The sequence below is a fragment of the Bombina bombina genome, chromosome 1 (assembly GCF_027579735.1).
Source record: "Bombina bombina isolate aBomBom1 chromosome 1, aBomBom1.pri, whole genome shotgun sequence".
NCBI classification, from domain to species: Eukaryota; Metazoa; Chordata; class Amphibia; order Anura; family Bombinatoridae; genus Bombina; species Bombina bombina.
This window is the reverse complement of record NC_069499.1, coordinates 91,775,368-91,847,456: the sequence shown is the minus strand read 5'-3', so window position 1 is coordinate 91,847,456 and position 72,089 is coordinate 91,775,368. Positions and strand designations below refer to the sequence as shown.

Genomic DNA, 72,089 nt, shown 5'->3' with positions numbered 1-72,089 from the left:
CCACCCACCAAACCCCCCAAATAAAAAAAAAAACTTAACACTAATAAACCTAAACTAGCTATTGCCCCTTAAGGGGCATTTGTATGGGCATTGCCCTTTAAAGGGCTTTCAGCTTTTTTTCACTGCCCTTAAAAGGGCATTCAGCTCTTTTGAAATTTGCCCAAAAAAACCCTAATCTAAAAAACAACCCCCCCCCCCCCCAAATTTAAAAAAACCTAACACTAAAGCCCCAAATAGGTACTCACGGTTTTAGAAGTCTGGCGGAGAATGTCTTCTTCCAGGCAGGTCCTTGAATTCAATCTTCAGTGTGCGGTGGATGATCGCATGAAGAGGAACCTCCACACCTTTGCCAAAGACTGTCGATGACTGCCGTCTAGGATCGCCACTTCTGGGAAGACCGCTCCGGACCTCTTCTCCGCATCGTCTTCACTGTGGATGAAGATGATGGACCCGCCTGGAAGAAGACCTTCTCTGCCGGACTTCTGAAACCTTGAGTACCTATTTGGGGCTTTAGTGTTAGGTTTTTTTAAATTTGGGGGGGGTTTGTTTTTTAGATTAGGGTTTTTTTGGGCATCTTCTCAGGCCTGCAATTTCTTTGGCTGATGTTGCGGCTGCATCAACTTTTTGGTTGGAGAATTTAGCGCAACAAGAATTGGATTCTGACATATCTAGCGTTGTTCGCTTACTGCAACATGCTAATCATTTTATTTGTGATGCCATTTTTTATATTATCAAAATTGATGTTAGACCCATGTCTTTAGCTATTTTAGCTAGAAGAGGTTTATGGCTTATATCTTGGAATGCTGATATGACATCTAAATCTAGATTATTATCTCTTTCTTTCCAAGGTAATAATTTATTTGTTTCTCAGTTGGATTCTATTATTTCAACTGTTACTGGAGGAAAGGGGGTTTTTCTGCCTCAGGATAAAAAACCTAAGGGTAAATCTAAGGCTTCTAACCATTTTCGTTCCTTTTGTCAAAATAAGGAACAAAAATCTAATCCTTCCCCCAAGGAATCTGTTTCCAATTGGAAGCCTTCCTCAAATTGGAATCAATCCAAGCCAGCCCCTAAGTCCGCATGAAGGTGCGGCCCTCATTCCAGCTCAGCTGGTAGGGGACAGATTAAGGTTTTTCAAGGATTTTTTGATAAATTCTGTCCAAAATCAATGGATTCAGAGCATTGTCTCTCAAGGGTATCGAATAGGATTCAGAGTAAGACCTCCTGTGAGAAGATTTTTTCTCTCACGTATCCCAGCAAATCCAGTTAAAGCTCAGGCTTTCCTGAAGTGTGTTTCAGACCTGGAGTCTTCAGGGGTAATCATGCCGGTTCCTTTTCAGGAACAAGGTCTGGGGTTTTATTCAAATCTATTCATTGCCCCAAAGAAGGAAAATTCATTCAAACCAGTTCTGGATCTGAAAATTTTGAATCGTTATGTAAGAGTACCAACTTTCAAGATGGTGACTATAAGGACTATTCTGCCTTTTGTTCAGCAAGGACAATATATGTCTACAATAGACTTGCAGGATGTATACCTTCATATTCCGATTAATCCAGAACATTATCAGTTCCTGAGATTCTCTTTTCTAGACAAGCATTACCAATTTGTTGCTCTTCCATTTGACCTAGCAACAGCTCCAAGAATCTTTTCAAAGGTTCTAGGTGCCCTACTCTCTGTTAGTCGAACTTCAGTCGTTTTTTTTAAAACATTTTTTGTAATCTAATTGCATTTGCCTGCCTGCCTGTCAGCCTGTGTGTGAGGCTCACAGCATATACTGTGCCTACTTGCTCACTGCCACCACTCATATCTGGTGTAACATTAGTGTAAATTTAAAAAAAAAAAAACTTTTACATCAGTTTGCTAGTGTAATCTAATTTCAGTTGCCAGGCCAGCCTGCCACTGCCAACCTCAGTGCCACCACTCATATCTGGTGTAACATTAGTGTAATTGTTTTAAAAAAAACTTTTACATCAGTCTGCTAGTGATATTTAATTTTAGTTGCCAGGCCAGCCTGCCACTAGTGCCAGCCTGTGTGTCATGCTCCTAGCATATACTGTGCCTACTTCCATCCTCAGTGCCACCACTTATATATGTTGTATCATTAGTGTAACTTTTTAAAAAAAAAAACTTTTACATCAGTCTGCTAGTGTTATTTAATTTTAGTTGCCAGGCCAGCCTGCCACTAGTGCCAGCCTGTGTGTCAGGCTCCCAGCATATACTGTGCCTACTTCCATCCTCAGTGCCACCACTCATATCTGTTGTAACATTAGTGTAAAAAAAATTTTTAAAAAACTTTTACATCAGTCTGCTAGTGTTATTTAATTTTAGTTGTCAGGCCAGCCTGCCACTAGTGCCAGCCTGTGTGTCAGGCTCCCAGCATATACTGTGCCTACTTCCATCCTCAGTGCCACCACTCATATCTGTTGTAACATTATTGTAACTTTTTTTTAAAAAAAACATTTACATCAGTCTGCTAGTGTTATTTAAGTTTAGTTGCCAGGCCAGCCTGCCACTAGTGCCAGCCTGTGTGTCAGGCTCCCAGCATATACTGGGCCTACTTCCACCCTCAGTGCCACCACTCATATCTGTTGTAACATTAGTGTAACTTTAAAAAAAAAAAAACTTTTACATCAGTCTTCTAGTGTTATTTAATTTTAGTTGCCAGGCCAGCCTGCCACTAGTGCCAGCCTGTGTGTCAGGCTCCCAGCATATACTGTGCCTACTTCCATCCTCAGTGCCACCACTCATATTTGTTGTAACATTAGTGTAACTTTTTTTAAAAAAAAACTTTTACATCAGTCTGCTAGTGTTATTTAATAGGCCAGCCTGCCACTAGTGCCAGCCTGTGTGTCAGGCTCCCAGCATATACTGTGCCTACTTCCATCCTCAATGCCACCACTCATATCTGTTGTAACATTAGTGTTTTGTTTTTTTTTAAAAAAAACTTTTACATCAGTCTGCTAGTGTTATTTAATTGCAGTTGCCTGCCTGCCAGCGTGTGTGCCAGGCCCACTTGCCAACTAGTGACACCAATCATATTTGTTATAACAGTATTGTAAATATTTAAAAAAAAAACTTTTTGGACTGTGAAACATCAGTCAGCTAGTGTAATCTAATTGCAGTTGCCTGCCAGCGTGTGTGCCAGGCCCACTTGCCAACCAGTGCCACCAATCATATTTGTTATAACAGTATTGTAAATATTTAAAAAAAAAAACTTTTTTAACTGTGAAACATCAGTCTGCTAGTGTTATCTAATTGAAGTTGCCTGCCTGCCAGCGTGTGTGCCAGGCCCACTTGCCAAGTTAGTGGCACCACTCATATTTGTTGTAACAGTAGTGTAAATATTTAAAAAAAAACTTTTTTGACTGTGAAACATCAGTCTGCTAGTGCAATTGAATTGCAGTTGCCTGCCTGCCAGCGTGTGTGCCAGGCCCACTTGCCAACTAGTGCCACCACTCATATTTGTTATAACAGTAGTGTAAATATTTTAAAAAAAAACTTGTTTGACTGTGAAACATCAGTCTGCTATTGTAATCTAATTGAAGTTGCCTGCCTGCCAGCGTGTGTGCCAGGCCCAGTTGCCAAGTTAGTGGCACCACTCATATTTGTTGTAACAGTAGTGTAAATATTTAAAAAAAAACTTTTTTGACTGTGAAACATCAGTCTGCTAGTGCAATTGAATTGCAGTTGCCTGCCTGCCAGCGTGTGTGCCAGGCCCACTTGCCAACTAGTGCCACCACTCATATTTGTTATAACAGTAGTGTAAATATTTAAAAAAAAAACTTTTTTGACTGTGAAACATCAGTCTGCTAGTGCAATCGAATTGCAGTTGCCTGCCTGCCTGCCAGTGTGTGTGCCAGGCCCACTTGCCAACTAGTGCCACCAATCATATTTGTTATAACAGTATTGTAAATTTAAAAAAAAAAAAAAATTTGACTGTGAAACATCAGTCAGTTAGTGTAATCTAATTGCAGTTGCCTGCCTGCCAGCGTGTGTGCCAGGCCCACTTGCCAACTAGTGCCACCACTCTTATTTGTTATAACAGTAGTGTAAATATTAAAAAAAAAAACTTTTTTGACTGTGAAACATCAGTCTGCTATTGTAATCTAATTAAAGTTGCCTGCCTGCCAGCGTGTGTGCCTGGCCCACTTGCCAAGTTAGTGGCACCACTCATATTTGTTGTAAAATTATGTAAATATTTAAAAAAAAAAAAATTTTGACTGTGAAACAACAGTCTGCTAGTGCAATCGAATTGCAGTTGCCTGCCTGCCAGCGTGTGTGCCAGGCCCACTTGCCAACTAGTGCCACCAATCATATTTGTTATAACAGTATTGTAAATATTTAAAAAAAAAACTTTTTTGACTGTGAAACATCATTCAGCTAGTGTAATCTAATTGCAGTTGCCTGCCTGCCAGCGTGTGTGCCAGGCCCACTTGCCAACTAGTGCCACCAATCATATTTGTTATAACAGTATTGTAAATATTTAAAAAAAAAAAACTTTTTTGACTGTGAAACATCAGTCTGCTAGTGTAATCGAATTGAAGTTGCCTGCCTGCCAGCGTGTGTGCCAGGCCCACTTGCCAACTAGTACAACCAATCATATTTGTTATAACAGTAGTGTAAATATTTAAAAAAAAACTTTTTTGACTGTGAAACATCAGTCTGCTAGTGTAATCTAATTGCAGTTGCCTGCCTGCCAGCGTGTGTGCCAGGCCCACTTGCCAACTAGTGCAACCACTCATATTTGTTGTAACAGTAGTTTAAATATTTAAAAAATAAAAAATTTTGACTGTGAAACATCAGTCTGCTTTTTTGTGTCAGGCTCACAGCGTATACTGTGCCCACTTGCCCAGTGGCACCACTCATATCTTGTTTAATAGTAGTGTAAGTGTACATTTAAAAAAAATAAACTTTTTGGATTGTGAAACATCAGTCTGCTTTTTTGTGTCAGGCTCACAGCGTATACTGTGCCCACTTGCCCAGTGGCACCACTCATATTTTGTTTAATAGTAGTGTAAGTCTACATTTAAAAAAAAAAAATGACAGGCAGAGGCAGGCCACCCCGCAGGTGCCGTCGTGGTTGTGGTGCTGTGATTCCCTTTGACCCTACAATAATGCACAGTGTTCAGAGGCCACGTGCCATGAACGTGAAAAGTTCTGAGGAGGACCTAGTTGAATGGCTAACACAGGACACCCAATCTTCTACAGCTTCCACTCCTAACCATGACGCACCATCCACCTCCAGCTTAGCTTCGGGCACCTCTCAAGTGACCAGTGCCACTCGCCTGCCTGCCGCCACCACCAACACTAGCACCACAGTCGCTTCACTTGATCTGTCAGAGGAGTTATTGACACATCAGTTGGAATAAATGAGTGATGCGCAACCATCATTGACAGAGGATGTAGATAACAGTGATATGTCTCAGTCAGGCAGCATTACAGACATGCACGTACGGTGTGATGATGATGGTGATGTTGTACCCGCTGCTGTTTCCTTTGTTGATTTGTCAGATGCAAGTGAAGTGGTTGATGATGATGCATCCGTGGATGTCACGTGGGTGCCCACTAGAAGAGAAGAAGAAGAGGGGGAAAGTTCAGATGGGGAGACAGAGAGGAGGAGGAGGAGACGAGTTGGAAGCAGGGGGAGGTCGTCGCAAGGAGTTAGTGGCACAGTCAGACAGCATGCATCGGCACCCGGGGTCAGCCAGACAGCACACCAATCAACGCATGGTGTTGCCACCACCAGAATGCCGTCATCGCAGAGCTCAGCAGTGTGGCATTTTTTTGTGTGTTTGCCTCTGACAACAGCGATGCCATTTGCAACCTGTGTCAAAAGAAACTGAGTTGTGGGAAGTCCAACACCCACCTAGGTACAACTGCTTTGCGAAGGCACATGGTCTCACATCACAAACGCCGATGGGATGAACACATGAGTAGAAGCAGCACACAAACTCAAAGCCGCCATCCTCCTCCTGGTCCAGCATCTTCAGCCACGTCAACCACTGCTGTACTCCTTGCCCCCTCTTAACCATCCGCCACTCAGTCTCTCTTACGTAGCAGTTCCTGGTCATCTGCCCACAGTCAGGTGTCTGTCAAGGACATGTTTGAGTGTAAGAAGCCAATTTCCCAAAGTTACCCCCTTGCCCGGCGTCTGACAGCTGGCTTGTCTGAACTCTTAGCCCGCCAGCTTTTACCATACATGCTGGTGGAGTCTGAGGCGTTCAAAAAATTTGTATCTATTGGGACACCCCAGTGGAAGGTACCCGGCCGAAATTTCTTTTCACAAAAGGCAATCCCCAACCTGTACTCGATTGTGCGAAAGGAAGTAATGACATGTCTGGCAAACAGCGTTGGGGCAAGGGTCCATCTGACCACTGATAGCTGGTCTGCAAAGCATGGTCAGTGCAGGTATATCACCTACACTGCGCATTGGGTAAACCTGCTGACGGCTGACAAGCATGGAATGTGTGGCTCTGCAGAGGAGTTGGTGACACCGCCACGACTTGTAGGCAGGCCTGCTGCTACCTCCTCTACTCCTCCTACTCCATCCTCTTCCATAACCTCTTCCTCGGCTGAGTCCTCTTCTGCTGCTGCATCTTGCTCCACATCAACGGCGCCCCCCCAGCTCCCCAGGTACTATTCAACATCCCGGATACGGCAGTGTCACGCCGTCTTGGGGTTGACTTGCCTGAAAGCCGAGAGTCACACCGCACCAGCACTCCTATCCGCCCTGAACGCACAGGTGGATCAGTGGCTGACTCCGCACTAACTGGAGATTGGCAAAGTTGTTTCTGACAATGGAAGTAATTTGGTGGCGGCATTGAAATTGGGCAAGTTGACACATGTGCCGTGCATGGCACGTGTGTGTAATCTGATTGTTCAACGCTTTGTGCATAAGTACCCAGGCTTACAGGACGTCCTGAAGCAGGCCAGGAAGGTGTGTGGCCATTTCAGGCATTCCTACACGGCCATGGCGCACTTGTCAGATATCCAGCGGCGAAACAACCTGCCAGTGAGGTGCTTGATTTGCGACAGCCCGACACGTTGGAATTCAACACTCCTAATGTTCGACCGCCTGCTCCAACAAGAAAAAGCTGTTAACGAGTATTTGTATGAACGGGGTGCTAGGACAGCCTCTGGGGAACTGGGGATTTTTTTGCCACGTTACTGGATGCTCATGCGCAATGCCTGTAGGCTCATGCGTCCTTTTGAGGAGGTGACAAACCTAGTCAGTCGCACCAAAGGCACCATCAGCGACATCATACCATTTGTTTTCTTCCTGGAGCGTGCCCTGCGAAGAGTGCTGGATCAGGCTGTAGATGAGCATGAAGAGGAAGAGTTGTGGTCTCCATCACCACCAGAAACAGCCTTATCAGCCCAATCTTCTACAGCTTCCACTCCTAACCATGACGCACCATCCACCTCCAGCTTAGCTTCGGGCACCTCTCAAGTGACCAGTGCCACTCGCCCGCCTGCCGCCACCACCAACACTAGCACCACAGTCGCTTCACTTGATCTGTCAGAGGAGTTATTGACACATCAGTTGGAATAAATGAGTGATGCGCAACCATCATTGACAGAGGATGTAGATAACAGTGATATGTCTCAGTCAGGCAGCATTACAGACATGCACGTACGGTGTGATGATGATGGTGGTGATGTTGTACCCGCTGCTGCTTCCTTTGTTGATTTGTCAGATACAAGTGAAGCGGTTGATGATGATGCATCCGTGGATGTCACGTGGGTGCCCGCTAGAAGAGAAGAAGAAGAGGGGGAAAGTTCAGATGGGGAGACAGAGAGGAGGAGGATGAGACGAGTTGGAAGCAGGGGGAGGTCGTCGCAAGGAGCTAGTGGCACAGTCAGACAGCATGCATCGGCACCCCGGGTCAGCCAGACAGCACACCAATCAACGCATGGTGTTGCCACCACCAGAATGCCGTCATCGCAGAGCTCAGCAGTGTGGCATTTTTTTGTGTGTTTGCCTCTGACAACAGCGATGCCATTTGCAACCTGTGTCAAAAGAAACTGAGTTGTGGGAAGTCCAACACCCACCTAGGTACAACTGCTTTGCGAAGGCACATGGTCTCACATCACAAACGCCGATGGGATGAACACATGAGTAGAAGCAGCACACAAACTCAAAGCCGCCATCCTCCTCCTGGTCCAGCATCTTCAGCCACGTCAACCACTGCTGTACTCCTTGCCCCCTCTTAACCATCCGCCACTCAGTCTCTCTTACGTAGCAGTTCCTGGTCATCTGCCCACAGTCAGGTGTCTGTCAAGGACATGTTTGAGTGTAAGAAGCCAATTTCCCAAAGTTACCCCCTTGCCTGGCGTCTGACAGCTGGCTTGTCTGAACTCTTAGCCCGCCAGCTTTTACCATACAAGCTGGTGGAGTCTGAGGCATTCAAAAAATTTGTATCTATTGGGACACCCCAGTGGAAGGTACCCGGCCGAAATTTCTTTTCACAAAAGGCAATCCCCAACCTGTACTCGATTGTGCGAAAGGAAGTAATGACATGTCTGGCACACAGCGTTGGGGCAAGGGTCCATCTGACCACTGATAGCTGGTCTGCAAAGCATGGTCAGTGCAGGTATATCACCTACACTGCGCATTGGGTAAACCTGCTGACGGCTGACAAGCATGGAATGCGTGGCTCTGCAGAGGAGTTGGTGACACCACCACGACTTGTAGGCAGGCCTGCTGCTACCTCCTCTACTCCTCCTACTCCATCCTCTTCCATAACCTCTTCCTCGGCTGAGTCCTCTTCTGCTGCTGCATCTTGCTCCACATCAACGGCACCCCCCCAGCTCCCCAGGTACTATTCAACATCCTGGATACGGCAGTGTCACGCCGTCTTGGGGTTGACTTGCCTGAAAGCCGAGAGTCACACCGCACCAGCACTCCTATCCGCCCTGAACGCACAGGTGGATCAGTGGCTGACTCCGCACTAACTGGAGATTGGCAAAGTTGTTTCTGACAATGGAAGTAATTTGGTGGCGGCATTGAAATTGGGCAAGTTGACACATGTGCCGTGCATGGCACGTGTGTGTAATCTGATTGTTCAACGCTTTGTGCATAAGTACCCAGGCTTACAGGACGTCCTGAAGCAGGCCAGGAAGGTGTGTGGCCATTTCAGGCATTCCTACACGGCCATGGCGCACTTGTCAGATATCCAGCGGCGAAACAACCTGCCAGTGAGGCGCTTGATTTGCGACAGCCCGACACGTTGGAATTCAACACTCCTAATGTTCGACCGCCTGCTCCAACAAGAAAAAGCTGTTAACGAGTATTTGTATGAACGGGGTGCTAGGACAGCCTCTGGGGAACTGGGGATTTTTTTGCCACGTTACTGGATGCTCATGCGCAATGCCTGTAGGCTCATGCGTCCTTTTGAGGAGGTGACAAACCTAGTCAGTCGCACCAAAGGCACCATCAGCGACATCATACCATTTGTTTTCTTCCTGGAGCATGCCCTGCGAAGAGTGCTGGATCAGGCTGTAGATGAGCATGAAGAGGAAGAGTTGTGGTCTCCATCACCACCAGAAACAGCCTTATCAGCATCGCTTGCTGGACCAACGGCAACGCAGGAAAAGTATTGTGAGGAAGAGGAGTCAGAGGGAGAATGTGGCTTTGAGGAGGAGGAGGAAGACCAAGCACAACAGGAATCCCAGGGTGCTCGTTGTTGTCACCTATCTGGTACCCGTGGTGTTGTACGTGGCTGAGGGGAAGAAGATACCTTCAGTGAGATCAGTGAGGATGAGGAACGGGACATGAGTAGCTCGGCATCCAACCTTGTTCAAATGGGGTCTTTCATGCTTTCCAACCTTGTTCAAATGGGGTCTTTCATGCTGTCGTGCCTGTTGAGGGACACTCATATAAAAAAGCTGAAGGAGAACGAACTGTACTGGGTGTCCACGCTACTAGACCCCCAGAGTAAGCATAAAGTGACTGAAATGTTACTGAATTCCCGCAAGTCGGAAAAGATGGAGCAGTTCAAAAATAAATTAAAAAGTATGCTTTACACAGCGTATAAGGGACATGTCACAGCACAATGGGAATCTAACAGGGGAAGAGATGAAAGTAATCCTCCTACGACCACGCCGGCAAGGACAGGATGCTTTCCAGATGTGTTGTTGATGGAGGACATGTGGACCTTTTTAACTCCTATGCATCGCAACAGCCCTTCGGGATCCAGCCTCAGAGAACGACTCAACCCCCTTGACTACTGGGTGTGCATGCTTGACCTGTGGCCTGAGCTATCCCAATTTGCAATCGAACTTCTGGCCTGCCCCGCTTCAAGTGTCCTGTCAGAAAGGACCTTCAGTGCAGCAGGAGGTATTGTCACTGAGAAGAGAAGTCGCCTAGGTCAAAAAAGTCTTGATATCTCACCTTTATTAAAATGAATGAGGGATGGATCCTGAAGGGACTGACATTGTGCGATACATTCGAGTAAAAAAGGCCTGATGAGATGAGATGCCTTGGGCTACAAATGGTACACACGCTGCTGTATTTTATCTTCAAATGCCGGATGACTTGCGTGACTTATCCGCCAACAACTAGGGTTCAAGCCGCAATGTTTTAGGGCACTTTCTAACTGTCAAACAAACATTAATTTTTATGGCCGCTGCTACAGCAGCGTCTGCAACAATAGCTAATTTTTCAGGCATTTGTACATGCCTAATTTTTCTGGCCTCTGGTGCTGCACTGTGGCTACAAAACCCAAACCAAAAAAAAGGCACATAACAGGGATTAAACTGTCAAGAATAGTACTACTTAACACACCACTCATATCTGGTGGCACAGTAGATTGCACGCGCAGTGCCCCAAATTTGAAGTAGGAGGACTGACCAAGCATCTTTTTCCATCTCCCGGTTCCTAAAAATTATCTCCGGGTTCCTAAAAATGATGCCATACCTGTACTCGATTGTGCAAAAGGAAGTCATGGCATATGGGGTCTTTCATGCTGTCATGCCTGTTGAGGGTCGGGGACCCTCGTATAAAAAGGCTGAAGGAGAACGACCTATTCTGGGTGTCCAAGCATCTTTTTCCATCTCCCGGTTCCTAAAAATAATCTCTGGGTTCCTAAAATCGATGCCATACCTGTACTCGATTGTGCAAAAGGAAGTCATGGCATATGTTGTCTTTCATGCTGTCGTGCCTGTTGAGGGTCGGGGACCCTCGTATAAAAAGGCTGAAGGAGAACGACCTGTACTTGGTGTCCAAGCATCTTTTTCCATCTCCCGGTTCCTAAAAATTATCTCCGGGTTCCTAAAATCGATGCCATACCTGTACTCAATTGTGCAAAAGGAAGTCATGGCATATGGGGTCTTTCATGCTGTTGTGCCTGTTGAGGGTCGGGGACCCTCGTATAAAAACGCTGAAGGAGAACGACCTGTACTGGGTGTCCAAGCATCTTTTTCCATCTCCCGGTTCCTAAAAATAATCTCCGGGTTCCTAAAATCGATGCCATACCTGTACTCGATTGTGCAAAAGGAAATCATGGCATATGGGGTCTTTCATGCTGTCGTGCCTGTTGAGGGTCGGGGACCCTCATATAAAAAGGCAGAAGGATAACGACCTGTACTGGGTCTCCAAGCATCTTTTTCCATCTCCCGGTTCCTAAAAATAATCTCCGGGTTCCTAAAATCGATGCCATACCTGTACTCGATTGTGCAAAAGGAAGTCATGGCATATGGGGTCTTTCATGCTGTCGTGTCTGTTGAGGGTCGGGGACCCTCGTAAAAAAAGGCTGAAGGAGAACAACCTGTACTGGGTGTCCAAGCATCTTTTTCCATCTCCCGGTTCCTAAAAATAATCTCCGGGTTCCTAAAATCGATGCCATACCTGTACTCGATTGTGCAAAAGAAAGTCATGGCATATGGGGTCTTTCATGCTGTCGTGCCTGTTGGGGGTCGGGGACCCTCGTATAAAAAGGCGGAAGGAGAACGACCTGTACTGGGTGTCCAAGCATCTTTTTCCATCTCCCGGTTCCTAAAAATAATCTCTGAGTTCCTAAAATCGATGCCATACCTGTACTCGATTGTGCAAAAGGAAGTCATGGCAGATGGGGTCTTTCATGCTGTCATGCCTGCTTGGGGTCGGGGACCCTCGTATAAAAAGGCTGAAGGAGAACGACCTGTACTGGGTGTCCAAGCATCTTTTTCCATCTCCCGGATGTAGCGGTACTCTGCTAGGGGGTCTCCCTTCCTCTGTCCAAACCCAGGGGTGACCACCGGTTAGTGGGACCAGAGATATAGTTGCTGAGACCGGGGTCAAGCCAGCGGCTGTATCTCCCCCAGCTGGGCTGGTCTCAGTGGACTCCCAGTCAGGTAGCGTCCTCTCTGCCCTGCAGCTCTTTCTTGGCAGGTATCGTCCCCTCTGCCTGTCTGCTTCTAGGCAGGAATAAATCCCCCTGCCAGGCTGCTTCTTGGCAGGAATAGATCCCTCTGCCTCCAAATAGTGGGAGCAGGGCTATCGTGGCTGAGACCGGGGTCAAGCCAGCGGCTGTATTTCCCCCAGCTGGGCTGGTCTCAGTGGGCTCCCAGACAGGTAGCATCCCCTCGGCCTGTCTGCTTCTAGGCAGGAATAGATCCCTCTGCCTCACTGCACACTTCCAGCAGATAGCGTGCCTTCTGGTTTCTTCTAGGCAGGAATAGATCCCTCTGCCTTGCTGCTCCTTTCAGGCAGGTAACGTCCCCTCTGCCACACTCCTTTCTTCAGGTAGGTATTGATTCCTTTCCCTGGGTGCAGCTAGAATGCAGGGTCAGAACCTCTGCAACTGGTATACCTGAAAGAATCAGACAGGACTACCTGTTCCAGAAGGAACTACTACTATTGCTTTATTTCACTCAGGACTAGCTTTTACAAACACACCAGTAAGCTTATGGTGACACACACTCCTTAAAATCGTATCTATCAAATGTATATTGCATCTATGATCTATGTAATTTGTATCTAAAAAATGTATATTGCATCTATTGATCTATGTAATTCATATCTATCAAATGTATATTGCATCTATTGATCTATGTAATTCATATCTATCAAATGTATATTGCATCTTTTGATCTATGTAATTCGTATCTATCAAATGTATATTGCATCTTTTGATCTATGTAATTCGTATCTATCAAATGTATATTGCATCTTTTGATCTATGTAATTCGTATCTATCAACAATTTCTTTGCACAAAAGGCAATCCCGGACCCCAACCTGTACTCGATTGTGCAAAAGGAAGTAACCTTACCATGGGTCACAGACCGCACGTCTTTGTAATTCTCTGTCTGGGAAATTATATATCTATCAAATTATCTATTTATCTATCAAATCTATCTAACTATCAATCGTATCTATCAAATGTATATTCCATCTATTGATCTATGCAATTCGTATCTATCAAATGTATATTGCATCTATTGATCTATGGAATTCGTATCTATCAAATGTATATTGCATCTTTTGATCCATGTAATTCGTATCTATCAAATGTATATTGCATCTTTTGATCTATGGAATTCGTATCTATCAAATGTATATTGCATCTTTTGATCTATAGAATTCGTATCTATCAAAGGTTTATTGCATCTATTGATCTATGTAATTCGTATCTATCAAATGTATATTGCATCTTTTGATCTATGTAATTCATATCTATCAAATGTATATTGCATCTATTGATCTATTTAATTTGTATCTATCAAATGTATATTGCATCTTTTGATCTATGTGATTCGTATCTATCAATTGTATATTGCATCTATTGATCTATGTAATTCGTATCTATCAAATGTATATTGCATCTTTTGATCTATGTAATTCGTATCTATCAAATGTATATTGCATCTTTTGATCTATGTAATTCGTACCCGGCCACAATTTCTTTGCACAAAAGGCAATCCCGGACCCCAACCTGTACTCGATTGTGCAAAAGGAAGTAACCTTACCATGGGTCTCAGACCGCACGTCTTTGTAATTCTCTGTCTGGGAAATTATATATCTATCAAATTATCTATTTATCTATCAAATCTATCTAACTATCAATCGTATCTATCAAATGTATATTGCATCTATTGATCTATGCAATTCGTATCTATCAAATGTATATTGCATCTATTGATCTATGGAATTCGTATCTATCAAATGTATATTGCATCTTGTGATCTATGTAATTCGTATCTATCAAATGTATATTGCATCTTTTGATCTATGTAATGTGTATCTATCAAATGTATATTGCATCTATTGATCTATGTAATTCGTATCTATCAAATGTATATTGCATCTTTTGATCTATGTAATTCGTATCTATCAAATGTATATTGCATCTTTTGATCTATGTAATTCGTATCTATCAAATGTATATTGCATCTTTTGATCTATGTAATTCGTATCTATCAAGTGTATATTGCATCTATTGATCTATGTAATTCGTATCTATCAAAAGTATATTGCATCTTTTGATCCATGTAATTCATATCTATCAAATGTATATTGCATCTTTTGATCCATGTAATTCGTATCTATCAAATGTATATTGCATCTTTTGATCTATGTAATTCGTATCTATCAAATGTATATTGCATCTATTGATCTATGTAATTCGTATCTATCAAATGTATATTGCATCTATTGATCGATGTAATTCGTATCTATAAAATGTATATTGCATCTATTGATCTATGTAATTCGTATCTATCAAATGTATATTGCATCTATTTATCTATGTAATTTGTATCTATCATATGTATATTGCATCTATTGATCTATGTAATCTATATATCTATCTATCTATCTATCAAATCTATCTATCTCGTGGTTGTGCAAATGGACTGTTTGCGATTGTTTGCGGTGCGTTACACGGGGAGTTTGGTCTGTCACTGTCAAGTGGGCATAACCCTTACACTACCTGATCGATACAACATCATACCTGATGTTTTAAAGCACGTTATTCCAAACAATTTAGGAATGTTAGGTGATTTAGGCCCTTTATGGCTGAAAACCAGACTCTGCATCAACTATGTAATTTTCCGTGGGAGTTTTGCCATGGATCCCCCTCCGGCATGCCACAGTCCAGGTGTTAGTCCCCTTGAAACAAATTTCCCATCACTATTGTGGCCAGAAAGAGTCCCTGTGGGTTTTAAAGTTCGCATGCCTATTGAAGTCAATGGGGGTTCGCCAGGTTCGCAAACAGTTGCGGAAGTTCGAGTCTGCCGTTCGCGAACTGAAATTTTTAGGTTCGCGACATCACTACTCTCTGTAATCAGAGAGCAGGGTATTGCTGTGTTTCCTTATTTGGAGGATATCTTGGTACTAGCTCAGTCTTTACGTTCTGCAGAATCTCACACAAATCAACTAGTGTTGTTTCTTCAAAAACATGGTTGGAGGATCAATTTAACAAAAAGTTTCTTGATTCCTCAGACAAGGGTCACCTTTTTAGGTTTCCAGATAGATTCAGTGTCCATGACTCTGTCTCTAACAAGAGACATTTGAACAGGGATAGGCAAGGTGTCCGTACACGGACAGTGGTGTCCGTGACTAGCCCTTGCAGTGTCCGCCACAACCTTAGTATATCTTTTCTTTTTGATTAAATAATAGGAATACAAAAAATATGTAGTGTGAATAAAGTTAGTGGCTTGTCAATAGACTGCTAGCGATATTGGGTGATAAGTTATGTAAAAAATAAAGCCTGAGTGAAATACTGGATGTGTATCTGCATCTGTATAATAACACCCAGCTCTATACAAAGACACAGTAGTGACACTGACACATGCATATAGCAAGATGAGGGCTGGTTATAGGGTCAGTGGTATCTGCATTAGTATAATAACACCCAGCACTATATAATGACACAGTAGTGACACTGGCACATGCATATAGCTAGACAAGGGCTGGTTATAGGGTCAGTGGTATCTGCATATGTATAATAACACTCAGCTCTATACAAAGACACAGTAGTGACACTGGCACATGCGTATAGCCAGACAAGGGCTGGTTATAGGGTCAGTGGTATCTGCATTAGTATAATAACACCCAGCGCTATATAGTTACACAGTAGTGACACTTGCACATGCATATAGCTAGACAAGGGCTGGTTATAGGGTCAGTGGTATCTGCATCAGTATAATAACACCCAGCACTATACAAAGACACAGTAGTGACACTGGCACATGGGTATAGCCAGAGGAGGTCTGGTTATAGGATCAGTGGTATCTGCATCAGTATAATAACACCAAGCACTATAAAATAATGTTTTTAATTTCAAATGTACCTTGGTGTCCTTCACTAAGGTCTGTACTTTGGAAAATGTCCACCACAGCCTTTGTCTGTGCCTATCCCTGCATTTGAAATTGGTTGTAGCCTATCGGTACCTTCAGTCTCAGTCATTCCCTTCAGTGGCTATGTGCAAGGAAGTTTTAGGCCTCATGACTGCAGCATCGGACGCGATTCCTTTTACTCGTTTTCACATGAGACCTCTCCCGCTTTGTATGCTGAATCAGTGGTGCAGGGATTATACAAAGATATCACAGTTAATATCCTTAAATCCCAATGTTCGACACTCTCTGATGGGGTGGTTAAATCACCAGCGTTTAGTTCAAAGGGCTTCCTTTTTTCGGCCAAGCTGAACTGTGTTCACTACAGACGCAAGTCTTACAGGTTGGGGAGCTATTTGGGGATCTCTGACATGACAGCACAAGCGGTTTGGAAATCTCAAGAGGCGAGATTACCAATCAATATTTTAGAACTCCGTGCAATTCTCAGAGCTCTTCAGTTTTGGCCTCTGTTGAAGAGAGAACCGTTCATTTGCTTTCAGACAGACAATATCACAACTGTGGCATATTTTAATCATCAGGGTGGGACTCACAGTCCCCAAGCTATGAAAGAAGTATCTTGGATGCTTGCTTGGGTGGAATCCAGCTCCTGCCTAATCTCTGCGGTGCATATCCCAGGTGTAGACAATTGGGAGGTGGATTATCTCAGCCATCAGATTTTACATCCAGGGGAGTGGTCTCTCCAGCCAGATGTGTTTTCTCCGATTGTTCAGATATGGGGTCTTCCAGAGATAGATCTCATGGCCTCTCATCTAAACAAGAAACTTCCCAGATACCTGTCCAGGTCCATGGATGTTCAGCAGTGGATGCGCTGACACTTCCTTGGTGTTATCATCCTGCTTACATTTTCCCGCCTCTAGTTCTTCTTCCAAGAGTGATATCCAAAATCATCATGGAACAATCATTTGTGTTGCTGGTGGCTCCAGCATGGCCACACAGGTTTTGGTATGCGGATCTTGTTCGGATGTCCAGTTGCCAACCTTGGCCACTTCCTTTAAGGCCGGACCTACTGTCTCAAGGTCCGTTTTTCCATCAGGATCTCAAATCATTAGATTTGAAGGTAATTTGAAGGTATTGAAATTGAACGCTTAGTACTAAGTCATAGAGGTTTCTCTGGCTCAGTGATTAATACTATGTTACAAGCTCGTAAATCTGTCTCTAGAAAGATTTATTATCGAGTTTGGAAGACCTACATTTCATGGTGTTCTTTTCATAAATTCTCTTGGCATTCTTTTAGAATTCCTAGAATTTTACAGTTTCTTCAGGATGGTTTGGATAAGGGTTTGTCTGCAAGTTCCTTGAAGGGACAAATCTCTGCTCTTTCAGTTTTATTTCACAGAAAGATTGCTAAACTTCCTGATATTCTCTTTTTTGTACAGGCTTTAGTTCGTATTAAGCCCATCATTAAATCAATTTCTCCTCCTTGGAGTCTTAATTTGGTTTGGAAGGCGTTACAGGCTCCTCCGTTTGAGCCTATGCATTCTTTGGACATTAAACTACTTTCTTGGAAAGTGTTGTTCCTTTTGGCCATCTCTTCTAGAAGAGTTTCTGAGCTATCTGCTCTTTCTTGTGAATCTCCTTTTCTGATTTTTCATCAGGAGAAGGCGGTTTTGCAGACTTCATTTAAATTTTTACCTAAAGTTGTGAATTCTAACAACATTAGTATAGAAATTGTTGTCCCTTCCTTGTGTCCTAATCCTAAGAATTCTTTGGAGAGATCCTTACATTCTTTGGATGTGGTGAGAGCTTTGAAATATTATGTTGAAGCTACTAAAGATTTCAGGAAGACTTCTAGTCTATTTTTTATATTTTCTGGTCCTATAAAAGGTCAGAAGGCCTCTGCTATTTCCTTGGCTTCTTGGTTAAAGCTTTTGATTCATCAAGCTTATTTGGATTCGGGTCAGGCCCCGCCTCAGAGAATTACAGCTCATTCTACTAGATCAGTCTCCACTTTGTGGGCATTTAACAATGAAGCTTTAGTTGATCAGATTTGCAAAGCAGCAACTTGGTCCTCTTTGCATACATTTACTAAATTCTGCCATTTTTATGTATTTGCTTCTTCAGAAGTAGTCTTTGGTAGAAAAGTTCTTCAGGCAGCTGTTTCAGTTTGATTCTTCTGCTGATGTTTTAAGCTCTTCTTTTCATTATGAGAATTACTTTTATTTTGGGTTGTGGATTATTTTTTCAGCGGAAAATGGCTGTTATTATTTTTATCCCTCCCTCTCTAGTGACTCTTGAGTAGAGTTCCACATCTTGGGTATTGATATCCCATACGTCACTAGCTCATGGACTCTTGCCAATTACATGAAAGAAAACATAATTTATGTAAGAATTTACCTGATAAATTAATTTCTTTCATATTGGCAAGAGTCCATGAGGCCCACCCTTTTCATGGTGGTTAAATTTTTTTTGTATAAAGCACAATTTTTTCCAAATTCCTTTGTTGATGCTTTTTACTCCTTTCTTTATCACCCCACTTCTTGGCTATTCGTTAAACTGAATTGTGGGTGTGGTGAGGGGTATATTTATAGGCATTTTGAGGTTTGGGAAACTTTGTCCCTCCTGGTAGGATTGTATATCCCATACGTCACTAGCTAATGGACTCTTGCAATATGAAAGAAATTAATTTATCAGGTAAATTCTTACATAAATTATGTTTTTTTTTATTTTTGGGGGGCTTTTTTTTTTTTTTTTTTTTTTAATTATTTTTTTATTGAAGTCAAAAACCAATACAGAGTATACAGAGTATAGAGTGTGTCTCAGAACATTCACGAGACAATGTGTACAGATCATAATTAGGAGACAATGTATTCTAGTATCTCAAACATTTCCATATAATGTGGGCTATCGCATACAGAGACTTCAGTTTTGTTTTAGAGTATAACAAATGTAATATAAGCAGCAATGGTCCTCTCCTAGCTATATACAAAGAGAAGCAAGGTGGCTATTCAGATAAGTAAAAGACTAGGGAGGAGGTGACTCTATAGTTATATGGGGAAGAGGGATGCAGCGGGCAAGAGCCGCTCAAATATAATAGGGGAGGGGTGGGGCGGGGGGAGGCGGGGGGCGGAGCCAGTTAGTATATCCACACAAGAAACAAATTTAGGTGGGACTAGAGTATTATTACTTGAAATAAACCAAATCACTCTCATCTAAGCCTTTGTAATACTCTGTATGTAGATCAACTATTTTAAAACATTGCACAACCTTGTGTCCAACCAAAGATCTAGGGAATAGGGCCACACCAGGATGTCCAGGTCAGCATCTCATGACACGTCTATACGGTACCATCTCGGCCGCCAATAGCACCGCACAGCCTTGGAACAGTTAGAATCATTCATTTTGTGGTTAAATAAATATAAAATGTAATAGAGTAAACCGACAGCAATATAAAATAGAAACACTATATAGGAGCTCCTGTACATGTGAAGTATGGACCAAGCTGTAAAGAAATCAGAGATGATAGTCACTCATATAATCTTACATAACATAATGAGAGATTTCCTTATGGAGTAGAAATTACTGTAGTGAGGACATTAATGACCTATAGGAAATGATGTATTACTTAACTCAGCTTCGGAGCAGAAAACAGTGAGGGACATAACCTTCTGTAATTCACAGAGGGGCTACATATGATAACATAATAAAGGCAAATACAAAAGCCTAAGTCTAACTTAAGCAGCATGAGGGTATCTAGAAACTGTATCTAAGGTAGACCTGCTACCTGGCCATAGGATGCTTAAGTGCTACCTATAAATTATAGCGCTCCAAGTAAAATAAAATGTGTTAGTATTCAACAAATACCTGTAAAACAATTTATACAGCTGATCTAACAAGCATGTTACACCTCACACGCTAACAGGCACATTAACAGTAATGTAAACTGGACGCGCGTGATGCGTAATTTTCAAGCTCTGCAGTAACAGTACATGCAGACAAGGAACATAAAATAGCAAGTGACATAACATATTATATGAAACTGAACATAGCTGCTTTAACATAGACTGCGGACTGACATGACAGAGAGAAACAAATACAGTTCAACAGGACTAAAGTTCATTTAACCAAAGATGTACTTGTATATTCTAGGATCAGACTGAAAAGGTATGATCAATGCCTGTTTGCCTAGGAGAGCATGTGCATACATTCCCTAGGGGTAGGCCCATAGTTACAGTAAGTCATAAAGGTATGGAGTAGAGTTTCTCTAAAGCTGGATGCACCAGAACATAGCTTGAGAGTGTTGTAGTGTTAAACTGGCCAAAAAATAAAAACCGCTTATGAAAACTAGTAGGGAGAGCTAATCTAACTCAAACGTGACAGCTAGGCACACTACATACAAGTTTAAAATAGCTTAAGATTAATTCCCAACTAGGGATCAACGTGTGAATATTAGCATATTAAGAAGCACGTTATTTTTGCTGTGGTACAAGGTAACTGTGAGGATATATTGAAAGAGTAAGATAGGTGACATGGAGACTATTAACAAATAAGTATGCTACACAATCAGCTCCACAAAAAAAAAAAAAAATAAACCTCTAGGTATAAACAGTCAAAAAGGAGAGTGTGTGGGTTGGCAAGTCTTTACCCTACTCCAATTCTCAGTTTAAGAAAGTTAAGAGCCGCTGGAGAAATCTGCCCAGGAACTAGTCTGTCACTTGAGAGCCTACACAGCTCAACCCTTATTATTTTGACAGTCCTGTATGGAAAGACTTAACTACATACCATCTTTAAATTTGAAATAGTCGTTTAGACATGTAATGTAATCAAACACTCACAATCCTAATAGTAATAGATCCATGCATTGAGAAAATACAATTAGCTAATAAAATAAATGAGAAGCAAACTGAGAACATAGAACCATCTCCACATATAGACATTAATCACAGTCATAGCAGAGTATTTGAGTCAGTAATTTATTACCCCACTCCAGTTCTAAAGGCTGGAGGTATGTATCCATTAGTCCCTGTAGTGCGGTATACCGGCGAACTATGTTCACAGCCTATAACCTTGCTTCCGACAGCTAGTAAAATTGGGGAGGCCAGACCAGAATCACTGCGAACAAGGGGGTCGGGAGTGTCTCCCAGTCCTGTGAGGTGCTCGCTGCTGCTGGAGTCGGAAACCGGCATCTCTGCTAGGCTGCGTGTTCTCCCTGTAGACCAAACGGTACTCTCTAAGGTGAAAGGTTAGTGACCGCCCGTGCTTGTATGCATGAGGCAGTTTTCAGACTTTAGCCCCTGCGCTTGAAAGGGGGAGGAGGCGGCTGAGAAATCATCTAAATACGGAGGTTGCATTGTGAAAGGTCCGCAATCCTCTCCTGCAGCTTTCCGCTTCAACACAAGTTCCTCGCGCAGCTTGGAAAAATGGGTGTCCATCTTAGCCTCCAGCTGTTGCAATAAAAGTAGGACCGTCGCCATCTTGGTTAGGATTCCGCTCTAGTGCACAATAACAGCCCTTATGAGAAGTTAACCATATAGGTGGTTAAATTAAGCGTTGTTGCCATTTTTAGCAATAAGAGTGTTCACTGAGAGGTTTGCTGCTGGATATAAGCCACATTAATGGCTGACTCTCTAGTTTATGATATGCTATGTCGCGTGGTGGTTCCTTGACAAACGTACTAAAACCTCCTTCAAATCTCCACTCCTCTGATGTTTCCTCAGCTCAGCGTTCGCTACTAATCCATCTGAGATTCAAATTAATAAAGCTTGGGGAGTTTTTGAGGATATTAGCTGATGGAAAGTAGATAATGTCTGGAGCTTCATTAAAACATGTCTTACTTCTTCAACGGCTAGCTCCGCCCGGGCTTTTTTATTTTCATAGGGATTAGGTTTAGTTTTTTATTTTGGATAGTGTTGTTTATTATTTTTTGTAATGTTAGCATTTTTTTATTTTCTGTAATTAGATTAATGTAATGTGTTTTTTTTTTTATTGTAATGTAGTAATTAAGGGGTTAATTCAGGTGGTGGAAGGTTAGGGGGCTTAGTCATTAAGTTAGTTTTTTGCGTTGTGGGGGTTGGCGGTATAGGAGTTAAAATATGTATTAGGTAGTTTGCATGTTGGAGTTTGCGGATTTAGGGGTTAATAATTTTATTAGGTAGTTGGGCGCTTAGTTTTTTTAAACAAATACTTATTGCAGGCGGTAAAAAAATGTTTAATACTTATTGCGGGCGGTTAGGTGTTCTTTTCATACTTATTGTGTGTGGTTCTTTTTTTTGTAATACTTATTGGGGGCGTTTTATTTATTTTTTTGTAATGCTTCGTTTGCCTTCGCTGCATCCCAGTGGATTCCGAAAATGACAGGGTGGTGAAAGAATCCACCTGCCTTGCGCTGCCAACATTCATTTGAGGATGCATGCGCAAATGCCGACGGCGATGTACATTACAAACACAATTATAGTATAGATGTCTAAATGTATGTACATATGTATTTATGTTTTTATATGTGTATATATGTCTGTAAATTCATACATATACACATATAAATACATATGTACACACACATATATATTTATATATATATATATATATATATATATAGTATATATATTTTTAGAGATGCATATGTATGTTTCTCTATATTAAAGCCCTTTGCCAACCTACTTTTTCTAATACCTGAGACCTCATATCTTTGAGCCCTTACAGTGGGTATTGACAAGAATCACTCCCCTTGAAAATAATCAAATTTTGTTGGTTTACAGCCTGAAATAAAGACAAAGTTTTTGTTTATCCAGTTGTAATTACTCCAACATCCAAGTGAAAGATATAACACCAACATGTCAGGCAAAAATAAAGAAGAAAAACCTGTGAGGGTATCTTGTGGGGGCTCACCAGATGAATGTGTTTGAAATTCAATGTTCATATGCTGATAGCTTTATGATTCCAGGTATGAGGACACTATTCAAAAAGATGAAAGTGATGATCTGTGGGTGGATCCAAGGCAGCTACGCTTAAGCCCAGTGTGTTTAGGCAATCTGAAATAGTAGAGAAAAAAGAGGGCGCCTCATAGTGTATTTTGTACCAAATAGGTGTGTAAGCACATCGGTTGTATTAGGCTTACCAGATGTAGTTGCACCGTTCTATGACCGGTGCTGGCCGGCAGACTAGCACTTTACAGTGGCTAGTACACTGTCCTGGAAATCCAAGTGGTGTCCTAAATTGAGGTTCGATATGCTCCTGTTTTCACCGGCAATGCAGATAATGATACAGGCGACAAGGGTGCTCCCAGTCAGCATACAAGACAACTTCCAAAGTATAATGTTAAAAACAAGGCTTTATTAGTTCCAGCAACGCATTTCTCGACCACCAAATGGGTTGTTTCATCAGGCATAAAAATGGATACAATAATCCCTGATTAGCAACATTAAATACACTTGTTAAAATGAAAAACAGAAGTTGTCATGTTCAAACATACCAATCAGATACTCAACTTGATTATTTATACACGGACAATAAAAAAGCCCTTAACATAAAAACCATAACATTCATGGTATCACTGTAATCAAATAAATAAACATGTAATAATGTGAATTGTATGTTTTATGTATCATTGTGCTTTGCATCGGATACTTGGTCTATCTGTTTCCAAATGTAGGGGGAAAAAACGAAAAAACCAGGAAGGACATGAGACCAGGAAAACCAGGAAGCTCTGACATGAGAATACGGCAATGACCATATACAGGGAGTGCAGAATTATTAGGCAAGTTGTATTTTTGAGGATTAATTTTATTATTGAACAACAACCATGTTCTCAATGAACCCAAAAAACTCATTAATATCAAAGCTGAATAGTTTTGGAAGTAGTTTTTAGTTTGTTTTTAGTTATAGCTATTTTAGGGGGATATCTGTGTGTGCAGGTGACTATTACTGTGCATAATTATTAGGCAACTTAACAAAAAACAAATATATACCCATTTCAATTATTTATTTTTACCAGTGAAACCAATATAACATCTCAACATTCACAAATATACATTTCTGACATTCAAAAACAAAACAAAAACAAATCAGTGACCAATATAGCCACCTTTCTTTGCAAGGACACTCAAAAGCCTGCCATCCATGGATTCTGTCAGTGTTTTGATCTGTTCACCATCAACATTGCGTGCAGCAGCAACCACAGCCTCCCAGACACTGTTCAGAGAGGTGTACTGTTTTTCCTCCTTGTAAATCTCACATTTGATGATGGACCACAGGTTCTCAATGGGGTTCAGATCAGGTGAACAAGGAGGCCATGTCATTAGATTTTCTTCTTTTATACCCTTTCTTGCCAGCCACGCTGTGGAGTACTTGGACGCGTGTGATGGAGCATTGTCCTGCATGAAAATCATGTTTTTCTTGAAGGATGCAGACTTCTTCCTGTACCACTGCTTGAAGAAGGTGTCTTCCAGAAACTGGCAGTAGGACTGGGAGTTGAGCTTGACTCCATCCTCAACCCGAAAAGGCCCCACAAGCTCATCTTTGATGATACCAGCCCAAACCAGTACTCCACCTCCACCTTGCTGGCGTCTGAGTCGGACTGGAGCTCTCTGCCCTTTACCAATCCAGCCACGGGCCCATCCATCTGGCTCATCAAGACTCACTCTCATTTCATCAGTCCATAAAACCTTAGAAAAATCAGTCTTGAGATATTTCTTGGCCCAGTCTTGACGTTTCAGCTTGTGTGTCTTGTTCAGTGGTGGTCGTCTTTCAGCCTTTCTTACCTTGGCCATGTCTCTGAGTATTGCACACCTTGTGCTTTTGGGCACTCCAGTGATGTTGCATCTCTGAAATATGGCCAAACTGGTGGCAAGTGGCATCTTGGCAGCTGCACGCTTGACTTTTCTCAGTTCATGGGCAGTTATTTTGCGCCTTGGTTTTTCCACACGCTTCTTGCGACCCTGTTGACTATTTTGAATGAAACGCTTGATTGTTCGATGATCACGCTTCAGAAGCTTTGCAATTTTAAGAGTGCTGCATCCCTCTGCAAGATATCTCACTATTTTTGACTTTTCTGAGCCTGTCAAGTCCTTCTTTTGACCCATTTTGCCAAAGGAAAGGAAGTTGCCTAATAATTATGCACACCTGATATAGGGTGTTGATGTCATTAGACCACACCCCTTCTCATTACAGAGATGCATATCACCTAATATGCTTAATTGGTAGTAGGCTTTCGAGCCTATACAGCTTGGAGTAAGACAACATGCATAAAGAGGATGATGTGGTCAAAATACTCATTTGCCTAATAATTCTGCACTCCCTGTATATGTCCTAAATTAACACACATCACTACAGATGTAGTGCATTTTGAACAGCAATCTCATTTTGTATACGTGTGGTATTCTCATTTCAAATACCGTAGGCGCAATGTCCTATCTTTGTGTAAAATAAAGACAATTAAAAAACAGAATCACTGAGTTGGAAAAAGGATCATTCTCTCCTAAAATTACTTGTAAACTCAATCACCTTCTCAACGGCACACACAAAGCAATTTGACCTTCAACTGTGATCAGCTGTGGGCATATTGATTTAGCTCAGAATGGAAAGATCTTTCCTGGAGCATCTCAATCCCTGGTAGTGCAACTAAAGCAAACAATCAACTATGGTGTGTAAGGCACTGTCAAAATATCCCTGGGATAATGTTGTGAACAGGCACAAGTCAGGAGATGGATACAAGAAAATACCAAAGGCTTTATCAATGCCTAGAAGCACAGTGAACTCTATTTTTAAGAAGTGGAAGGTATTTGGTACAGCACAGACCCTCTCTGGATCAGGACGTCGCTCCAAACTGGATGAAAGAGCCAGGAGGAAACTAGTCACAGAGGCTTCCTAGAGGCCCACAGCAACTCTGAAGCAGTTGCAGGAATTTATGACAAAGAGTGGTCATTGTGTGCATGTGACAACAATATCACAAATTCTCCACAAATGTGGCTTGTATGGGAGGGTTGCAAGAAAAAAGCCACTCCTCAAGACAGACCACATGCAGTCACGACTGAGTTTTGCCATAAAACACCTAGGAGATTTTGAGGCCACATGAAAAAAGGTTTTATGGTCAGATGAGACTAAAATTTAATTATTTGGCCTCAACACTAAAGGATATGTCTGGAGGAAATCCAATAAAGCTCACCATCCAAATAACACCATACCTACAGTAAAGCATGGATGTGGTAATATCTTGTTATGGGGGTGTTTCTCTGCAGCGGGCACTGGAGCACTTGTCAGGATAGAAGGAATAATGGATGGGGCAAAATACCGTCAAATTTTTGAGGAAAATCTGCTGCCCTCTGCCAGGAAGTTTTCAATGGAGGTTTATCTTACAACATGACAATGACCCAAAGCACACAGCAAAAATGACTACACAGTGGTTGAAGGAGAAAAAATGTGAATGTCCTTGCATGGCCTAGTCAGAGCCCAGATTTAAACCCTATTGAATAGCTGTGTCTGGCATGACTTGAAGACTGCAATCCACAAACGGTCACCATCAACTGTAACAGAACTGGAGCAGTTCTGCAAAGAAGAATGGGCAAATATTGCACAGTCTAGATGTGCAAAGTTAGTAGAGACGTATCCCAACAGACTAAAGGCTGAAATTAAAGCAAAAGGTGGTTCAACAAAATACTGACACAAGGGGGTGATCCTTTTTCCAACTCAGTGATTCTGTTTTTGAATTGTCTTTATTTTTGCCTGACATCTTGGTGTTATATCTTTCACTTGGATGTAATAGGTTGCACTGAGTAACCACAACTCAATAAACAAAAACTGTGTCTGTCTTTATTTTATGCTGCAAAGCAACAAAATGTGATTATTTTCAAGGGGAGTGATTCTTTTCAATGCCCACTCTATACCAACATACTTTTTTTTAGTCTGATTCTACTCCATAGTGCTTGTTATGTACTAGTTATTCTCCCATAGTTTTTGCCTCCTCAAAGATAATTTGATCTCACTACCTAGTTTACTTAATTTACTAATCAGTAGATGGCACTCTAGTTCAAACAACTTGTTCCTCACCTTCTTAGCTTAGGCTCAGCTTTTTAAGTAATATATTTGATTTTTTTTTCTCACTTTTTTAACCTTCAAATTTTACAGCTACATTGTGGTGATATTTACTGTACATATTATTTGTATTTGTTTGACCGCTATTATGCAGCTATATCTGTTATTTCATGGGAAGTCCTCTTCCCTTATGATCACTTGTAGGTGCTATAGCTAGACAACAGTGAGTAGTCTCTCTCTCTCTTACATTTAGATTAATAGTATGACTATGTTAAGGTAGTTGGGTATCTAATGGGACCGATTTATCACGTATACACCTGTTTCCGCGCGAGCCTTCAGGCTTGCCGGAAACAGGAGTTAAAGTGAATGTCAAGTTTTTAACTCCTGAAGCCTCCTAACACTACTTTAACACTTTGCTATTCAAACCGCTAACTTTAAAAAAAAAAAAAAAAAAACATTTCTAATCGATTTGAAAAAATATCTTAGCTCTGGTTTGAGATGGAACTCCTCCCATCTAGCACTTCCTTGTTAATCTCTGAAGCGCGCACCCGTGGAGCCCTTACTATGCGCCCTTACTATTTGCATGCGTTAAAACCGATGTACACAATCTGCGCATGCGTTTCAGCCAATCAGCCAATTTCCAGCAAATCAGCGAAAGCCACCGGGTTGGCTACATTACCGCTATATTACGTGAGTGAACGCTGCACTTCTGTATATCCCCCATGACAGAGAGGGAACCTATTGTGTAAGAATCCCAGGCACAGTTACCCAGGCAGGCAGAGCTGACAGTATATGTACACAAGGAGTCTATGTTGTATCTATAGAGCATGCGTGTCTCGTGGACGCGCATTGCTTCAGAAAAAGAGATTCTCATGTAACGCCTGCGCAGAAGAAGTGCATGACGCTGAAAAAAAGGGGTTGAACACCCCGGGGGGGGGGGGGGGGGGGAACTATTGGAAATCATTGATGTCAATCAACCACAAAAAGAGGGACTAAATGGCGGGTGCAGGAAGCGTGCTTGAAAAAACAATATTATAAGGTATTTTTCAACTTTCAATTTTAAGACCTGCAAAAACAATGAATGAAAGTCCCCCTAAATTGTTTTGATTTAACATATGGCGTAAACGGGTATGGTTGAGTTGAAATTCACTTTAAGAAGCAGCGCGTCTTAAGACCACTGCTCCTTTACTCGTCCTCCACCTCGGACAGCAATCAGCCCTATCGCTAACGATCGGGTTGATTAACAACCCCTGCTAGTGGCATTGCAGGGGGCGACATTGTGAAATGCTTGTGCAATGATAAATGCAGACAGTCGGCATTTATCGATGTGTGGCGGATATGATCGCTACTAGTTTATGAAGTATGATGCTATGGTGACATTTAATTTCAGTGCACATCATTGATACTGTTTTGTAAGTATCTTAGAACTTTGTACTTACAGTATGTATATGTTAATGCAGGGCTCGACAAACCCAGGAGCCAGGGAGCCATACATTTTGCGCCCCCCCTCCCCAATTACATATCATACCATTGCTCATTTTTACAAATGTTACTGATGTGCTAAATAAACCTAAAGATAATTATTTTATCTAAAATTATAGAAAATATAATTTCCAATTACCCCATAAAATCATTCTGTAAATCAGATTTTTATAAATATAATAGTTAATTGATTATTTTTTCCATTTTAAATGGGTACCGTATTAAACATCTTTTGAAGGTAATATAAAATGATAAATCATATAAATATAAAAAAGCCTGCAATACACTTTCATTATTCATTTTGTTCCCTTTTCATATAATTCCATTCTGAAATTTTTAGCTTTTCAGTTCCTGTTAGAAATGGAGGTGCAGAACACTGTTATATTCTACGCAGCCATTGGCTCCACACTGTGACCTATTTATAACTGTTCGTGATTGGCCACAGCAGAGAATGTAAAATAAATGGGGCAAGATTACATATATGGCGTAGGCTTCAACGCAAATGGCTGAAACCCACACCGCCCGTAAATTCACCTCGCACATCAGGTGAATCAAATATACGTCGCTGAAGACCGCCGTCGCTGAAGAGGACCAGATCTCCAGATGAGGACCAGCGCTCCGTATCACTTTGTAATTTTATTATGTAAAAGAGCTGTTTAACTTAGGCCAATGCCCTACAAAAGGCTCTTGTAAGGGCTATTGTAGTTTATTGTTAGATTAGGGGATGTATTTATTTTGGGGTAGCTTTTTTATTTTTATAGGGCTATTAGATTAGGTTTAATTTTTTATTATTTTGGATCATTTCGTTTATTATTTTTTGTAATCTTAGATTTTTTTTATTTTTCGCAATTTTAGATTTTTGTTTTGTAAAGGTTATTTTTTTATTTTTTTCATAGTGTTGGGATTTTTTAATTTTGTAATTTATGTTTTTTTATTTTTCGTTTATTTTAGTTTTTTAAAATAGTTATGTTAGGTGTATTTATTGTTTAATCTTGTTTTTTTATTTCACAGATAAGTTTTTATTTATTTGAATGTAGTTATATTGTAACTTTAATTTACAGTTAGGGGTTAATAGTTTAATTTAGTGTGCCGCGATGTGCGGTGCGGTGGTTTAGGGGTAATAGCTTTATTATAGTAGTTTTGATGTGGGGGGTCGGCAGTTTAGGTGTTATTACTTTATTTTAGTGTTGGCAATGTGGGGGGCCGCGGTTTTGGGGTTAATAACTTTATTTAGTGTTGGCGATGTAGGGGGTCAACAGCTTAGGGGTTAATAACTTTTTTTAGTGTCTGCGATGTCGGGGGCGATGGATTAGGGTTATTTAGACTAGGGGTTTTATGTAAGGTGTTAGTTTTTTTCTAACATTTTCTTTCTATTGATGTCTACGGGGGAAAACAAGCACGTAAAGTCAGGCCTTGGCTTTTGTGCGGTATGGGCCCAATATACCTATTAACACTAATAACCCCTAAACTGCCAACCCCCACAACGCAATCTATGTAATTAACCTATTAACCCCTAAACTGCCACCCCCCACAATGCAATCTACCTAATTAACCCCTAAACCGCCATCCCCCCACAACGCAAATAATTAATCTAATCACTAAGCCTCCTAACCTAACACCCCTAAATTAACCCGTTATAAAAATAAAAAAGACTACCTTACTAATAAATTAATTAAAAATTACCAAAATAAAAAAATTCTAATTTAATATTAAAATAAAAAAACCCTAACATTACACAACACAAAATCTAAGATTAAATTAAAATAAAAAAATCTAATATTACAAAAAATAAAAAGATCTAAAATTACAGAAAAAAATAAACGAAATTATCCAAAATAAAAAAAATCTACTACCCTTATAAAAACAAAAAAGCCACTCCAAAATAAAAACACCCCCTAATCTATGAATCAACTACCAATAGCCCTTAAAAAGGCCTTTTGTAGGGCATTGCCCTGAAGCAATCAGCTCTTTTACCTAAAAAAAAGTATAAATTAACCCCTAACAGTAAAACCCCGCACCTACCCAACCCCAAAATAAAAAAGACCTACCCTAAAAAACCTAAGCTACTCATTAAAAGGACAATCAGCTCTTTAGACAATCCGCTCCTAATGTAAAAAATAAAACACCAAAAAAAATAAAAAATAAACCTAACACTAACACCAGAAAATGTACTCATCGTTCCTGAAGTCCGGACATCCATCTTCTTCCAGGCGGAGCATCCAGGTGGCAAATATTTTCTTCCAGGGCGGCACCATTATCTATCTTCTTCCCAGAGGTGCGGAGGGTTCTTCGCCGATGAGCGGATCCAGAGAGCTGGTCCTTTTCAGTGGCGGCGGTCTTCAGCAACGCGGAGCATGCTTGCATTCCTATTAGCTGAAATTTTTAAATCTGCCAATAGGATGAGAGCTACTGAAATCCTATTGCCTGATTTGAACAGTCATATATACAAGTCAAAAATGCAGCCCACTCTGGTCCTTTTAATCCAGTGTATTTATTAGTGTAACGTTTCAGTGAGTGTGTCCCCAAAAACTTAAACTAATAAATACAATGGATTAAAAGAACTAGCGAGTGCAGCATTTTTTAATTGTATTCCATAACCTGTTGGCACCCTGGCAGCTGAATTTGAAGGTGTGAGTGCGCTCTACTTTGGATTATATATAACCGGCCAGGATTGAAGAGGATGGAGTGGTGGATTGCAGAAAGCGTTAGGGTGGAGGAGGAGCTTATACCGGCACTGCTTAGGTTATTAGTGCTGAGTTAGTTCCAGGCACCTTAGAGGGAATGGTGCTGCTGGCAGGTGGCAGACCTCCAGGGCCCGTTTGCAAATGTATTATGTGACCTTTGGGACCCTGGCAGTTCTGCCACAGTCGCCACTGATAAAATGTAAAAAAAAAAAAAAATCACAATGTTGCTGCTCCAATTTTGCGCCCCAATGCTGGAGCGCTCTAAGGCGATTTCCTAGCTTGCCTTATGCAAACACGGGCCTTTCCCTGGCTCCTAACTTTTTGGGTTATTCTTCATATATCTATTTATAAATATCACAGTCTGGCTCTTAAATTTTAAACAGATTTGTCGACCCCTGGGTTATTGTATGATTTTATCTTTTTTTAATTGCAATGTACCCTTTATCTTAAACCTCACGGAGAAAAGAGAATCAGCTAGTTTGTTAGTTAGTTGTTTTTTTCGGTAGAGAAGTCTTGATATAATAGGATACTACAACCTAATCTATAAGGTATCACTTCTTTATTTATCAAAGATTTAGAAAGCCTAAACAACATAATAAGCCCTTCCAGTCTGTGATATGCCATGGGTAACTATCTAAAATGAATTAATTGATACAAAAAATAACTTTATTTATAGCCATTTACAAAAGGTGTTGATATATTATGGACAAATAATATAAAGTTATTTAAAAACAGGACACAAAGGTAGGAAAGAGCAAATTTTATTTCAGAAAGATTGCAGTATGAGATGGACTATTTTAAGGGGTTGACAATCTTTCCAATAAAAGTTAAGCTTTTGGTTGGTTTATGGTAAATAGATACAATAAAAGGTCTGTCTATAGTGATAGATGGTGGCATCATCACGCTTACAATCTCCACACCTGTAGCACCTGCAGCTTCTGTCCCACTTTCATCCACACTTAGTATAGCCTTATGGACAGCCTAAAGCAGGATTAAAAAACAATATGGTTAGGGTGAATGTTTGTGGCTGATATGTTTTTAACTGAACAGAATAGTTTTTAAACTTTATAGTAAAAAGCCAGGAAGAGATTATTTAATCCATATCAGTTACTGTGTGTACCAGATTTGACCAAAAAATTGTGCAACAATTGCACTAAAGTCCATGACAGTAGGTCATGCTTAAAATATTATTTTTTTATTTATTTTGCTGAAAAAAACATGGGGCCGATTTACTATGCTGCGAATGCAGCAGTTTAGGTGCGAGCCTCGGTTAAGAAGCAGCAGTCGGAACTTATCTGTCACCTTGTGCAATGATAAATGCCGACAGTGTATGCTGTCGGCATTTAGCGATGTCGGGTGACATGATCAGCTACACTTGATAAATCTGCCCAAGCTCATGATAGCAATAACCAGCCATTGTAAACGGACGAGCGTGTTAAATACATTGTGATAGCTATAGTGCCTATAATTCATGCTCCGGAACTAAGAATACAAAGAGAAAGACGTAACTTTAGTAAACAAGGAAAATTTGAGGGACTCTTTAATTATATGCTCTAATTTTGACTTCTGCACCCATTTAAGTGTGTGTGTATCTATCTATCTATCTATCTATCTATCTATCTATCTATCTATCTATCTATATATATATATATATATATATATATACATATATATTATCTTAAAGCCTTTCAAATTTTTTTTTTAAAGTAAATGGTACATTCTGCTGTTTAAATGGACAATCAAGTAAAAAAAAAACATTCATATTTTTAATAGGGAATGTAATTTTAAATAACTTTCCAATTTACTTTTATCACCAATTTTGCTTTGTTCTCTGGATATTCTTAGTAGAAAGCTAAACCTAGGTCGTTCATATGCTAATTTCTTAGACCTTGAAGACTGCCTCTAATCTGAATGCATTTTGACCACTAGAGAGCATTAGTTCATGTGTTTCATATAGATAAAATTGAGCTCATGCATGTGAAGTTACCCTGGAGATAGCACTGATAGGCATAGATACAAGGTAATCACAGAGGTAAAAAGTGTATTTCTATAACATTGTTAGTTATGCTAAACTGGAGAATGGGTAATAAATGGATTAGCTTTCTTTTTAAACAACAAAAATTCTAGTGTTGACTGTCCCTTTAAACATATGTAATGGGTTCTATAATGTTAATAACTAATGTACATTAATCTCACCTTGGTGACCTTCAAGTTTTCCTCTTCTGTAATCCCAGATAGGTCGACTTTATCTGAAAATAGATCTGTGACACCAAATTTACTAAGCTCTGGTATAAGGTCAAGAGTGGTAGAAATGGTAAATTTGGGGATCCTTAATTCGATGTACCTATGTAAAAGATGCAACAAAATGTTTTTAAATAAATATTCTGATAACAGTATTATATGGATAATTGATATCATGCTAATAATTATTTGCTAGTATAGAAAATGTGCTGAGGTCACTAAAAATACTAGAGAGACAAAGCACAAACCAAGGGGCAGCAGAAGTACTTTAAGAAAGATTGTAGTTCAAAACATTTTGGCAAATAACCACATTTTGGGATGGGTCACAATATGAGCGTTACTGATTGTGTTCTACTTTGCACTCATCTTTATGCAATCCGTATGATCAATTTGGTAATGAAAGAAATTGGTTGAAAAAATGCAACCAACGCCTTGATTAATGCATGCCTCTAAAATGGCACATCCCATAATTATAATAGGATGCATTAATAAGAACACTAGCAAAATTTACTTGATATTGCAAATGGTTTATTCTGAGCCTAATGTGGGTGATAATGAAAATTTTTAAGTTTTAAGACCACTGTAGCAAAAATTTTAAGTTTTAAGACCACTGTAGCAAATAACTCAATAGCCAGACCCACTCCAATGCATTAAGCTCATTAACTGTCACAAGTTTGTATCACAATAACTCAAACTATCAGCTAGTGAGCCCTAAACCAACACAAGCCAAAGTGCATTAACCCCTAATTCTTAAACCCCTAACAGCTATTAAACACTTAACTGCCACAACCTCCCTAAATGTGATTGTGAGAATTTATGGGTTAAATTGTAATGGAGTTTCTCTTGTAAGATGTATCGAGTCCACGGATTCATCCATACTTGTGGGATATTCTCCTTCCTAACAGGAAGTGGCAAAGAGAGCACCCACAGCAGAGCTGTCTATATAGCTCCTCCCTTACCTCCGCCTCCCCAGTCATTCTCTTTGCCTGCTTAACTGGTAGGAAGGGTAAAGTGAGTGTGGTGACAAAAATGTTAGTTTTTATTTTCTCAAGCAAAAGTTTGTTATTTTAAATGGTACCGGTGTGTACTATTTACTCTCTGGCAGAAAAGGATGAAGATTTCTGCAAGGAGGATAATGATCTTAGCACTTTGTAACTAAGATCCACTGCTGTTCTCACAAGGGCTGAAGAGTACAGGAAAACTTCAGTTGGGGGAACAGTTTGCAGGCTAAACTGCATTGAGGTATGTACAGTCTATTTTTTTCTAGACAGACTGTGTTATTTCTAGAAAAGGCTGGCAATATCCCCATGAGGGAAGGGTAAGCTGTATTCAGAAATTTAGTAGGAATCCCAGCTTGCATAAAGGGCTCATTAGTTACTGGTGACACTGATAGGAAAAAACGTTTTTGTTTTTATTGCAAATATAACGTTTTTTGAGGGACTTTAAGGGGTCATTGTGGCTTGTTTAAGGGTTATTAACCCACATGGCTAGTTTAAGAAACACTCTGTTGTGTTTCTTTTAGGCCCCATAACATCGAGTTAGGTGGGAGGGGCCTATTTTCGTGCCTCAGTTGCGCAGTTTCTTTTCCTCAGAGACATCCAGCTGCTTCTCCAGAGATTCCTACTGTGTTTGAGGGCTGTAAAGAAGTTTTTTTCCCCACAAATCGTTCCTAAAGGGCAGGTAGGCGCCACAGCAGAGCTGTGGCAGGGTGCTGAACGTTTTTTTACCGGTTTTGTCAATCTGTTTTTTACATTAAGGGGTTAATTGTTTATTTGCATAGTTGTGCAAAGTTACTAAGGCTTTATGATGCTACTGTAAAAATTTCGTTGAGTTTACTGCTTTTTTACACTGTTTTGCAGAGTTTGTGCAGCTTTTTTTCTCTTAAAGGCACAGTACCGTTTTTTTATAAGTGTTATTTGCTTTGATTAAAGTGTTTTCCAAGCTTGCTTGTCACATTACTAGCCTGTTTAACATGTCTGACACCAAGGAAAATCCTTGTTCAATGTGTTTAGAAGCCATTGTGGAACCCCCTCTTTGAATGTGTCCCAATTGCACTGATATGTCTATAAATTATAAAGAGCATATTTTAGCACTTAAAAATATTGCAATAGATGATTCTCAGACAGAAGGAAATGAGGGTTTAACTTCTAGTTCTCCCCAAGTGTCACAACCAGTAACGCCCGCACAAGTGACGCCTAGTACCTCTAGTGCGTCAAATTAATTTACTTTACAAGACATGGCCACAGTTATGAATACAATCCTCACAGAGGTTTTATCCAAACTGCCTAGTTTACAAGGAAAGCGTGACAGCTCTGGGTTAAGAACAAATGCTGAGCCGTCTGACGCTTTAGTAACCGTATCCGATATACCCTCACAATGTTCTGAAGTAGGGGTAAGGGATTTGTTATCTGAGGGAGAAATTTCTGATTCAGGAAAGACGCTCCCTCAGACAGATTCTGATATGACGGCCTTTAAATTTAAGCTTGAACGCCTCCACTTATTGCTCAGGGAGGTATTAGCGACTCTAGATGATTGTGACCTTATTGTGGTCCCAGAGAAATTGTGTAAAATGGACAAATACTTAGAGGTTCCTGTTTACACTGATGTTTTTACAGTCCCTAAGAGGATTGTGAATATTGTTACTAAGGAGTGGGATAGACCAGATATTCCGTTCGCTCCCCCTCCTGTTTTTAAGAAAATGTTTCCCATATCTGACACCATGCCGGGACTCGTGGCAGACAGTTCCAAAGGTGGAGGGAGCTATTTCTACTCTGGCTAAGCATACAACTATACCTATCGAAGACAGTTGTGCTTTCAAAGATTCTATGGATAAAAAATTAGAGGGTCTCCTGAAGAAAATTTTTGTTCATCAAGGTTTTCTTCTCCAACCTATTGCATGCATTGTTCCTGTAACTACTGCAGCTGCTTTCTGGTTCGAGGCTCTAGAAGAGGCTCTTCAGATGGAGACTATTAGAGGATATTATGGACAGAATTAAGGCCCTTAAGTTGGCTAATTCTTTCATTACAGATGCCGCTTTCCAACTGGCTAAATTAGCGGCAAAGAATTCAGGTTTTGCCATTTTAGCACGCAGGGCGTTATGGTTTAAGTCCTGGTCTGCTGATGTGTCATCAAAATCTAAACTTTTGAACATCCCTTTCAAAGGAAAGACCCTATTTGGGCCTGAACTGAAAGAGATTATTTCAGACATCACTGGAGGGAAAGGCCATGCCCTCCCTCAGGATAGAACAAATAAAATGAGGACCAAACAAAATCATTTTCGTTCCTTTCTGAACTTCAAGGGTGGTCCCGCTTCAGCTTCCCCTGCTGCAAAGCAAGAGGGGAATTTTGCCCAATCCAAGTCAGTCTGGAGACCTAACCAGGCTTGGAACAAGGGTAAACAGGCCAAGAAGCCTGCAGTTGCCTCTAAGACAGAATGAAGGGGTAACCCCCGATCCGGGACCGGATCTAGTAGGGGGCAGACTCTCTCTCTTTGCTCAGGCTTGGGCAAGAGATGTTCACGATTCCTGGGCCTTAGAAATTGTGTCCCAGGGATATCTTCTGGACTTCAAAGACTCTCCCCCAAGGGGGAGATTTCACATTTCTCAATTGTCTGCAAACCAGACAAAGAGAGAGGCGTTCTTACGCTGTGTAGAAGACCTACATACCATGGGAGTAATCCACCCAGTTCCAAAGCGGAACAAGGGCTAGGGTTTTACTCAAACCTGTTTGTGGTTCCCAAAAAAGAGGGAACTTTCAGACCAATCTTGGATCTCAAAATTCTAAACCAATTCCTCAGAGTACCATCATTCAAGATGGAGACTATTCGGACTATTCTACCGTTGATCCAGGAGGGTCAATATATGACTACCGTGGACTTAAAGGATGCGTATCTACACATCCCTATTCACAGAGATCATCATCAATTCCTCAGATTCGCCTTTCTGGACAGGCATTACCAGTTCGTGGCCCTTCCCTTCGTGTTGGCCACGGCTCCTAGAATTTTTACAAAGCTGCTAGGGTCCCTTTTGGTGGTTCTAAGACAACGGGGCATAGCAGTGGCACCTTATCTAGACGACATCTTGATTCAGGCATCGACTTTCCAGCTAGCCAAGTCTCACACAGACATTGTGTTGGCTTTTCTGAGATCTCACGGGTGGAAGGTGAACATAAAAAGAATTCTCTCTTCCCTCTCAAAAGAGTTTCCTTCCTAGGGACTCTGATAGACTCGGTAGAAATGGAAATATTTCTGACGGAGGTCAGAAAATCAAAACTCTTAACCACTTGCCGATCTCTTCCTTCCATTCCTCAGCCATCAGTGGCTCAATGTATGGAGGTAATCGGACTCATGGTAGAGGCAATGGACATAGTTCCTTTTGCCCGCCTACACCTCAGACCACTGCAACTGTGCATGCTCAAACAGTGGAATGGGGATTATGCAGATTTATCTCCTCAACTGCATCTGGACCAGGAGACCAGAGATTCTCTTCTCTGGTGGTTGTCTCAGGACCACCTGTCTCAGGGAATGTGTTTCCGCAGGCCAGAGTGGCTCATAGTAATGACAGATGCTGACCTGCTAGGCTGGGGTGCTGTCTGGAACTCCCTGAAAGCACAGGGCTTATGGTCTTGGGAGGAAACTCTACTCCCGATAAACATTCTAGAACTGAGAGCGATATTCAATGCACTTCAGGCGTGGCCTCAGCTAGCTGCGGCCAAATTCATCAGATTTCAGTCGGACAACATCACGACTGTAGCTTATATCAATCATCAAGGAGGAACACGGAGTTCTGATGGAGGTAACCAAAATAATCCGATGGGCGGAGGATCACTCTTGCCATCTCTCAGCAATCCATATCCCAGGGGTAGAGAACTGGGAGGCGGATTTCCTAAGTCATCAGACTTTTCATCCGGGGGAGTGGGAGCTCCATCCGGAGGTATTTGCCCAGCTGACTCAGCTATGGGGCACACCAGAATTGGATCTGATGGCGTCCCATCAGAATGCCAAACTTCCACGTTACGGGTCCAGGTCCCGGGATCCCCAGGCGGTACTGATAGATGCTCTAGCAGTGCCCTGGTCCTTCAATCTGGCCTATGTATTTCCACCGTTTCCTCTCCTCCCATGTCTGGTTGCCAGAATCAAGTAGGAGAGAGCTTCGGTGATTCTGATAGCGCCTGCGTGGCCACGCAGGACTTGGTATGCCGACCTAGTGGACATGTCATCGGTTCCACCGTGGACTCTGCCAATGAGGCAGGACCTTCTAATCCAAGGTCCATTCACGCATCCAAATCTAATTTCTCTGCGTCTGACTGCTTGGAGATTGAACGCCTGATTCTATCAAAGCCTGGTTTCTCTGAGTCGGTCATTGATACCCTGATTCAAGCTAGAAAGCCTGTCACCAGGAAGATTTATCATAAGATTTGGCGCAAATATTTTTATTGGTGTGAATCCAAGGGTTACTCATGGAGTAAGATTAGGATTCCTAGAATATTGTCCTTTCTCCAAGAAGGATTGGAGAAGGGATTATCAGCTAGTTCCTTAAAAGGACAAATATCTGCTTTGTCTATTCTTTTACACAAACGTCTGGCAGATGTCCCAGACGTTCAAGTATTTAGTCCGGCCTTGGTCAGGATCAAGCCTGTATTTAAACCTGTTACTCCGCCATGGAGCCTAAACTTAGTTCTTAAAGTTCTTCAAGGGGTTCCGTTTGAACCTATGCATTCCATAGATATTAAGCTTCTATCTTGGAAAGTTTTGTTTTTAGTAGCTATCTCTTTGGCTCAAAGAGTTTCTGAGTTATCTGCTTTACAGTGTGATTCACCTTACCTTGTTTTCCATGCAGATAAGGTGGTTTTGCGTACCAAACCTGGGTTTCTTCCTAAGGTTGTTTCTAATAGTAATATCAATCAGGAGATTATTGTTCCTTCACTGTGTCCTAATCCTTCATCAAAGAAGGAACGTCTGTTGCACAATCTTGATGTGGTTCATGCTTTAAAGTTCTACTTACAAGCAACTAAAGATTTCCGTCAAACATCTTCATTGTTTGTTGTTTATTCTTGTAAATGGAGAGGTCAAAAGGCTACGGCTACCTCTCTTTCCTTTTGGCTGAAAAGCATCATCCGTTTGGCTTATGAGACTGCTGGCCAGCAGCCTCCTGAAAGAATTACTGCTCATTCTACTAGAGCAGTGGCTTCCACATGGGCTTTTAAAATGAGGCTTCTGTTGAACAGATTTGTAAGGCGGAGACTTGCTCTTCGCTTCATACTTTTTCCAAATTTTACAAATTCGATACTTTTGCTTCTTCAGAGGCTATTTTTGGGAGAAAGGTTCTACAAGCAGTGGTGCCTTCCGTTTAAGGTACCTGTCTTGTCCCTCCCTTCATCCGTGTCCTAAAGCTTTGGTATTGGTATCCCACAAGTATGGATGAATCCATGGACTCGATACATCTTACAAGAGAAAACATAATTTATGCTTACCTGATAAATTTATTTCTCTTGTGATGTATCAAGTCCACGGCCCACCCTGTTTATTTAAGACAGGCAGTATATTTTTATTTAAAAAACTTCAGACACCTCTGCACCCTATAGTTTCTCCTTTTTCTTCCTAGCCTTTGGTTGAATGACTGGGGGGCGGAGCTAAGGGAGGAGCTATATAGACGGCTCTGCTGTGGGTGCTCTCTTTGCCACTTCCTGTTAGGAAGGAGAATATCCCACAAGTATGGATGAATACGTGGACTCGATACATCACAAGAGAAATAAATTTATCAGGTAAGCATAAATTATGTTTTTATTGTTTTTCAATGTGTTAATTACATCAATGGATCTGGCAGCTGAGGAGTCATTACTGGTTAGAGTAGTGGTCAGGGGCTTTTAGTATGGGGAATTTAATATAGATGTGCTATGGTAATAGTGATTAGGGGGTTATAATTAGGATGATGAGAATGAACTTCACATACCGCTAAATGCGGAGCTTTGCATTTGCTTAGCAATTATATTAAAAAAGGTTGTGCTGAAATCCCTGTCTTTCTCAATAACAATCTAATTATGGTTGTTATTCTATCTCACTTTATACTGTGAATAATATTTAGTTTAAGGGTCTGCACACCGTTTTATTTCCTTCATATAAGGTTTTTCACTCACCTGAGCATTGTTCTTTAGCTCGAGGTAAAGTTCTACATTTAAGGTTTAACTAGTCTCCCGTTCCCTACCCATATTGTTCTTCAATGTATATCCTTACTATAAACTGTTTAAAGTTAATGATTTGTTAATTATTCATTTAAAAAACCCAAAACCTGCTGTTTTATAACATAGTATAATTGCGCCTGCATAAGTCATTTGTTACATAGCTTAGTGCAAAATGAGGTGAAGTCTGGTTTATGTATACCTGATTTAGGGCTAGATTATGAGTGGAGCTCTATTCATTGTTCCCGCCTGCTCGTTAACTTTGCTAGAGGTAACCTTTCTGTGCATATCGGCTAGCAGGCATAATACAAGTTTAAAGTAAAACGTTTTCACACGAGCATTAACCCAAAGCGCAAAAAGTCAAACTTGGAATATTGCGACTGTACTTAGGCATTCTCTCATAGACTTCAATGGAGATTGAAAAGTGGAAAAAAATTAAAACTCTACTCGCCCGCAAACCAGATCGCGTTTACTCAAGTGCGCTACCCGACATGAAAAATGAATATTTCACATTCCAATATGCTTTACATAGCAGAATATGTTCTATTTATTCTTAAATAAATATATATATATATATATATATATATATATATATATATATATATGCGTTAATGTTAAAACGTTAACCGTTGCAATAAATATTTTGATGTAAACAGTAAGTGCCTTCCTTGCTACTACTGTGTATTATTTTTTAAAGTGCACCCCAGGGGTTGATGATGGTGTGAGTGCTGGATCCCAACCTTTTATATATATATATATATATATATATATATAGCAATTATGTAGATGGAGGGCACTCACAGGGCTTTATTCAATAAGTATTCTTTATTCATATTATTTATTTCACATATTAAAGAATGTCGACGTTTCGGCCTATCCAGAGGCCTTCTTCAAGACAATTTCATAATCTCAAATAGTGCGAACCGCACTGTCAAGATGAACTCCCGATACTGAAAATAGTATCTATTTTCAGTATCGGGAGTTCATCTTGACAGTGCGGTTCGCACTATTTGAGATTATGAAATTGTCTTGAAGAAGGCCTCTGAGTGCCCTCCATCTACATAATTGCTCTATATTTCCTAATTGAGGATAGCACCCAGGCATTGACAACACAGGTGTGGAAGGAGTGCTAGGCCACCGGCTACAGTGTATATATATATATTGCCAGCAAATAAGGAGTAGAGAAATAAATGGCTGATATAAGCACTAGAGCAGCTTTAAGTAATTAGAAACAAAAAGCAATATAATTTACCAAGCGTTGCAGAACCTATATGTATAAAATATTAACCAATATAAAAAGAAGAAAGGACACATCATATTAAATGCTCCTAGATTAAAGATAGGGAATAAATCACTCTTTTACAAATAAGTGGAATTTAACTTGTATTTGTTACTATTTTGCTCAATATTATTGGCTTTATCTAACATTGTGAAAGTTGCTATAACTTTGTATTACTAGGTAGCCATTTTGTATATATTTTGTTACCTTAATTAAATGTATATTTTTATGTTCAAATGTACCATTGTTTATACTTTCACCTGCCTCTTGGGAGGAGCTGCTGGAGCATGTAATGGTATTTAATCTCCAGAACGAGATGAATTCACTTGCCCTGAGGAAGCCCAGTCTACCAAGTGACGTAGGGGGTGAAACGGACGTAGGCATTGGTGGTTATTGTCACGTGACCATGTCCAGCACATTGTAACAAAGTTTCTATACATGCTGCTGATTTTGGCAGTGATTATGGCTTAAAAGTTTTACAGGCTCCAAAATAGCAGAATGCTTTGCTTGCTACACAGTACAGCATACCAGGATTTGGAAATGAGTAGATAAGTTTGGAACTCCCGATTAAGAGGGGACTTTATGGATACCTGATTTGAACATTTAACTGTTTAAGAACTGTGTCTATAAATCTCTCGTATACCGTTTTTCTTTTGTGAGGGGGTCATGGAAGGATTTTGACCCTGTTACAAGGAGAACGTTGCACTTTGGTCTATGCTTTAAGCTACTAAAACTTGTCTGCCTTATTAACATATTTATGTTGATTGTATAAATTTTATGCTTGATTGCTGCATTCCTTATGACTGTACGCTTATTCTGCCTCATACTTTTTGATTTCTATAGGATCCGTGACCCACTTAGATCCCTATTTGTGAACCTGCCCAGGTCACTCCTCCTTGGCATCGTAACAAGGGGGTTTTGTGTACAGCTGTGGGGTAATAGTAACGCTTTATCCTATTGAGTCGTTCTATGACTGATGCGCTTTATTCATTTGGGCCCTTGCTAGTCACATGATGTAGCTTATGGGGCCTATTTAAGAAAGTGGGATCGGACATGATCCAATATAGCGGATCATGTCCGCTGCACATCGATAAATGCCGACAGCATACACTCTAGGCATTTATCATTGCACCAGCAGTTCTTGTGAACTGCTGGTGCAATACCGCCCCCTGCAGATTTGCGGCCAATCGGCTGCAAGCAGGGGTGTCAATCAACCCGATCGTATTGGATTGGGTTGATTTCCAGCAATGTCTGTCCGCTACCTCAGAGCAGGAGAAACAGGTTATGGAGCAGCGGTCTTTAGAAACACAGGGATAGGGATAGGGATAAATATGCCCCTATGTATGTTCTTTTCACATTGATGTGTATTTACAGTGTATTGCTTGTTTGTACAGTGGATATAAAAAGTCTACACACCCCTGTTAAAATGTCAGGTTTCTATGATGTAAAAAAAATGAGACAAAGATAAATCATTTCAGAACTTTTTCCACCTTTAATGTGACCTATAAACTGTACAACTCAATTGAAAAACAAACTGAAATATTTTAGGTGGAGGGAAGAAAACAAAAAGAACTAAAATAATATTGTTGCATAAGTGTGAACACCCTCTTATAACTGGGGATGTAGCTGTGTTCAGAATTAAGCAATCACATTCAAAATCATGTTAAATATGAATCAGTACACACCTGTCATCATCAAGTGCCTCTAATTAACCCCAAATAAAGTTCAGCTGTTCTAGTAGGTCTTTCCTGACATTTTGTTAGTCGCATTCCACAACAAAAGCCATGGTCCGCAGAGAGCTTCCAAAGCATCACTTATGCAACAATATTATTTTATTTTTTTATTTTTATTTCCCTTCACCTAAAAGATTTTAGTTTGTTTTTCAATTGAGTTGCATAGTTTATAGGTCACATTAAAGGTGGAAAAAGTTCTGAAATGATTTATCTTTGTCTCATTTTTTTACATCACAGAAACCTGGCATTTTAACAGGGGTGTGTAGACTTTTTTATATCCACTATATATATACAGTATAACAGAGTGCAGTTAAAATAAACACAAAGCCCCTTAGGGCTTAGAAAGGGGCTTCATGTTTATTTTAACTGCACTCTGTTAATTTCAGACTATCTACTAATTGATCATTTTATTTGTTGTTGTAACATTTGGGACATATTGTGGGAAGGATGGGGAAGGGATTTATAGCATATTTATTGTAAAAAAAGTGGCTTATCTACCCTAATATAGGGCAATACAGGACATAGTTCCGAAATAAAGGCTCTTATATTTACCTAATATTGTTGATTTTTCCCCTCCTCCTCATATGTGATAAACTACCTAAAATCAGCAACATTGAAGTACTTTATACAACTCACAGTTACAGAGTTGTGTTTTTAACTATTTTTCTGGCACGCTAGATAAAATTTCTATTAATGCTGCCTTTTTTAACTATAACTAGTAAAAGTTCAATTTTAAGTGGAAAAATATATACTTTATGTGTAGAAAGAGCATACTTTTCCCTATTCTCTTAATAGGGTTTTTTCCTTGAGTTAAATGTTGTAATATGCTCTAAGCACTCTCCCAGCCAGTTACCTCTTTCTATAATATAGACAAGGTCAGCTGGGAGCCAATAGCATTTTTGCCTTTTCCAGCAAATCTGGGATCACCTCCCTTTGTTTTTTTATATATATCCAGCAGCATGGAGCTAAAAAATACCCCCATAACAATTCTATGGACTTATAGTTATTGCCAGGAGCGTATATATAAAAAAGCCTTATTATTTAAAGAATAAGAAGAGAAAACAATGTAGCCAGAGTAAGGATACGTAGCTGCAAACAGTTCCTCCTATGCCAGCAGCGTGCAGCCTCACTGTATCATCCGTCCCAAGTTGATGACGTCATCAACTTGGAACGGATAATACAGTGTGAGGCGGCACGCTGCTGGCATAGGAGGAATTACGACTGATAGCCTCCTTTTTCGCTTGTGTGCATGTTAGCACATCACTTTTAATCTAGCCCTTATGTTGTAATTTAGAAATCTACAAATAATCGAAATGATAAGTACATAAAGCAGAAAACATTTCTCACCCTCTATGAAAATTCTTTATCCATTTTATTATGGTGGGTTTCCCAAGATCTTCTACCACTGCATTAAGTTTTCCTTCTTCTGGCAAAATAAACCATGCTGAGGCATTTCCTTTGTATAGTAGTTCTACCACAGTACAACCAAGATCCCTGTCATGTACTACCTTGTAGTAGCTGCTTCTGTACATCATTGGAACCTTCACCACAGTTTTTTCATCAACATGGAAATCACCTTCTCGTGTATGCTTTTCATCAAAAGGTTGTTCCCACTTGCCTGCAAGTGATTGATACAACTGTCTTAGAAAACATGATTTAAATATCATTATTCATATGCTACATAAAACTAAATATGTTTCAATAATGCTAACTGGTTTACTAAAGACTTTTGTGTATATATAATTTTATACAATTCCAATACAATAAAAATAACTGATAAATATTTTTAGTTCATTTTCATATGTTCTCTAGATCATGGGTGCAAATCTTTCTGAAAGCTTGTGCGCAAATAGTTGATAACATCCTGTGTGACCATTTTTTTATTTAAAGGGACATTAAAGTTTATATATATACATACATAGACGTACACACACACATATATATATATATATATCTAAACATACATACATATATACATATACACACACACACATATATATATATATATATATATATATATATATATGTGTGTGTGTGTGTGTGTATGTATGTCATACAAACCTCACCTTGAGTATGGAGTGCAGTTCTGTGGACCAATCTCAAAATAAGACATTGCAGAGTTAAAAACATTTCATAGAAGGGCCAGAGAACAAATAAGGGGTATGGAGAATTTAAATTATGAGGAGAGGTTAGCCAAACTGGGTCTGTTTTCTCTAGAAAAAGGCACCTGAGAAGTGATATGATTACTTTACATAAATATATTCAAGGCTCATATACAGAGTTAGCGGAAGCTCTGTTTATTCCAAGGATATTGTTTGTGACAAGAGGTCACAATTTAAGGCTGGAGGAAAGGAGATGTAATTTCCAGCAACTTAAACATTTTTTTGCAGTAAGAACAATAAAATTGTAGAACTCATTGCCTAAGAAGGTAGTGAATGCCAACACCTTAGATACATTTAAAAATGGCTTAATTGTTGAATAGAAACAGAATTCAGGGATATGATTGCTTGTGTTAAACGGGTCACCTATTTAATGGGATGATATTAAGCTTAATTGGAGCTTTTATTGTAAAGCAGGTAGGATCTGTATAGGTTGAACTCAATGACTTCTGTCTTCTTTCAACATCATCTACCATGTTACTAAGAATGTGTGTTTTATGTGTGTGTGCAATTGTAGCCAATGAAGCCAAGTTGCATGGTGTGTTATGTCACCTGAAGTATATGCCTGACACTTTTCTATGCTATCCAGTGAGAAAAAGAAATGTTATCCTAGAGAGCTGAGTCACGGAAAGGTAAGCAAGAAATTTGATTTTTTTTTTTTATGTGCGCATAGACAAGGTAGATACATTTTCTTTGGTAGGAACGATATGAACAAATCTCTGTTGCTTATATTGTCTAGAGCAGAGTTCTTCAAACCACGGGTTGGTACCCATTACTGAGTTGCAACACCATGTTTACTGCGTTGCGACTTGTGTATGTGTGCTATAGGAGACTTTTCTTTTGTTTGTGTTATATGAGTATGTGTGTGTTGTGTGTATATGTAATATGAGAGTGTGTGTATGTGTTGTATAAGAGTATGTGCATTGTATGAGAGGATGTGTGTTATTACCTTTAACAACACTTTCACGTTTGACTACAATCAGGGGCACACAAATTTTACTCACTTTGCCAAAAATTTGCAGCTATCTCGTTCTATATTACCTAAGAAATTTTCAGACCAAGCATAAAAATAAGGTCACAAAGGTAAGTTGTATCATTGCACCAGGTTTTGGGAAAAAATTTTTTTTGAAGAACTCTGGCCTAAAGGGATGCATCCCTTAGAAATAAGCTGTTTTAAGGATGATATAGATTTTACAGATTGATAAACCTACCTCTGAAGTAAATATAGTTTATTAGAATTAGTGCAGTGTCTGGGTTAACGCTGCTTATCAAATCAACAATTTTCCCATTTGTTTTCTTTTCCACATAACTGTTGATCTGAGATTTTGCCTCTTCAGCATTGTGGAAATCAGTAGAAAATGCCTCTGCCTCATAGAATTTCTTGACATCTTCTAAGAACTTTTGAAGTAACTTCCTTTCTTTGCTTATAAACAGGGCGTTCCCACTGTTGAGCTGCAACTCATTGTCAGGTTCATGTAACATTTCTAGGAGATGTTGGAAGCCTGCATGGATCTCTTGCTCTGATATCTCTGAGATATTGAAGTTCAGACCTTCAATGATCTGATTGTGGGTCTGAGACCTGGCACCCAAGGATAGCATAGCAAATGCAGTGGAAATACTCACCGGGGAGAAGAAAATGTTTTCAGATGGATGATCTGCAGTTACCTGTCTGAAAAGCTTGTATGCAAATTGGTTATTGCCTGGGGCTATTTTGTGGCATTCTGTTGATTCATTGTGATGGTGATGGTGCTTTCCTTTGTCCTGGTAGTCATGCTTGTGGTCACCATCTGCGTGATCCTTGTGGTTATGCTTATCATTATCGTGGTGTCCTTCCTGGTGATCACTGGTGACCATATAAAGTAGAGCCACACTGACACTCAGAAAGAAGAGGACCCTCATTGTGTACCATCTGAATAATCCTTCAAGAAAACAACCAACAATTATCAGAGATACACTACCTAATACAACAACTCAACTTTTACTGGTATTAGGTACAAAGTCAGTTCTCTTCAATGTCTATATATCAGCTAGATTACGAGTTTGGCATTATGAGTGAAAAAGCATTGTTATGCTTCATAACACTGCTTTTTCCCTAACGCCGCTATTACAAGTCTTGCAGGTATAGGTGTACCGCACACCTTTTTGGCCGTCACGCAACTTAAGTACTTCACTTTTAAAAATTTCCTTTTTCAATGGGACTTCCATAGCGCTGGTATTATGAGTTTGCCTGGGAGTCCAAAAAGTGAGCAGTACACCCTATACTGACAAGATTCGTACCGCCATCTAAAGTCAGTAGTTATGAGATTTACGTTACAAAGCTGTAGCATAAAACTCATAACTAAAGTATTAAAAAGTACACTAACACCCATAAAATACCTATTAACCCCTAAAATGAGGCCCTCCCACATCGCAAACACTATAATAAGTTTATTAACCCATAATCTGCTGCTCCGGACATCGCCACCACTATTAAAATTTATTAATCCCTATTCCGCAACTCCCTGACATCGTCGCCACTATAATAAACGTATTAACCCCTAAAACAGCACCCCCCACATAGAAAACACTATTTAATGGTTATTAACCCCTAATCTGCCGTCCACCCACACCGCCGCTATAATAAACCTATTAACTACTAAACCGTAAGCCCCCCACAACTAAATATACTAAATTAAACTATCTAACAAATTAAACTAGCTATCTTAGGTTTTATTTTTATTTTACAGGTAACTTTGTATTTATTTTAACTAGGTAGACTAGTTATTAAATAGTTATTAGCTATTTACTAACCACTTAGTTAAAATAAATACAAACTTACCTTTAAAATAAAACCTAACCGGCCTTACACTAAAATCTAACATTACAATAAAATAAATTAATAAAATACAATTATCTAAATTGCAAAAAAATAAACACTAAATTACACAAAATAAAAATTGAAATTATAAAAAATAAAAACGAATTACTCCTAATCTAATAATAATAATAATCTAATAAATAAACCCCCCCTCAAAAAAAAACCTAGCCTACACTAAACTGCCAATGGCCCTTAAAAGGGCCTTTTGTGGGGCATTGCCCCAAAGAAATCAGCTCTTTTACCTGTAAAAAAAAAATACAAACACCCCCCCAACAGTAAAACCCACCACCCACGCAGCAAAACCCCCCAAATAAAATTATATCTAAATAAACCTCAGCTAACCATTGCCCTGAAAAGGGCATTTGGCTGGGAATTGCCCTTAAAAGGGCATTTAGCTCTTTTACGGTGGCCAAACCCTAAGATTAAAATAAAACTCACCCAATAAACCCTTAAATAAACTTAACACTAACCCCCGACGATCCATTTACAGTTTTCGAAGACCGGACATCCATCCTCATCCAGGCGGCAGAAGTCTTTATCCAAGCGTGCAGAAGTCTTCATCCAGACGGCATCTTCTATCTTCATACATCCGGCGCGGAGAAGGTCCATCTTCAAGACATCCGACGCGAAGCATCCTCTTCTTCCAATCGTCATTGGAAAATGAAGTTCTCTTTAAGTGACATCATCCAAGATGGTGTCCCTTACATTCATACATGGCTAATAGAATTCTATCAGTCAATAGGAATTAAAGGGGAAAAATCCTATTGGCTGTTGCAATCAGCCAATAGAATTGAGCTTTCATCCTATTGGCTGATCCAATCAGCCAATAGGAGTGAGCTTGCATTCTATTGGCTATTCCAATCAGCCAATAGAATGCAAGCTCCATCCTATTGGCTGATTGGATCAGCCAATATGATTAACGCTCAATCCTATTGGCTTATTACAACAGCCAATAGGATTTTTCCCCTTTAATTCCTATTGGCTGATAGAATTCTATCAGCCAATCGGAATGTAAGGGGCGCCATCTTGGATTTGAACTTCATTTTCGGAAGAAGAGGATGCTCCACAACGGATGTCTTGAAGATGTACCCGCTCCGCGCCGGATGAATGAAGATAGAAGATGCCGTCTGGATGAAGACTTCTGCCAGCTTGGATGAAGACTTCTGCCAGCTTCGATGAGGACTTCTGCCCGCTTGGATGAAGACTTCTGCCAGCTTCGATGAGGACTTCTGCCCGCTTGGATGAAGACTTCTGCCAACTGTAAGTGGATCGTCGGGGGTTAGTGTTAGGTTTTTTTAAGGGTTTATTGGGTGGGTTTTATTTTTGCTTAGGGTTTGGGCACCATAAAAGAGCTAAAGGTCCTTTTAAGGGCAATGCCATCCAAATGCCCTTTTCAGGGCATTGGTTAGCTTAGGTTTATTTAGATAGAATTTTATTTGGAGAGTTTGGCTGTGTGGTTGTGGGGTTTTACTATTGGGGGCTGTTTGTATTTATTTTTACAGGTAAAAGAGCTGATTTCTTTGGGGCAATGTCCAACAAAAGGCCCTCTTAAGGGCTATTGGCAGTTTAGTGTAGGCTAGGTTTTTTTTTTTTTTTCGGGCGGCGTTTTTAATTTGGTTGGGCTATTAGATTAGGAGTAATTTATTTTTATTTTTGATAATTTCATTTTTTATTTTGTGTAATTTAGTGTTTATTTTTTTGTTATAATTTAGATAATTGTATTTTATTAATTTAATTTATTTTATTTTATTGTAATGTTAGGTTTTAGTGTAATGCAGGTTAGGTTTTATTTTACAGGTAACTTTGTATTTATTTTAACTAGGTAGTTAGTAAATAGTTAATAACTAATTACTAACTAGTCTACTTAGTTAAAATACATACAAAGTTACCTGTGAAATAAAAAAAAAAACCTAAGATAGCTACAATAGTATAACTATTAGTTATTTTGTAGCTAGCTTAGGTTTTATTTTATAGGTATGTATGTATTTAGTTTTAAATAGGAATTATTTAGGTAATAATTGTAAGTTTTATTTAGATTTATTTTAATTATATTTAAGTTAAAGGGTGTTAGGGTTAGGGTCATGTTAGGGTTAGGTTTAGGGGTTAATATATTTAATTATGTAGTGTTAGTGATGTGGGAGGCCAGAGGTTTAGGGGTTAATAACTTTAGTATAGTGGTGGCGACATTGGGGGCGGCAGATTAGGGGTTAATAAGTGTAGGTAGGTGGCAGCGATGTTAGGGCCAGCAGATTAGGGGTTAATAAATTTATGTAGGTGGCGGCGATGTTGGGGGCAGAAAGATTAGGGGTTAGTAACTGCAATGTAGGTTGCGGCGATGTTAGGGGCGGCAGATTAGGGGTTAATAACATTATGTAGTTTACGGCAATGTCGGGGGCGACAGATAAGGGGTGTTTAGACGTGTTTTTTTTTTTGTTAGGGTGTTAGGTTTAAACATAACTTTTTCTTTCCCCATAGACATCAATGGGGCTGCGTTACGGAGCTTTTGTTTCCGCGATCGCAGGTGTTAGGCTTTTTTTTGCCAACTCTCCCCATTGATGTCTATGAGGAAATTGTGCACGAGCACGTCAAAGCAGCGCCCGCACAAGCCAGGTTTTTTAAAACCTGTAATAGCAGAGATATAGGGAGGTAAAATACCGCCACTTTTGTGGCGGTCGTTAATTTCCCTATAGCGCTGAAAACTCGTAATCTAACTGTATGTTATTAAAAATATTATATTAATCTAGACTTTAATTATGGGCAGCATGCTTGGGAAGATTCATAATGAGCTAACCCTGAAATTAAAAAAAGAATTTAAAAAAAACTACACTGCTGCCAATATACCATCAATGCAAGTATGTGCTGGCAGCAGCTATTAACAGAAATTAATCCATTTTCTGACAATATATATTTCAAATATATATTGTCAGAAAATGGATTAAATGCTGGATTTAGCACAATAAAAAAACAGTACACTGGTACGATCTATCAATAGCTCTGCAACATAAGATATGCTAAATATTTTTAAAGCCTTATAACACTGTGTATGAACTGCAGTCAATCAATGTTCCTTCAGTGGTTATGACGCTTTATTTCTTGCTTGGCTTCAGTCATAAAACTATCGATTCTCTATATCCAACAAGTACAATGTATCACCCCCCCTGTCTTGCAGCCGATATCACCCACACACAAACAATAAACACCTGGATCTGTAGCCCACATAAGATCAGATAACATCTGATGCAGCTTCTGTAAACCACATACACATATTAGACCTTTAGATCAGACCCCTTGCCCTGCAGCCCCTCTGTCAGCCACATTTATAAAACAGATCAGACCCTTGTAGCTGATTTGTCTACTGTATATCTTTATCAGATCAGATGACTGGCCTTGCAGTCGTCTCTATCAGCCGATCAGACCCTTAGCACTGAAGCCCCTCCTGTCAGTATGCTAAAGCATTCTTCAAAAAGGATCTTCATCAAGTGCTTTCACACCCCCTTACTATGGAAATACAGAGCTAAACCAGAGACTGGTGCCTAAACCAGGATAATATGGACCCATATCCATATCTTTGATAGATGGCACTCTCCTTTTAAAAAACAACACTTCTGGTGCTCTGTGAAAAATGCATAAAAAGTACAGTCGCCTCCTAATAAAGATAACCCCCACACAGCAACTCCAGAATCATAAAACCAAGAATGTATTTAATCCAGTAAAAAACCATAACATTTTGGCTCACACAAGAGCCTTTGTCAAATATAGTATATATATTATATAGAATACCTAACTTCTAATCCATATATCCTTTTTTGCTCTTATTCGACAACTGTTTGTTAGTTGTCCTATTAAAAAAACATATGCAGGCTACATACTTACCTGATGTCTTCAGAGATTTTTTTTAGTGCTCCCAAATTCTGTAAATAAGGACACTATTATTTATAGGGATAAACTCGGTATTATGAAATCAGCCACATAATTAAACATTAACCACATAACCTTTGTCTGTGTATTCAAAGCAATTAGAGAAATAATGATGACATGTAAGATCGCAACTACTAAAATTAGATAATATAAGTACATGTAGGGACATCCGAAAATATTTAAAGGGACATTCCAATAGAAAAGACTACTGTATATTTAGCTCCTTCAAAGGGATCAATTGATAAAGGGATGCATTGATAAATTATAAATAATATTGTCCTAACATTCAATTAGGAACAGTAGTTGTACCTAGCTACCAATCACTGGAAGTTCTGTTTGAGCACTGTATAGCTTATGACTTCCCCAGACAAGACTTCTTGATCATTATCGAAATCAACATTTGAATTACTTACTGTGTATCTTTATTGTACCACACCATATACAAACATATGCATATGTCTACAAACAATCATATGATATTATAACAGTTCACCCTTACCATGTGCACACAGCAAAGGCAAAGGATGTTTATGTAAAAAGACAACCTCAAGTCAAGCCCTGCAGAAACTCTCAGGCAAACATCTACAATAAACTTGAATTCCAAGTGTAAGTCGCTAATTACCTACCCAGAGGTGGGAAATACTAAAGCTGCGTTAAAAAAATAGCTGTAAATCATCCGGCTCAAATTAAATGTCACATGGATATTGTACTATCACAGGTATCCACCTTGCTTTTTAATTCAAAGGTACAAAGCTTTGAAGATGAATGCAAGATTGATTGGCACTAGTATCACAGCCAATGATGAAGTTATATATCTGTTCCATGAAGACCTTCCACTTATAAAAATCAATCTGATGTGATATTATATAACGTTTTTTTTTTAACTCAGAGCTATAGTGACTTAGAGAAATGTGAATATGGTGATCAGCTAATATATCTAGCAAGTCATTACAGTATTGCTCAATGAAACTGTGTTCTTTTCTTTTTGAGAATCGGTTATCCTATTATGGAACTCTTCTAAATAAAAGGACATTTGCACTTTCTTTTTTGGGGAATGGAACGCCTATAAATCGTTAAATCAACAACACCTCACAACCCCTCTTCTTTTTTTTGGAGCTGAGATCAGTGATTACCACATATGCGGCGGGGATTAACAAACAGAAGAAACAAAGAGAAGAACTAACATTAAAACAGCTCTTAAATGACTAAAAGTAAATATCTACCAACTGAATGAAACAGGCTAAAATAAATTCAGATTTAAACAATAAGAGACAATCTATTGATACCTCTCCAAACATTTAATTAATTATTTTCTAGGTTTGGTTTTAAAATATAAATTATGTTTGTTTTTTTAGATATTAATGTTATAAATAAAATAAAGAACATTCACTTACCCATCTAGGAAATAAGTGATATGCACATGATAACTGAAAATAAAATCAAAATAAATCTCATAAGTGGCCATTATTTCATTTGACACTTTATTCCATATTTTTTGCAAACAAAATTAGTAAAATAGCAGTATTCCTGATATATAGATGACTTCTCCAGTACCTCCCCTGTCCTAATTTTCCCTTGTATACCCTGTCCTTATTGTTTGTCCTGTCCCTCCTTCCTCTACTATTTGTCCTGTCCCTCCTTCCCTCCCTTTTTGTCCTGTTCCTCTTTCCTCTACTGTTTTTCTATCTCCTCCTATTATTTGGGACTGAAACCCAGTGGCAGGAGAAACATATAACAAAGTAAGAGTGGTCAGACAATTCTGTAGTCAGAGTAGGTAGAAGTACACACAGTCAGAGGAATAAGCCGAAGTAAAAAACCAGGAAGTCCAAAATATTTGAAGGGAAAAAAGAACTCAAAAACAGGTAAAAGGAAACAAAGCTTGGTTTCTGAAATTAGGCAGAATAACCTAGCACTGGGTTAGGGGAAGTGTCTGGCTTATAAAGCCTGCAGGGCCCAGGAATGCCCTCATCACCCTGACAACCAGGGAGCATCAGAATCAGGCGACCAATGAATCCTCTGCTAAAGGAGGGTGTGTCCACTAGTCACACCCTGCGCTGATCCAGTGTCCTGAACGCTCTGGCACACACAAATTTACAAGTGTGGGTACAAGTGCGCACGTGCACATGTGAACTTGCACATGGCCGCCATACCGGCAATGTGAGGAGGCCGGGAGGACACCTGGCACCAAGGTAAGAAGATTCCTCCCGGTCTTATGACACCCTCATTCCTCTACTGTTTGTCCTGCACCTCATTCCTCTATTGTTTGTCCTGTACCTCCTCCTCTACTGTTTGTCCTGTCCCTCCTTCCCTCCCTTTTGGTCCTGTCCCTCCTTTCTTTACTGTTTGTCCTGTCCCTCCTTCTCTCCATTTTTGTCCTGTCCCTCCTTCATTTACTGCTTGTCCTGTCCCTCCTTTGCTCCCTTTTTGTCCTGTACCTCCTTCCTCTACTATTTGTCCTGTTCCTCCTTCCTCCATTTTGGTCCTGTCCCTCCTTCCTCTACTATTTTTCCTGTCCCTCCTTCCTCTACTGCTTTTACTGTACCTCTTCCTATACTGTTTGTGCTGTACCTCCTTACTCTACTGTTTGTCCTATCCCTAATTCCTCTACTGTTTGTCCTGTCCTTCCTTCCCTCCCATTTTGTCCTTTACCTCCTTCCCTCCCTTTTTGTCCTGTCCCTCCTTTCTCTGCCATTTGTCCTGTCTCTCCTTCCTCTACTGTTTGTCCTTTCCCTCTGTCCTCTACTGTCTGTCCTGTACCTCCTTCCCAACCTTTTTGTCCTGTCCCTCCTTTCTTTACTGTATGTCCTGTCCCTCCTTCTCTCCATTTTTGTCCTGTCCCTCCTTCATTTACTGCTTGTCCTGTTCCTTCTTTGCTCCCTTTTTGTCCTGTCCCTCCTTTCTCTACCATTTGTCCTGTCTCTCCTTCCTCTACTGTTTGTCCTTTCCCTCTGTCCTCTACTGTCTGTCCTGTACCTCCTTCCCAACATTTTTGTCCTGTCCCTCCTTCCTCTACTGTTTGTCCTGTCCTTCCTTCCTCTACTGTTTGTCCTCTCCCTTCTTCCTCTGTTGAAACCTCTCCAAACATTTAATTAATTATTTTCTGAGTTTTGTTTTAAAATATAAATTATGCTTGTTTTTTAGATATTGATGTGATAAATAAAATGAAGATGATGCACTCCCCTATCTAGAAAATAAATGATATGCACATGATAATTTAAAATAAAATAAAAATAAATCACATATATGGCCATTATTTCATATGATACTTTATTTCATATTTTTTTTAAACAAAAAAATCTTAATAAAATATCAGTTTTCCTGATATATCGATGACTTCTCCAGCACCTCCCCTGTCTTCATTTGTCCCCTGTTTACCTTGTCCTTACTGTCTGTCCTGTCCCTCCTTCCTCTACTGTTTGTCCTGTCCCTCCTTCCTCTACTGTTTGTCCTGTCCTTCCTTCCTCTACTGTTTGTCCTGTCCCTCCTTCCTCTACTGTTTGTCCTGTCCCTCCTTCCTCTACTGTTTGTCCTGTCCCTCCTTCAAACTTAGAATATCGCACATGCAATAACATATTCCCTCACAGAAACCAATGGAACAAGAAAACTGGAAAAACAACCTAACACCCTACTAGCGCACAAACCCAAAAGCATATTCTCAAATGCGCTAACCTGACATGAAAATAGGAATATATTTCATATTCCAATGTTCTTCACAAAGAAGAATGTGTTTTATTTATTCATAAATATATATTTCTACATATCTGATGGTATTATGGTACTATATACATATACTGTGTATATATATATATATATATATATATATATATATATATATATATATATAAATAGATGATTTATATATATATATATATATATATATATATATATATATATATATATATATATAAATCAATGTAAATATTTGCATAGGAAATTAGTACATCTAGGCAAGTATCCCCGCTTGCTTTTCCCAGAGATTCTTAATATACAATGTTTCCAATGCACAAGAGAATTGTGGGTAAGATATACAAATTAGATATGCAAATTCTCAGTTTTTTTGCTTCAAAAATACTGTTTTGACACAGCGATCCTTTTAAACAGGATTATGACAGCAAACCAGAAATCACTCACTAGACAAGCCTGTTTCGTTCTTTTTGGAACTCATCAGTAGGAGATAGATTTCTGGTTGCTGCATTGGAAAAGCTATTTTCATGGTTAAACCAAAATTCATTAAAATTATGGGGGGGAGATAAAAAAAACTGAAATTAAAATCCTCCATGTCTCAAAATTAAATCAATGTAAATATTTGCATAGGAAATTAGTACATCTAGGCAAGTATCCCCGCTTGCTTTTCCCCAGAAATTCTTAATATACAATGTTTCCAATGCACAAGAGAATTGTGGTTAAGATATGCAAATTAGATATGCAAATTCTAAGTTTTTTTGCTTCAAAAATACTGTTTTGACACAGCGATCCTTTTAAACAGGATTATGACTAGGGATGGGCGAATGTGCAAATTTTCGAATTTCGAATGTAGAACGAATGTTATTACCGAAATTCGAATTCTAAATTCGAATGTCGATAAGAACGAATATTCTTAAAAATTCGAAAATCGAATGTTATTTACAGTTTTCGAATGTCACTTTCGAATTCGAATGTTTATAATTATATTGAATGTCTACATTCGAAATTCGAATTTTTCGAATTCGAATATAAATTCGAATTTTTCGAATTCGAATATAAATTTGAATTTTTCGAATTCGAATATTGCATAATTCGAATATTACATTTAAAAGCATTAGAAATACTATTACAATCTAAATTCGAATTTTTCGAATTCGAATACACGTATTACATAATTTGAATATTACATTTAAAGAAAAAGCATTAGAAATACTATTACAATCTAAATTCGAATTTTTCGAATTCGAATACACGTATTGCATAATTCGAATATTACATTTAAAGAAAAAGCATTAGAAATACTATTACAATCTAAATTCGAATTTTTCGAATTCGAATATTGCATAATTCGAATATTACATTTAAAAGCATTAGAAATACTATTACAATCTAAATTCGAATTTTTCGAATTCGAATACACGTATTGCATAATTCGAATATTACATTTAAAGAAAAAGCATTAGAAATACTATTACAATCTAAATTCGAATTTTTCGAATTCGAATATTGCATAATTCGAATATTACATTTAAAGAAAAAGCATTAGAAATACTATTACACTCTAAATTCGAATTTTTCGAATTCGAATATTGCATAATTCGAATATTACATTTAAAGAAAAAGCATTAGAAATACTATTACAATCTAAATTCGAATTTTTCGAATTCGAATATTTTCGAATGTAATCGTAAAATTCGAAAACGAATATTCGAAAATCGAATGTTAGAATGTTATGTAAACATTCGAAATTCGATTCGAACGAACGAATGTGTTAAAATTCGTGCCGTTTTTCGAATGTTGCGAAACATTCGCCCATCCCTAATTATGACAGCAAACCAGAAATCACTCACTAGACAAGCCTGTTTCGTTCTTTTTGGAACTCATCAGTAGGAGATAGATTTCTGGTTGCTGCATTGGAAAAGCTATTATCATGGTTAAAAAAAAAATTCATAAAAATTATGGGTGAGATAAAAAACTGAAATTAAAATCCTCCATGTCTCAAATTTAAATCAATGTAAATATTTGCATAGGAAATTAGTACATCTAGGCAAGTATCCCCGCTTGCTTTTCCCCAGAAATTCTTAATATACACTGCTCAAAAAAATAAAGGGAACACTAAAATAACACATCCTAGATCTGAATGAATAAAATATTCTAATTAAATACTTTTTTCTTTACATAGTTGTATGTGCTGACAACAAAATCACACAAAAATTAAAAAATGGAAATCAAAATTTTCAACCCATGGAGGTCTGGATTTGGAGTCACACTCAAAATTAAAGTGGAAAAACACACTACAGGCAGATCCAACTTTGATGTAATGTCCTTAAAACAAGTCAAAATGAGGCTCAGTAGTGTGTGTGGCCTCCACGTGCCTGTATGACCTCCCTACAACGCCTGTGCATGCTCCTGATGAGGTGGCGGATGGTCTCCTGAGGGATCTCCTCCCAGACCTGGACTAAAGCATCCACCAACTCCTGGACAGTCTGTGGTGCAAAGTGAAGTTGGTGGATGGAGCGAGACATGATGTCCCAGATGTGCTCAATTGGATTCAGGTCTGGGGAACGGGAGGGCCAGTCCATAGCATCAATGCCTTCATCTTGCAGGAACTGCTGACACACTCCAGCCACATGAGGTCTAGCATTGTCTTGCATTAGGAGGAACCCAGGGCCAACCGCACCAGCATATGGTCTCACAAGGGGTCTGAGGATCTCATCTTGATACCTAATGGCAGTCAGGCTACCTCTGGCGAGCACATGGAGGGCTGTTCGGCCCCTCAAAGAAATGCCACCCCACACCATTACTGACCCACTGCCAAACTGGCCATGCTGGAGGATGTTGCAGGCAGCAGAACATTCTCCACAGCGTCTCCAGACTGTCACGTCTGTCAAATGTGCTCAGTGTGCCCCTGCTTTCATCTGTGAAGAGCACAGGGCGCCAGTGGCGAATTTGCCAATCTTGGTGTTCTCTGGCAAATGTCAAACGTCCTGCACGGTGTTGGACTGTAAGCACAACCCCCACCTGTTGACGTTGGGTCCTCATACCACCCTCATGGAGTCTGTTTCTGACCATTTGAGCAGACACATGCACTTTTGTGGCCTGCTGGAGGTCATTTTGCAGGGCTCTGGCAGTGCTCCTCCTGTTCCTCCTTGCACAAAGGCGGAGGTAGCGGTCCTGCTGCTGGGTTGTTGCCCTCCTACGGCCTCCTCCACGTCTCCTGATGTACTGGCCTGTCTCCTGGTAGCGCCTCCATGCTCTGGACACTACGCTGACAGACACAGCAATCCTTCTTGCCACAGCTCGCACTGATGTGCCATCCTGGATGAGCTGCACTACCTGAGCCACTTGTGTGGGTTGTAGACTCCGTCTCATGCTACCACTAGAGTGCAAGCACCACCAGCATTCAAAAGTGACCATAACATCAGCCAGAAAGCATAGGAACTGAGAAGTGGTCTGTGGTCACCACCTGCAGAACCACTCCTTTATTGGGGGTGTCTTGCTAATTGCCTATAATTTCCACCTGTTGTCTATCCCATTTGCACAACAGCATGTGAAATTGATTGTCACTCAGTGTTGCTTCCTAAGTGGACAGTTTGATTTCACAGAAGTGTGATTGACTTGGAGATACATTGTGTTGTTTAAGTGTTCCCTTTATTTTTTTGAGCAGTGTACAATGTTTCCAATGCACAAGAGAATTGTGGGTAAGATATGCAAATTAGATATGCAAATTCTCATTTTTTTGCTTCAAAAATACTGTTTTGACACAGCGATCCTTTTAAACAGGATTATGACAGCAAACCAGAAATCACTCACTAGACAAGCCTCCTACTCCGACTTACTGATGTGTTCCAAAAAGAACGAAACAGGGTTGTCTAGTGAGTGATTTCTGGTTTGCTGTCATAATCCTGTTTAAAAGGATCGCTGTGTCAAAACAGTATTTTTGAAGCAAAAAACTGAGAATTTGCATATCTAATTTGCATATCTTACCCACAATTCTCTTGTGCATTGGAAACATTGTATATTAAGAATTTCTGGGAAAAGCAAGCGGGGATACTTGCCTAGATGTACTAATTTCCTATGCAAATATTTACATTGATTTAATTTTGAGACATGGAGAATTTTAATTTCAGTTTTTTTATCTCCCCCCATAATTTTAATGAATTTATAAATATATATATATATATATATATATATATATATATATATATATATATATATATATATATAGATAGTAATAGCTATTTATACATGCTTAGAAAATATTCCCCTATGTGCAGAACATTGTAATTAGAAATATTTATAGTAAATACATAGAGGCTGATTTATCAATGGCCCCTGATGTCCCTGTTTCTGCGTGAGCCTTCAGGCTCGCCGGAAACAGCAGTTATGAAGCAGCGGTCTTAAGACCACTGCTCATTAACTGGTCCACCGCCTCTGAGGCTGTGGACATCAATCCGTCCGATCGTGTACAATCGGGTTGATTGACACCTCCTGCTAGCGGCCAATGTGAAGGGGGCGGCATTGCACAAGCAGTTCACCAGAACTGCTTGTGCAATGTTAAATGCCAACAGCGTATGCTGTTGGCATTCAGCGATGTCGGACAGGCATTGATAAATTGGCGTATCATGTCGGACAGACATTGATAAATCGGCCCCATAGTATAACACCTTATTAAATATTAATTTTGCAAAGGGGTTCAATGCACTTTTAAACATGTCTATATATATGTATACATTTGTATTTATGTGTTTATATGTCTGTATACACACACATACATATACATCTTTAGATATGTATCTCAATGTTAAAGCCCTTTGCCTGCCTTTTTTTCTAACACCTGAGACCTCATATATTTTAGCCCTTATAACTTTTTTGTGCAATTTTGTTTGTTGTTATTATGAGTGTAACTGTACTTTTTAATGTATTTTTGTTAAATTCTTTCATTTAAGTCTTTTCATCAGTTTTTTATCCTATCATATAGAAAAGTATAATCTGCAGGGTAAATCCTTTGTTCAAGATCTTTAGGAATGTAATTAAAGGTCCATTCTTTACAGGATAGTAACAAGTGCATAATTAAAAGACAATGCAAGATCACTTACACTGAATTTTAATTTAGCAGTAGAGTGTGTACCCATATCCCCATATCATGTGACAGCCATCAGCCAATCAAAGGCTCATATACATATACCCTGTGTGTAAACTCTTGCACATGCTCAGTAGTAGCTTGTGCCTCAGAAAGTATGCATATAAAAATACTGTGCACAATTTTATAATAAATTAAATTGGAAAGCCTTTAAAAATGCATGCTCTGCCTCTATCCGAATCATGAAAGTTTAATTTACGACTTTAATGTCCCTTTAACTACCTAAAAGGATGCGTCAAATAAAATCCTGCATCTACTAACAGGAAGGAAAGTTGTTACAAAAAAGTGATGAGGCCTCAGTTGTCAAATCTATAAATAAAAGCAAATCTGATTCTTCACCAGATTTTAACTTGCTTCTGTAGTTCTGTGCTGATAAGTTACCACTTCATTATGGTTTACATCTCATCTTTTAGCTAATTAAGAAATACTCCTGATTTCATCAATAGTAGAGTTTTAGGGCCAGATTCTCTAAAGCTCTTCAGGTATTGTTTTAAAGACAAGTTATAGCTTAGGAGCTGTGTATCTCATTAAAGGGGGTACACTTACTTTACAATATAATGCTCAGTAAAGTACACTGAGGATTTCTCTCCATGCTGCCATCTAATTTGCTTAATTTTCTTGGTATTTTTTTTGTTAAAAAGCATATCTAGGTTGGCTCAGGAGCAGTAATGCACTATTGAGAGCTAGCTAGTCATTGGTGGTTACAAGTATATGGATTTTGGCATTAACTCGCACTATGGGGCATATTTATCAAGCTCCATATGGCTCCATAGAGCCTTCAGCTCGCCAGAAACAGAAGTTATGAAGCAGCGGTCTAAAGACCGCTGCTCAAGGCCGGATTGGCCTACCAGGATACCAGGAGATTTCCCAGTGGGCTGCAGCAGATGGGGCTGGAAAGCTACAAATTAAAGGGTGGATGCAATTGGGTTGTAGGGTGCCTATATAACAACAATATTGCACTTTTTTTCAATACAAACTAATAAAATTTAATTCTGAAAAAAAGATTGGGGGAATGAGTATCCCAGTAATCCCGTTTGAGAAAAATTGGGGTGGGGGATGTGCATTCTACTGACTCATTGAAAAAAATAGGCCTGTAATCAAATTATCCAGGGCTGCTTTCCATTCCCAGTCCAGCCCTGCCGCTGCTCCATAACTTGTCAGCTTGCTCGGGTTGATTGACACCCCCTGCTAGCGGCCGAGAATCTGCAGGGGGCAGCATTGCACCAGCAGTTCACAAGAACTGCTGGTGCAAAAACTGGTGGTGCAAGAACTGCTGGTGCAATGATAAATGCCAACAGCGTATGCTGTTTGCATTTATCGATGTGCGGCGGTCATGATACGTTACTTTGTATCATGTCCGCTCGCACATTGATAAATATGCCCCTATGTGTTCAGCTAGCTCCCAGTAGTGCATTCCTGCACCTTCAACATAGAATGCCAAGAGATTGACGCAAATCTGATAATAAAAGTAAATTCAAATGTTTAAAATGATATGTTGTATCTGAATCAGGAAAGGAAATTTGGATTCCATGTCTCTTTAATTTTAATTCATAATACAATCATAAAATGAGACTCTGTAGGAGAGAGGACTTCAAATATATTAGGCACTATCTAAACCCTTACCTCAGTTCCAGGAAAAGACCTGGATGTGCAAGATTACAAGATGTGCGCTAATTTGTTTTTCCACTTGCGTGCTAACTGTACTCGAAGTAAAAAAAGTACGCAACTGCATTAGCGATGTTATTACAAGTTGAAAGTAAAGTATGCCAATATATCTATATAAATATATACAGATATATACATCTATACTATAATTGTGTTTGTAATGTCCATCGCCGTCGGCAGTTTCGCACGCATCCTCAAAGGAATGTTGGCAGTGTGAGGCAGCCAACAGAATGTTTGCTGCGCACGCAGCCAAAAGAATTCACTTGGATGCAGCGTGGATACACCTAACCGCCCGCAATAAGTATTAAAAAAAAAAAAACCTAAGCGCCCGCAATAAGTATTTACTAAAAAAACCTAACCGCCCGCATGAAGTATTAAGAGAAAAAAACAACTAACCGCCCGCAATAAGTATTTAAAAAAACTAACTAACCGTCCATACAAAGGATTAAGAAAAAAATAAAAAACTTATAAAATTATTAACCCCTAAATCCGCAAACCCCAACATCGCAAACTACCTAATACATCTATTAACCCCTAATCCGTCAACCCCCCACAAAGCATTAAACCTAATTTACCTATTAACTCCTATACCGCCAACCCACACAACGCAAACAACTTATTTAATGAGTAAGCCCCCTAACCTAACACCCCCTAACTTAACACCTTAATTACAAGAAAAATAAATGACTATATGACAATAAAAAATACAAAAAAAATACATTAAATTAATCTAATTACAGAAAATAAAAAAAGGCTAATATTACAAAAAATAATAAATAACACTATCCAAAAAAAATAAAAAAATAAACCTAATCCCTATGAAAATAAAAAAGCCCCCCCAAATAAAAAAACCCCACTAATCTAATGCTAAACTACCAATAGCCCTTAAAAGGGCTTTTTGTAGGGCATTGCCCTAAAGAAATCAGCTCTTTTACATTAAAAATAAACAAAGTCGGGGGGGCGGAGTCAGCCTTGGAGGGGAACAGATGTGTTTTTCAGAGCTCCTGCTTACACTCCACATAATTTTTAACTTTATTGCGAATATCTCTGTAATCTGCCTTCCTGAGCCTATTCAGCTTTAACTACAAACGCCCCTGATTCCAGAGACACCAAGATTACACAGCTAGGTTAAGCGGGAGCTACAACTATACACTGTTATATGATGCGGCCCTGATCCCGGGAAACAACACATAACCCTCATTGCTTTACTCAAATTTCATCATACCCGGAGATCAGAGCGGCGGATCCACTCCCTTCTTCTCACAACCTACAACTAGGCTTAAGAGCTGCTTGAAGTAGAGGAGAAGAGGTGACAAGACAGATAAAGATAATTACTACGCTTCTCTGACAGCACTGTACGGTAACAATATCTCTCTCACATCATGGAGGAGCACGATACACTGATCCAGTCACTGCTAAGAGATCTGGGATCGAAGATGGACAACTACTTTATGGATCTCAGCCTATTAATCAGAGCACCTTTCACAAAGGAAGACACTGACACTGACACCAACAATATGGAAGGAGAGAAGGAGGCCGTCAAGAACCACGTGGCACTTCAAACCGGGGAGTCTTGCCCGATGCTTACAACAGAGAACACTTGCGACTGGCCAATAGGGTGTGATAAATCACAAATCACACAGAAATCCACCTCACCCATGAAACAACGCAAGGGCAAGCTTCTTTCAGCTAGATCTGGTCCTCTTATACAGAGGAGTAATTACGCTGAGCTAGCACCTTCTCCGGTACGGCCTTTTCCTCTGGCATCCCAGATCCCTAATCAGCCTCCCGATCTCACCTCTACCCCAGCTGGCGAGTCAGTGCTTATCCCGCTGCCCTGGGTTGCCTATGCGGGAGATGCGATCGGCTTCCGTGTGGGGGACCCGGAGCGGCTGAGCATACACATGGCCCATACACATGGCCCATACACATGGCCCAGATTTAACCCGGTCAGGAGTTGGATAGTGGTGAGCGCATTCAGAGAAGGTCTTATGAACCACCAAACATGAGACTTTATGAACACTGTTTAACATTCTCAGTCCTTTTGTTATATATACTCTGAAAATCAGAGCCCAATGCACTCTAGTTTAACTATCCTATATCTTATTCAGGGTTGTCCACATATGTTAAAATTGAGTAAGTGTTTAATATGTTTATATTCTGATATATGCCTTACATATTTGTAATTGCTTGTAAGTGATATTTCACGAGGACACATGTTACCCTACCCTATCATTCGAGTATATACCTTACAGAATTAGTCACAATGCTTGGGAGGTTAGATTAACATTATAGTTTATAGTATACAGTAGTATAGTATACAGAGGCTCCCTATAAACAATTAGGCATAAGTCAGTTAGGGAAATTAGAGTGGACGCTTTATATCACACATAGCTCTCAAATATGCATTTTACTACCCTGATATATACCCCACTTTAACTCGCTTATCAAGAATCTACTCAATAATATAATCCCTACCGCCTAATGAAGCCTCAAGTTCCACACCCCAACCCCTAACTAAACCTACCTACCATATGATTCAAATTATTACCCAGGCCACAATAAGGTCATTCCAGCATATCCTAGTGAAATAGTAAGCTGTCATATCTCGACCACCAAGAAGATAGTGTCTCATTAACAGATTCACCTAGGTACTTACACAGTAATAGATCTCTACCGCTTGTTGCTTCACCTTCCTTATCATCCCTTTCATATAGCCCTTTAGGCTTTCTACCTTGCTCCCAGCTTACATTCTCTCCCCACTTAGTTGGCAAGCATTATGTGGATTAAAACTCAGAATACATAGACACTTGCAGACCTAGAATTAGGATAGAACAGTATATACCCTATTGATATCACAAAATGATGTTCTCTTTAATAATTGTCACTTCTCCTCCCCCAAACTACTTACACTTCTCACAAGGGCCCCCCCTCTTTCTTTCTTTCCCTCCCCCCCCATTTAAGCCAAAACAGCTATTGCCTGTTGACTTCCCCATCTCTCTCTCTTCTATCTTTTAACTTCAATTATTGCATTTTCTATACCAGATACTAATTTTCTTTTTCTCATCTAGGCCCAAAAGTGGCCATTTCAAAGCCAAATTCCTCCCTAATACCATATAAGTTTGCAAGGTTCAAGAGTAACCCTCAGCTTCAACAGAGGAACACATATAAGATAAGATAATAATATAAAACGGAGGTTCAAGCTACCTACCTAAAAAGACTTGATTCCCAACCTTTTGTTATAAGATATCTTACTTTTGTGAAATATTGATTCTGCTTTTATTTTTGTGTCTTATGGTATTTCATGTTTGTTAAATTTCTTCTAACAACCTCAATAAAAAATAAAAAAAATAAAATAAAAAAAAAAATAAACAAAGTCCCCCCTAACAGTAAAACCCCTACCCACCAAACACCCTAAAATATAAAAAAAAAACTAACACTAATAAACCTAATCTACCCATTGCCCTGAAAAGGCATTTGTATGGGCATTGGCCTTAAAAGGGCATTCAGCTCTTTTTCACTGCCCTTAAAAGGCATTCAGCTATTTTGAGATTTGCCCCAAAAAAAACCTAATCTAAAAAAACAAAACCCCAATTTTTTTAAAAAAAAACCTAACACTAAAGCCCCAAATAGGTACTCACGGTTTCAAAAGTCCAGCGGAGAAGGTCTTCTTCTAGGTGGGTCCATCATCTTCATCCACAGCAAAGGCGGCGCGAAGCGGAGGTCCGGAGCGGTCTTCCCAGAAGTGGCGATCCTCGGCGGCAATCATCGGCGGCGGTGGTGCTCCTCAGCGGCGGCGGTCCTCGACAAAGGCGTGGAGGTTCCTCTTCATGCGTTCGTCCGCCACACACTATAGAAAGAATACAAGGTACCCCATATTTATTGGGGTACCTTGAATTCCTATTGGCTGAAATTTTTAAAATCAGTCAATAAGATGAGAGCTACTGAAATCTTATTGGCTGATTTGAACAGCCAATAGGATTTTAGTAGCTCTAATCCTATTGGCTGTTTTGAAAAATTCAGCCAATAGGAAGGCAAGGTACCCCAAATTGATTGCGGTACCTTGCATTTAATATTCAGTATACTACGGACATCGGATGAAGAGGAGACTCCATGCCGCTGAGGACCGCCGCTGCCAAGTACTGCTGCGGACCGACGCCGCTGCCGAGGACCCCCAACGCCGCCACAGATGATGGACACGCCTGGAAGAAGACCTTCTCCGCTGGACTTCTGAAACCGTGAGTACCTATTTGCGGCTTTAGTGTTAGTTTTTTTTTTAATTTTTTGGGGGATTTTGTTTTTTTTAGATTAGTTTTTTTTGGGGGGGGCAAATCTCAAAAGAGCTGAATGCCCTTTAAAGGGCAGTGAAAAAGAGCTGAATGCCCTTTTAAGGGCAATGCCCATACAAATTCCCCTTTCGCGGGCAATAGGTAGATTAGGTTTATTAGTGTTAGTTTTTTTTATTTTGAGAGGTTTAGTGTGGGGGTTACTGTTAGTGGGGACTTTGTTTATTTTTAATGTAAAAGAGCTGTTAAACTTAGGGCAATGCCCTACAAAAAGCCCGTTTAATGGCTATTGGTAGTTTAGTATTAGATTAGGGGGTGTTTTTATTTTGGGGGGATTTTTTATTTTTATAGGGATATTAGTTTATAGGTTTAATTTTATTATTTTTTATAGCTTTGTTTATTTTTTTCTGAATTTTTATTTTTTGTAGCTTGGGGGTTGTATTTTCAACACTCAGGGGGATATTTATCAAAGGTCTGGCGGACCTGATCCTCGTTGAATGCGGAGAGCAACACGCTCTCTATATTCAGCATTGCACCAGCAGCTCTTGTGAGCTGCTGGTGCAATGCCGCCCCCTGCAGATTCGCAGCCAATCGGCCGCCAGCAGGGGGGAGCATGATCGGGTTGATTTTCAGTGATGTTTAACCATCTGCTCAGAGGAGGCGGGCAGGGTTATGGAGCAGCGGTCTTTAGAAAAACGGGCCCTCAAGCTTCATCCGGAGCTTGATAAATGGACCCCATAGACTGCCCTCTGGGCAGGCTTATCAACTAGTAGATATATAAACCAATTGTGGGAAAGAAAGAAAGAAGAGAATATTCCCACTCTAGCATGGACAACAGCACTCTATGCCCTGACTACTTGTAGGCAGAGAGAAAAAACAGAAATTTTAACATTTAACTTTTATTAATATGATATAAAATTGGGTAGAATAAAAATTGATATTTGAAAGAAAATAGTTGGGATGAAAAACCCTAGTTCATAGTAAATTGTAAGCCTTTGTGGTCCAATGACCTTAAGTAATCTTACCAGGGTCTGTAATTATGGAGGAGTATTGAAGTTATACAGTAAACCACTAACAGTATATGTTCTTAAGATCAAGGGGCATATTTATCAAGCTCCGTATACAGGCTCGCCGGAAACACAAGTTATGAAGTAGCGGTTTAAAAACCGCTGCTCCATGACCTGTCCGCCTGCTCTGAGGCGGCGGACAGAAATCGACAGAAATCAACCTGATCAAATACGATGATTTTGATTGACATCTCCCTGCTAACGGCATTTGCATTAGGATCGTGTGGATTGCAGTATGCAGCCTCAGAGGTGGCGTATGAGTTAAGGAGCAGCGGTCTATAGACCACTGCTTCTTACTCCTGTTTCTGGCTCGCGCGGAAACAGGGTGAATTGGCCCAATTCTGCCAATAATAAATTGACCCCTAAGTGTCAATAGAACATTTTTAAAATACATTTGAGTGTGATACCATGCAATTTAACTATTTCAGTAATGTGCATTAGGGAAAGTCAAAGCAACCCTTTATTTCTGCAGGATTTTTGTGAAAGGGATAGAAAGATCAACATTGAAATGTGCATGGGTGCATTTCAGTTTTCAATAGAAGCTTGTTTGCAAGATACTCCTAATAGCAAAAATATTTCTAGTAAAAGTTATTACTGTTTTTTTAGCAGCATACACACATATGCTGTGAGTGCCCTGTGTACCAGCATTCAAACACCACACCTTCTCACAAAGTCTGGGGTGGCTTTCATGACACAAATTAAGTCTTCACTGATGCAGTACACACCACCATCAGCTCTCTGTGCAGGCACAGTGTTTGAATCCTATTCCTCTAGTCACAAAATGTGTATGCCACTGAAATAGTAAATTTGACCTTTCTGTACCTTTAATATATTAAAAAGTAGGCTATTTTTTATTTAGACTTTATAGTTGATTGGTGATAAAGAAAAGGTGGATGACCTTTGCAAGATGTATGCACGCACTTGCTGGACCTATGTTTTTGGAACTATAGCAGTTCCCATATGTAACACATCAAAAGGTAATCATTTTCATTCGCGGTCCTCCCAGAGCTTGCTCCTGCAGATCACTCACTGGACAAAGCTACCAATAGGGGTGAAACACACGTAGCACTGGTCAGACTGACACTCATCCTTGATTGAGTGCATATATTTGTCCAGTGAGTTATCTGTAGGAACAAGCTCTGGGAGGACCGCAAATAATATGTAGACATCTACTGGGTCTGCTGAGCAAACCTGCAAGGAAGGTGTGTGTTGATCATCCTTGAGAACAATCACTCTGGGAGGATGCTTTACTGTGGTAAGACATGTATGTCTTGTCCCTAAGCTTATGTGGAGTTGGCTATAGTGTAGCACTACACTCTTTCATTTGTTGCCTACATGGGACAAAGGATTACCTGTTGGCGTGTTACATATGGGAAATGCTATAGTGACCTTCGGCTTCTGCACTTCTTCTTTGATTATTTGTTGAATTGAAAAGCTTTCGATTGAGGGTTGACCCTATTTTCTAACAGAGATTATGCTTTGAGTTGGTCTTTTATTGGACTGCATGACCAAGCATTATATATTCATTGAGATCTCATAAAACAAGAAATCACCTTGCACTAAGATAATACTCGGAACTGAGTTTAACCCCATTGCTATTGACTTTGTGTTCTAGCTACTGCCTAAGTGTAGGCATTTTTTTAGATGAGGATTCTGGTTGTGGCCGTACCACCATTCCATATGCTTCTGTTATTTTAGTAAACAAGTTAATACGGACAATTTATGTCAGTGTTTTTAAATTTTGTTTAATTTTCTTTGTGCATAAATTTGAATATTCTGTTTATCCTGTAGCTGTAAAGTTTTAGTGTTCCTAAAGGAATGGGTGCCGCCATATTGTAATCTAGGTAAACTGAGTGTGTAGTAGAATGTTGTAATAAAAGGTCTGTAGAGTGCACAGCAAATGACTGTGGTGGAATATAAAAGTGTTATCTGGAGTCTGCAATACTGCTCTTTACAGGACATGGAAAACCTACAATTTTCAGAGTTTATAGGAAAAGGGAACAAAATAAATAATTCATATATTTCAAAGTTGTTCTACCATACATAATTAAACATTTTGTTTATTGAAAAAGCCATTTAATTTACTACTTGCAGTGTCCTCCTGATTTTCATTATACCTTTTTCATACTTCTGCCACAGAGAGATTTACAGGAAATAGATGAAGGAGACAATTTATCAATGTCTGTCCAACATGATACGCTGTAGTATATCATGTCCGATAGACATCACTGAATGCCGACAGCATACACTGTTTGCATTTAACATTGCACAAACAGTTCACCAGAACTACTTGTGCAATACCGCCCCTGTAGATTTGCGCTAGAAGGGGGTGTCAATCATCTCGATCATATCAGAGGCAGCAGGCCAGTTATGGAGCAGCACCCTTAGACCACTTCTTCATAACTGCTGTTTCTAGTGAGCCTGAAGGCTTGTGCGGAAACAGGAGCATCAAGCTCCTTTCGGAGCTTGATAATTCGGCCCGAAGGCTTTAAATCAATGACTATACCAGGTTGCAGAAAGATTTATAAGCTCAATATCTTCCTAAATGAACTCCCTTGTTCTGAAACTTGTTGACTTTCTCTTGGGTCCAAAGAGCTTGTCAAAATTGGGCTAAAGAGCAGCAATTAGAATGTAATTCTCTGCCAAGGTAAATTTCACTGAATCCATTATGACTCATGTACTACATAACTAATTTTGTGAAATAATATATGTGTAAAATAATGGGTAAAACATAGCATACAATTTCACTCAATAATATATATTATATGCAATGCATTAGGGTTATAGAAATTATGTATATTCTTCATTTCATTTCCATATGATACAGTTCATACAGTAGTTCATTTTCAAATCTAAGCAAACCTTACTTATACTAAACTTATTTTGCATGACAAAAAAATCATTGCTACATGATCTTTAATAATTTCCTAGGGTCTTTGCACCATATTTCTCATATTAAATTGGGCTTTATATCGGCTTAAAACACAGGCATAACTTGTATTACAATGAGTAATAAGCATGATTAACCCCTTAAGGACACGGCCATTTTTCAATTTCTTTCCCTGAAGGACCAGGGCTTTTTTTAAATTTCTGCAGTGTTTGTGTTTAGCTGTAATTTTCCTCTTACTCATTTACTGTACCCACACATATTATATACCGTTTTTCTCGCCATTAAATGGACTTTCTAAAGATACCATTATTTTTATCATATCTTATCATTTACTTTAAAAAAATGATAAAATATGAGGAAAAAATGGAAAAAAACACACTTTTTCTAACTTTGACCCCCACAATCTGTTACACATCTACAACCACCAAAAAACACCCATGCTAAATAGTTTCTAAATTTTGTCCTGAGTTTAGAAATACCCAATGTTTACATGTTCTTTGCTTTTTTTGCAAGTTATAGGGCCAT

The 72,089-nt window shown here is 39.6% G+C and overlaps 1 protein-coding gene across 1 annotated transcript; it reads right to left on the bottom strand.

Annotated features, from left to right (window-relative positions):
• Window positions 1-32,210: 32,210 nt before the first annotated feature.
• Window positions 32,211-52,861, bottom strand: LOC128644875 (alpha-1-antitrypsin). The gene is made up of 5 exons (XM_053697507.1): window positions 52,785-52,861; window positions 47,266-47,973; window positions 45,243-45,513; window positions 33,662-33,809; window positions 32,211-32,446 (listed from the first exon to the last, which is right to left on the bottom strand). Exons 2-5 carry the CDS (start codon window positions 47,951-47,953, stop codon window positions 32,258-32,260), a joined length of 1,296 nt encoding a protein of 431 aa, XP_053553482.1. The 5' UTR covers window positions 47,954-47,973; window positions 52,785-52,861; the 3' UTR covers window positions 32,211-32,257.
• Window positions 52,862-72,089: the final 19,228 nt, after the last annotated feature.

Bases quoted from the DNA above. Each gene is read 5' to 3' on its own strand.
- LOC128644875 (XM_053697507.1), bottom strand. From the start codon at position 47,953: ATGAGGGTCCTCTTCTTTCTGAGTGTCAGTGTGGCTCTACTTTATATG. The intron at 45,514-47,265 runs GTAGGTTTATCA...AATCACTTGCAG, and splicing joins AAACTATATTTACTTCAGAG to GCAAGTGGGAACAACCTTTT. The intron at 32,447-33,661 runs GTGAGATTAATG...ATCCTGCTTTAG, and splicing joins AAAACTTGAAGGTCACCAAG to GCTGTCCATAAGGCTATACT.